This window comes from Mastacembelus armatus, chromosome 22 (genome assembly GCF_900324485.2).
Source record: "Mastacembelus armatus chromosome 22, fMasArm1.2, whole genome shotgun sequence".
Taxonomy (NCBI): Eukaryota; Metazoa; Chordata; class Actinopteri; order Synbranchiformes; family Mastacembelidae; genus Mastacembelus; species Mastacembelus armatus.
The window spans coordinates 19,491,600-19,563,688 of NC_046654.1; the positions used below are offsets into that span (position 1 = coordinate 19,491,600).

The following is a 72,089-nucleotide window of genomic DNA, read 5'->3' on the forward strand; positions in this document are numbered from 1 at the left end:
TAGGAGCCTCCGCACAAAGACCAGTAGACTGAGGAACAGCATTTTCCCCACAGCTGTTAGCTTACTGAACTCTGCCCCTGTGGACACCACTGTCCCACCAACCCCCACACACACCACCACACTTTCCTCACCCTTCAATATATCGGTGCAGCAAAACTATACATTCAGAACACTGAACTGTTTACACCTACAATGTGTACTATGTACTAATCTTGCACTACCTTTTACACTGCACTAGTAACGTAGATATGAGTGGAGAAGCGAGAAATTTGTTCTCTCTCCTAGGGCTACGAGAAAAAAATGAGGTAATTTTTTTCTTGCAGCTCTGGTTTGTGAGTTCTCATAGCTTGTTCTCAACACATCTGGGCAGAACTTTTTTCTCAGGTGGTGTCCGAGAACTATTGTGTGATTGGTCAGAAATTTGAAGTGGGCGTGGTTAATGCAGAAAGCAGAAATGTTGTCTTCCCGCTTTTTCAGCTGGCGGTCGTCATAGCAATGCATAGTTTTGATGAACAGCGGCCAGAGGCGGTGAGAAAGTATGAACATTTTTATAACACATCTTGTAAGACACATATGAAGACACACATATTGTAGTTTCTGTCAGATTCCCACAATGCTTAGAGCGCGTGACATAAGCTGCAGTGGGAGGGACCTCCCAGGAGTTCGGCATTTGAGTTTCTCGTGGAGTATGAAATGTCCTGGCGAGAACATTTGAACATTCGTCAAGGTGATGAGTTCATTCTCGTCACCTTGAGAAAATGAACAAATTTCTTGCTTCTCGTGGAATATATATCAGGCCTAACCTCTTTGGGGTTAGGTAGGCAGGGAATGGTTGTTGTGATTTGATTGTATTCTGTTAGTGTTACACTCTCCTCTCTTTGTACATTATTCACAATCCATTTTACTTATAATAGATGCTGGTTTGAGTGGTGCGGGGCTGAAGTGCTTGTACAAAAGTTCAGGTCTTCTGGATAACTCAGTTGCTATCTCTGGGTGTGACATGCACAGCGTAGTTCAATTAAGAAGCCTGAACATGTTGTACTGACTAATTTCAGATTTGTTAGGTTTAAATCAATGTGATTTACTTTGCAATGAGCTCAATTGACAACTGACAAAGGATAGGATAAAAACTTGTTTATTCACAAAAGGTCATTAATCTTCTTTGTGGGAGAAGGCTCTGGTTTGGCAGGAAGTGGAAACAGTGATTGGGGTCTGAAAAAGGGGAGACTTTTTGAATCAATTTCACTTGTGTTAGTCCAAGATGTGTTACTCACTCTTGCTTAGTTGCATGGGTACTCAAAAACAGTGAAGAAGGTAATTGGCTGTGAGGAGGCGTAGAACCAGAACTGATTTTTTTGCACTAGAATCAGGTAGTGGTAAGTCTGGGAGCGTGGTGAAGATAACACAACAGGCTGCTAACGTAAAGCACAGGTTAATGTCTGGTAAGTTACAAGTCACAACGGCTTTGTTTTAAGGTCCTGAATAGACCTTAGGTTCCAGGACCTTTACTGCAACGATTAAGAAGTTCCCTGGATGTGGAAGAAACAGAAAACTCTTTTTGCTGGAAGACACTAATCATGTCCATAGGTTGTAGTGACACAAGCACCATAGCTCACTCTTTCAAAAAAAAAAAAAAAAAACCCAACACACGCACGAAATTAATTTATGAATATAAATTAATGCCTTTTGGCGATATTTATGAATATAAATTAATGGATCAAAATTTGAGTCCAGTTTTAATCTGGGTCTCCTGACACTCATTCAAAAATCCTTTACTTTACTTGAGGCAGGATATCAATGTCCAAAATCACAGTCACTTTTACTTTTTTCCTTTACTAGGAGGGAAGCAGTTTAGGCTTCAGGTCAGATTAATCACAAGTGGATATTTTGTCATATGTGGAAAATCAGGTTCAGAGTGCAGTGGTATTCCAACAGGGCATAGTGCAAAGTAGTCTTTGATCCAGTACAATTCAATGTACTTATCTCCAGGTCTGAGACAGCAAGAGGTCAGAATTCCAAAAAGCATTTGGCAGGAAACAATCAGGTACACAGGCAGGTTCGGGACAAAAAGGCAAGATCAGGAAATCAGGTATGAACAGATCAGGCAGCAGGAATCAGGCATGGATGGCTGGAGAATGATCACAGAGGGTGAACCAAAGATGTGTGGCTGCTGAGCTGTTGAGGTAGTGTAGATCAAAGGTGCATTCATTCATGTTTTCTTTTTTGCAGTACAAATGTTTTGATGCCAATGTTTAATTTTCTGTTCTGATTTTAATTGTCACTGTTCTGGCTCCATACTAATAGGCTCTATAAATTTAAACTTGTGTCCCTTTTCTAACAAAGATGGAAGTCAAACATCTTGCTCCTGACATTGAAAAATTCAATTCAATTTGAATGATTAAAAATGATTAAATTATTCATTATCATCATCATTATACCATAGATATAACATAGAAAATCATTGTACTACTCCTGAAACCACGTCTTTTGAAATAAATATTTTGGGGAAAAGGAAAAGGGACACCTTGCATCCTGACTTAGTGCTGTCATTTATTTTCACATGACGTTTCACATGACGTCATTGTAAAATTAAGAACCTGGTTTCATATTTCCTGCAGATGAGGAGGCTTGATATTACATTCCCTGTGCCTATGCCCAATTTCATCAGTGAATTTACAGGTTGGTATCCTAAAAGGGGGTTTGGCACAAAGTCACAACAACATCCACCCACCCTGCCACAGACCTTAACTACTTTGGTTAAATTACAGTTAAACCTCAGTATATCAGGTAGTTTTCTTAAGAGCAGACAGTAGATAGTAGATAGTAATGAGAAAACTATGACCACAATTATTGTTAAAAATCTTGGTGAAAAGTTGTTGCATAATGTAACACAGTCAGCGTAAATGGTTACTAAACAGGTCTATTTCTGTGAATATACAGTTTAAGACTACAGAATGATCAAATGGTAAATTGTGAAAATTCTCATTCTTTTCTATTTAATTATGTATGGGAGAAAATCTTAGCAGGTAAATCGAAAGTTACGCATGTAACTACGATTCTATGAATCCTGAATGATCGCCAGAGGGTGGTGCTGTAAGCACTGAATCAGAATCAGAATCAGAATCAGAATGAGCTTTATTGCCAAGTGAGTGTGCACACACACACACACAAGGAATTTGTTTTGGTACAGGGGGGGGGGGGGGTACTCCAGTGCAAACAGACATAAATACAAATGCTACAAAGGGTCAAACAGTAAACATAAATGCTACAGAAATGCTACAAAAAACTAAAAGACTAAGAGAAAAATGCACAGATAACCTGAGAAACAGGATGAAAGGGGAACTAATTGGTGTGCAAAGAGCAAGAAGGTGCAAGTGTCATAGTGCAGGTGGTGGAAGGGAATGGTGGAGAGCTACGAGTTTAAGAGTTGGATGGCCTGAGGGAAGAAGCTTCCTTTGTGCCGGGCTGTCTTGATGTTTGGAGCTCTGAAGCGCCGGCCAGACGGTAAGAGCTGGAAGAGGTGGTGACTCGGGTGGGTGGCATCCAGAGTGATTTTCCGAGCTCTTTTTCTCACTCTGGAGGTGAACAGGACTTGGAGGGTGGGTAGGGTAACACCGATGATCTTCTCAGCGGTCCGGACTGTCCTCTGAAGTCTTCGGATGTCTGATTTAGAGGCAGAACTAAACCAGACAGTGATGGAGGAGCACAGGACCGACTCGATGACCGCTGAGTAGAACTGGGTCAGCAGCGTCTGTGGAAGGTTGAACTTCTTCAGCTGGCGCAGGAAGTACAACCTCTGCTGGGCCTTCTTCGTGATGGAGTCGATGTGGAAGTTCCACTTCAGGTCCTGAGAGATGGTGGTGCCCAGGAACCTGAATGACTCCACTAGTGCCACAGTGCTGTTCATAATGGTGAGAGGGGGGTGGGTGGGGGCATTTCTCCTGAAGTCCACAACCATCTCCACTGTTTTGAGCGTGTTTAGCTCCAAGTTGTTGTGACTGCACCAGCGAGCCAGCTGCTCCACCTCCTGTCTGTATGCAGACTCTTCACCGTCCTGGATGAGACCAATGACAGTGGTGTCATCTGCAAACTTCAGGAGTTTCACAGAGGAGTCACAGGAGGTGCAGTCGTTTGTGTAGAGGGAGAAGAGCAGTGGGGAGAGAACACACCCCTGGGGGGCGCCGGTGCTGGTGATGCGGGAGCCAGAAGTAAATTTCCCCATCCTCACTAGCTGTTGCCTATCCGTCAGGAAGCTTGTAATCCACTGACAGGTGGAGTCAGGAACAGAGAGCTGGGAGAGTTTATTCTGGAGGAGTGATGGGATGATGGTGTTGAATGCTGAGCTGAAGTCCACAAACAGAATCCTTACATAAGTCCCTGGTTTGTCCAGATGTTGCAGGATGTAGTGCAGCCCCATATTGACTGCATCATCCACGGACCGATTGGATCGGTAGGCAAACTGCAGGGGGTCCAGGAAGGGTCCAGTGACGTTCTTCAGATGGGCCAACACCAGTCTTTCAAAGGACTTCATGACCACGGATGTCAGAGCCACTGGTCTGTAGTCGTTGAGTCCTGTGATTTTTGGCTTCTTGGGGATGGGAATGATGGTGGAGCGTTTGAAGCATGCAGGGACTTCACACAGCTCCAGTGATCTGTTGAAGATCAGAGAGAAGATGGGAGCCAGCTGGTCAGCACAGGTTCTGAGGCATGATGGTGAAACCCCATCTGGTCCTGGTGCTTTCCTTCTCTTCTGCTTCCTGAAGAGCCGACACACATCGTCCACACTGGTCTGAAGTATCAGAGCGGGGGAGAGGGGGTTGATGGATGGAGGTGTTAATGGTTGCTCTGGAGGACAATCAGAGCGGGTGGGGGGTGATTCAAATCTGCAATAAAACTCATTCAGATCGTTCACCAGCGTTTGATTGCCTATTGAGGAGGAGGATGGAGTCCTATAGTTGGTTATTGTCCTCAGGCCTCTCCACACTGAAGCAGAGTCGTTAGCTGTAAACTGGTTTTCCAGCTTTTTGGAGTAGCTCCTCTTAGCTGCTCTGATCTCCTTATTCAGTGTGTTCCTGGCCTGATTATACAAGACCCGATCACCACTTCTGTAGGCATCTCCTTTGGCTTTACGAAGCTGTCTGAGTTTTCCAGAGAACCATGGTTTGTCGTTGTTGTATGTTAAGAAGGTCCGGGTGGGAATGCACATGTCCTCACAGAAACTGATGTAAGATGTGACAGAGTCCGTGAGTTCATCCAGGTTTGTGGCAGCAGCTTGAAAAACACTCCAGTCAGTGCATTCAAAGCAGGCCTGTAGCTCCTGCTCTGTTTCCCTGGTCCATCTCTTGACAGTTCTCACTACAGGCTTAGCAGATTTAAGCTTTTGCCTGTATGTTGGTATGAGGTGGACCAGACAGTGGTCAGAGAGTCCTAAAGCTGCTCTGGGGACGGCGTGATATGCATCCTTTATTGTGGTGTAGCAGTGGTCCAGAGTATTCCCCTCTCTGGTGGGGCACTTGATGTGCTGCCTGAATTTTGGCAGTTCGTGGCTCAAGTGTGCTTTATTAAAGTCTCCGAGGATGATAAAAACAGAGTCCGGGTGTTGCTGCTCCGTGTTTGCGATCTAGTGTATTTCGTCCATCTTGTTGGGTAGCGAGCGGAGATTCGCCAGGTGTATGCTGGGCAGCGCTGTCCTGAGGCCGCGCTGACGAAGTTTCACCAGCGCACCAGCGCGCTTCCCGCGTTTGCGCTTTCTGAGAAGCGCAGCTGCTCCGCCAGCTAAAACGCTCCACAAAACGTCCGAATGTGCAAAAATTGGAGGAAAAATATCCTGGGAGTGCTGCCGAATGCTTAGCAGTTCAGCCCGAGTGAAACTGAATGTTCCCTTCGCGCATGCACAGTTTGAGTATTTATACCAACAAAGTCACGTGTGACCCTGGATGATCCCCGGAGGTGATATATTCCGGCGTCATCCAAGGCTCTTTTCCTACAGAGTCTTCTCGCGGGAACGCGAGGATTCTGAGGGACAAGAGAGCTCTGGCGGTCATTCAGGATTCATAGAACCGTAGTTACATGCGTAACTTTCGTTCTATTTCATCCTTTCTGACCGCCAGAGGGCAGTGCTGTAAGCACTGAATGACTTATACCAGCGAAGTCACGAAGAATCCTGAGCGACCCCTGTTAGGTCCCCCATAGCACAGGAACAGCTGGTCAGCTGTTCGTATCGCCGCTGTAGCTGCCATGTATGCCCGCACTGTGTGTACCGGGCACAGTAATCTCAGCCTGTCCCCCCCTGATTCCGGTGGGGGGTCAAACCGTGCAAGCCGTATGGGTTGATTGCGGTGCGAACCAGACAGCACTTTTGGAAGGAAGGCTGTGTTTGGCCACAGCATAACGCCAGACTCGTCCGGACTCCATCTCAGGCATGTGTCACTGACCGACAGGGCATACAGCTCGCTGACGCGTTTTGCAGAGGTAATGGCCAGCAAAAACGCAGTTTTACGCGATACCCACTTCAGTTCTGCCTGTAACAACGGCTCGAAAGGAGGCCTGCACATGGCCTCCAGTACCAGCGGCAGGTCCCATGCCGGTGCACGTGGGCATGTCGGAGGGCACAAGCGGTACCAGGGTGTGACGTCCCACCATATTGTGGCCCACCCAAACATAGTGACATGATATCGCAGCCACATAAACTTTCAGGATAGGGGGAACGGCCCCTCTCCAGGAGGAATTGAAGGAAATCCAGGATCGTGGCCACTGGGCAAGATACCGGATCCTCCGCACGCTCAACACACCACTGTGTGAACCGCTTCCACCTGTTCTCATACTGCTGGCGAGTGGACAGTGCCCTCGCGTTCAGGATGGTCTGCCAGACAGGGTCAGAGAGACCTGTCCGCTGCAGTTTGGACCCTCCAGCGGCCAAACCCACAGCTGGAGACATCGGGGATTGTGGTGCCAGATCCTCCCTCCCAGCTTTGACAGAAGGTCTTCCCTGTGCGGAAGGCACCATGGCCTGCCGTGACAGAGCTCGCACAGCAGTGGGAACCATGGCCGCGCTGGCCAGAAGGGGGCAACCAGTAACAGTCTGACCCTCCCGAAGAACCCTGTGGAGTGTTGGAACCACTAGGGATAGCGGTGGGAAGGCATACAAAAGACCCCGGGGCCAGGGATGGGCTAGAGCATCCTGGCCCAGGGGGCCTGTCGGCCCCATCAAGGAAAACCAGAGGGGACAGTGCGTCGACTCCTGCAAGGCAAACAGATCCACCTCCGCCCTGCCGTAGAGGCCCCAGATGTTGTGTACCACCTCCGGGTGGAGACACCACTCCCCTGGAGGGAGCACCTGCCGAGAGAGGTAGTCTGCGAGCTGGTTCCTCTCTCCTGGTAGGTATATTGCCCGCAGGCTGGCCAGGCGTGGTGCGGCCCACACCAAAAGCTCCCAGGATGCCTTCAGAAACTGCGCCGACCTGGTCCCCCCTTGATGATTGACGTGATAGACGGTCGAAGTATTGTCCGACCAAATAAGCACGTGTCTTCCCCTTAGACATGGCAGAAAGTACTCGAGGGCTCGATGCACCACCCGCAGTTCCAACACATTGATGTGGTCGGTGCGTTCCCTGACAGGCCACTGCCCCTGTGCCGTCCTGTGTTGCCACACTGCTCCCCATCCTGTGGGGCAAGCGTCCGTAGAGACAACTTCTCTCCGCGACACTACAATGCCCATGGGGACCCCCCTGGACATGTAGGCCCTGCTCCGCCAAGGAGCTAGGGCACGAAGGCACCGCCCTGATACCTGGAGCCTCTGACGCCTGTGGCGCTCTGCATCCAGGTGGAAGCCGTTCAGCCATCTCTGAAGGGGGCGTATGTACAGCAGGCCCAGAGGAACAACCTGCGAGACAGAGGTTAGCTTGCCCAGAAGACGGAGAAACACGATGTAGGGCAGCGACCTGCCCCGCCTGAAGCAGCGGAGCAGGCGAAGAATGTCGCCCACCCGAGTCGGGGTTGGGCGAGCCATCATGGAGACTGTGTCCAAGGACATCCCGATGAAGGTCACCGACTGAGAGGGGATCAGACAGCTCTTGTCCGGATTGATCTGGAAGCCTAACCTGGCCACGTGGAACAACAGACGAGCCGTGTCCCGAGTGGCCTGATCCTGGGATTTGGCGCAGACCAGCCAATCGTCCAGGTATGATAACAGCCTGACCCCCCGGGCTTGCAAGGGAGCAAGAGCCGCTTTCACACACCGAGTGAACACCCGCGGTGAAAGCGACAGTCCGAATGGGAGCACCCGGAATTGCCAGTGGCGTCCCCGGTATGCGAAGCGGAGAAACCTCCTGTGCAGTGGTGAGATGGGGACGTGGAAGTAAGCGTCCCTGAGGTCTATAGAGGTGAACCAGTCCCCGCTGGCGATGGTCTGCAAAACCTCTGTCACCGTCAGTAGATGAAACGGCAAAACTTTCAGATACCTGTTGAGCCGTCGTAAGTCTAGCATCGGGCGGAACCCGTCCGTCCATTTCGGAATGAGAAAATATGGGAAAAGAACCCTCTGGGCTGTAACAGAGGGTCTACTGCCTCGATCGCACCTTTGGCGAGGAGGGCAGAAAGCTCCTGGTCCAACGCCAGAGCTTTTGCCAGGTCTCCGATGATGGTCATTTTGACCCGGTTCGAAACGGGGGGCCGGCGTCAGAACTGCAACTTGTACCCAAGGCTGTTCTGGCGTAGGACGGGCTTGCTCCTGAAAGCCCCTGCCCACCCTCAGCGCCCGCTGATGCTGGTAAGGACCAGTAGCATGGTGGTTCCTACGCGGCAGCCGGGTCCTCGGAGCTGCTGTCCGAACTCTGAATGTGGGTGGGGGCGCCATGGGTCTACTGAGGCTCGACAACTGCTGTATGGTCTCCCGAGCCTGAATGGTACGCTCCAGCACTGCCGATGCAGCTGACCCAAACAATTGTCCCGGTTCCACAGGGACACTACGGAGGACATTGCGACACTGCTCAGTCAGAGCTGACTGTGCCAGCCATATCTGACGCCGAGTCTGGACAAGAAACGACATCATCCTACCCAGCTCACGGGTTAAGAGAGCAATACCGCATCGCTGAATGCCGTAGCGGAAGCCGCATCTGTGGTGTCCGGCAAGGAGGCCGATAAGGCAAACATCAGGTGCGCCAGTGAGTTTCCCAGACGGCCAGCACGCACACCAGCATCATAGGCCCTTGTCACCAGGTCGTCCGTGACCCGGCATTGGGGCCGCGGGCACCGGACAGTGGGGCGCAGGGCCTCCTCAGGTGTCACAATGAGGGAGGCAACCGCTGGCTCTACCGCTGGCATGTGTGCCAAGCCAGCCTCTGCTGCATTGTGCATGGATGCTAGGACTCGACCATCTGCTGAAAGCCGATGGGTCCCTCCAGCAGGTATGTAGCTCCTCCAGATATTCTCTGGAAGGGGGAACAACAAAGGCCGTAGGAGGCCGCCCACGCCTGAAGAAGGCACTCTGGGGGTTCGGACCCACCTGCTGTGGGATCTCTATATTCAAGCACCCCAGTGCCATGCGCATGAGGTCTTACATCAAAGTGTTCTCTGTGGTACTCGCCGAGCTGCGACCAGAGGATACTGAACTCGTGCCTGAAGCCCGAGAGGGCCCTTCCTCAGCATCATCCGTAAACTGAGAAGCTGAGGCGGCCAATGAAAGGACATCTTCCTCCGGGGCCCAACTGGGCCCAGGCAGAGACGGTGGCGCTGCCGCCGCTGCTGGAGGGTCTGCATGTTGAGTCAAGAACACAGATCTCATCTCCGCTAATTCTGCTGACAGCCTGTCAACCCTCGAGGAAAGCCCGCGTCCGACCCCTGTCCTCTTCCTAGGGGGGGCCGTTGTCACCGCGCGCTCAGCCAGGCGCCTTGACCGCCGAGGGGGCCCTAGTGCCACTCGTCCTGAGGGGGGGGGGGGTCAGCCTCATCCCCCAGTGTCAGCAGTGCCAACCTGGCTACTCTCTGTGCCCGAGGCAAGTAGCTGCAGTTCATGCACGGGTTGTCGGACAACGCTTCCCTCAGGTGATCTGGGCTGGGGCAGGCCGGGCAGAGGTCGTGCCCATCGTCCGGTTGAAGCCTGTCACCACAGGTCACATAGCAGTGAGCCCCCTCAATGCTGAGAGGCTTTTGCTGTTTGCCCCAGTACCAAATGGCTGGTACGCCCCTGACGCTGCAACCGCCGCCCAGGGGAATAATCCAAGTGCCAGAAACTGGGAGCGGGGAGCGCGAACGCTGCCGTCACCAGTAGAGGCTGAGAGTGCTGACTGTATGTCCCCCCCTTTTTTTTTTTTTTTAATTCAAAGAAAAACCGACACAGCGCCCCACCCGCAAGGTAGAGACGATGCAGCAACCCAATTGGGATTGGGGAGCGCGAACGCTGCCGTCACCAATTGCGGCTGAGGTGAGTGCACTTCCCTCCTTTTCTTGTTGTTTTCACGGAGAAGGCAGGTACAACAACTCACCCGCAGGGGAGAAATGATGCAGCAAAGCCTATGTGGGAGCGGGGAGGGCGAACGCTGCTGTCACCAATAGAGGCTGAAGGCGGGTGCACTTCCGTCCTGTTCTTGTTGTTTTCACAGAAAGAGCAGGTACCACAACTCACCTGCAGGAGAGAAATGATGTGGCAAAGCCGATGTGGGAGCGGGGAGTGCGAACGCTGCCGTCACCAGTAGAGGTCCGTTTCTTTTTCTTTTTTTTTTTTTTGTTATATTATTATATAATTAGGAATCTAGCTACATCGTCCCGACCAGTGAAGAAATGATGCAGCAAAAGGAAAAAGTTGGAGAGGGGAGCGCGGACGCTGCCGTCACCAGCAGAGGCTACAGGCTTAGCGCCGTCAAAGAAAAACTGCGGCGGTTTAGCCGCAGCGGAAAACACGAGTAAATGTCTGTGATATTGGAAAGTGAAACACCGCTATGGCAGCGGAGCAAACAAATCATGCAGCCGACAACCAGTGGGAGAGGGGAGCGGAGACGCTACCGTCACCACCAGCACTGCGATACCACTAACGAAAAACAACCACGCCGTTTTCACCGAGGCGGACACACAATGCGTCCGATGCCGAGAGAAAAAGAAACAATGGGAGAGGGGAGCGCGAACGCCACCGTCACCAACAAATTCGGCACTCCAAACAGAAAACAACTTTTGCTGATGCGGTGCACCCACAGCGAAAAAGCGTACAATTATTACCTCCCGGGTAATGTAACAATGGGAAGATCCTGAATCCACAGTCGCAGCCCCTGGAGGGCGAATCCGCTTCTCCGACCACTCGGGTCACGGGTAAGGAATGTGCCGATTCATGTGAATCGCGCGCGAGAAGAAAAGAGGAAAAGAGCCTTGGATGATGCCGGAATATATCACCTCCGGGGATCATCCAGGGTCACACGTGACTTTGTTGGTATAAATGCTCGAACTGCGTATGCGCGAAGGGAACATTCAGTGCTTACAGCACCGCCCTCTGGCGGTCAGAAAGGATGAAATAGAATCACTTGTATAGGTGTGTAGGTTATTATTATTTTGAATACATACTATATATACTTCTATATATCTTCTGCTTCCCAAGGTATGGTGTAATTAATTTTAATGTGGCCATCTGCCTCGACCAGTTGGGGTGAGTGGATAGAGGAGAGAGAAAAGAACAGCAACAATAAACAACAAATAGACACTGCAGGTTGTGCAGAGCACAAGGTTAGTGACATTCAATGGTGGAATATACATGTGAGGAGAGAGGTGAGAAAGAGAGGGGAAGGGAGGGGAGGGTTAGGTTAAGTTAGGGGAGCTCAGTGCTCCAATGGAGAATCCTCAGGTAGTCTAGGCCTATAGCAGCATAACTAAGGGATGGTTCAGGGTTGCCTGAAGCCAGCCCTAACTATAGCTTTGACAAAAAGGAAGGTTTTAAGTCTAGACTTAAAAGTACAGAGAGTGTCTGCCTCCTGAACCCAGTCTGGGAGCTGGTTCCATAGGAGAGGAGCTTGATAGCTAAAGGCTCTGCCTCCCATTCTGCTTTTGGAAGCTCTGGGAACCACAAGTAGACCTGCACACTGTATTCATCAAATGTTAATGTTAGTGTCCCTGATAAATGAGAAATTTATGTATCTGTGAGACTGAATCTCAAGCAAATGTACCAACCACAATGCAGTGAGAGTTGTTACGAAGTTTTTTGCAGAGGCTCATTCACTATGCTTGCATTCATTAAAATTGAATATGTACTCATCTGCAAAAACTGTTTGACCAACATTTTAGAAAAAAAAAAAGCAGTAGTTCTTTTGGTTCCACGCGCAATGTGAACAGCACCTCTGAGATGTTTTTTTGTGTAACAAAATATCAATCTGCCTAACGCACTTTATTCACTTGGATTTTGGACTACCCCCTTTGTTGTCTCAGTATCCTCCTCTTTTTATGCGCATGGCTGGGGCTAAGTGGTTTTTCCAATTTTTCAATATTTTCAGCACTGGCCTGTCTCATCGTCAGGAAGGGCCCACACCTGTGGCTGATTGGACCCTTCTGGAGTACAAAGGCTCTGATTTATAGCTCTGAGTTGCTGTAGGCCCTGCTGCAGCTGCAAGCTGGCAGGGGAGGGAAGTTGTTTATCACACAGTCTACATTTCTCTGCTGTGATTCTAGTGCAATCCAGACCCTTGCATCTCAACTAAATGATCAGGGGCAAAATAATGCTTTTTATTATATATTACATCTACAAAACTGGCTGTGGTTTAGTTAAGATTTAGAAACTTTGTAGGTAAGCCAACAATGGCTAAATTTAAGGTAAATTAAATTGGGGCTGCCTGATTGCCAACACTCACTCCAAACTATGTTTCCGCTGCATACTTCATTACCTGCACTTTGAAGTCTGCAGTATAGCTCGTCCTTTTGGGCAGCATTACTTTAGTGTGAACATAAATGCTTTTAGTTTTTCAGTGGTACATTATGTTCAACTGAGTCAAGCAGAGGCCACTGCTCTAAGACAAAGGAGGCCCTACCTCCTATAAAAATTCACAAAAAAAATGTATTAATTACTACTGCATTTATATTACTATTCCAACTCTAGCATGCTAGAACGTGTTCGACTTAATGGTTAAATTGTTCAGCAATAAGTTTTCACAAGTTTTTCAGAGGCAACATGACCCATTTCAACACATTGAGGCACAGCCTCACTGGACTTCAGTGGCACTTCGGAACACACCTACTTTTAGTGGAGAAGAGCTAAACATTTATTGGACAAACGCTTTAAAATCCATTTGATGATGATCCTTTTGAGAAGAGACTCAAAATTAAAGAGCAGGGCGGATCAACACCTAACACTGATTTAGTTAAATAGGTAGGGAAAGAAAACCGGTCTTTTCAGCCCTCCTGATGTGACAAGGTGAACTGGCTGACTGCAAGTGCAATGACAAAGACAATGTACTGTTGGCCATGTCTCTTGATGAAACCACCTGAGGGATGTGTTCTCTGGTCAAAACTGGGCTTTGAGGATCTGCATAACTTTTCAAGAGCATGCAAAAGACATGACATAAGCAATGAACATGTGTACAGCTAAGTTGTCTTGACAGGGTTAGAGTAGAACATGGAATTGATGGTGTTCGCATTCAGGTGGCAAACAATCAAATGGTGAAAAAAAATCATGGCCTTTCTGAATCGCCTGATTGAGGGCACAATGAGGGCATTGAATCTGCTAACAAGGGGAATTACAGAGAATTCATAGAAACATTAGACAAATATGATATGTCTTGGCCGCACACTTCCATTCATTGTCTGTGTTTTCTGGCATGTTGCATGCTATTCAAAATGTAATTTGTAATGTAATGTAATGTAATTTCTGCTATTTCAGTCAGGAAATCAAAGATCAAGTTCTGACTGCTCCTTTTTTTGCATGGCAAGTAGATGAGACAACTGACATTACATGTTGTGCTCAATTGTCTGTGGTACTTTGCTTTGTTGATACTACAGGCCAAATTCAGGAGCAATTTATTGTTTTTATTTCATGTTTCAGGGGGACAAGATGCTCAGTCTGTCTTTGATGTTTTAAATGAACTCTCTGTACTTTTAAGGCTAGACTTAAAACCTTCCTCTTTGACAAAGCATATAGTTAGGGCTGGCTTCAGGCAACCCTGAACCATCCCTTAGTTAGTTATGCTGCTATAGGCCTAGACTGCCCGAGGACCATCGGTGCACTGAGCTCCCCTACCCTAACCCCCCCCCCTCTTCTCTCCCACCTCATGTATATTCCACCATTGAATGTTACTAACCTTGTGCTCTCTCTCTCCCCTAGTTTGTGCTCTCTCCCTCCCTCTCTCTCTCTCTCTCTCTCTCTCTGTACCTTCTGCAGGTGTCCCTGGTCCTGGAGCTGTTTATCGCTGATGTGCAGTTACTGGCCCCACCAACTTGCAGTGTCTATTTGTTGTTTATTGTTGCTGTTCTTTTCTCTCTGCTCTATCCACTCACCCCAACCGGTCGAGGCAGATGGCCGCCCAAACTGAGCCCGGTTCTGCTGGAGGTTTTTTTCTTCCGTTAAAGGGAGTTTTTTCCTCTCCACTGTCGCCAAGTGCTTGCTCATAAGGGAATTGTTGGGTTTTTAGTTTTAGTTTTTGTAAAGTGCCTTGAGATGATTTGTATTGTGATTTGGCGCTATACAAATAAAATTGAATTGAATTGAATTGAATTGAACATATGCAGAGCTACAATTACAAAGAAAAACCTATAAAACCTATAATGGAGCTGCTGTCATGGGAAAGAATGGACTTCTATAGGGAACCAAAACTGCCATTATTAAAAATAAGTGAAGAAGGAAATAAATGAAATAAAATGAATGAATGAATAAATAAAATGAATGAATAAAAATGAATAAAACAAATTTCAACCCATTTGTGACTATAACCTGCAGGACAGTTGATTCAAGATTCTTTATTGTCACTGTACTAAGCACAGTGAAATTAGAGCAAACCTTAAAGTGCAAGACAAGAAATAAATAAAAGTAGAAGAATAAAGAAAATAAAAACAATACACATTAGTCAAAGCAGTGCAAGCTGAGAAATGCAACCAGTAAGTAGATGAATAGTATGAATATGATAAATTATTGCACAGTAATTGACGAGTGAATTTGCATACACATCAAAAATACAATATTGCACAGTGATTGAGATATGAATAGAGTGTTAAATCCACTATTGCACAATAGCTGAGATGGACAAAGTGTTAGAATGTCATGGGGTGTGAACATATTAAGTGTACAATCTAAGGTGCAGCGAAAAGTAAACAGGATTAAATACAACAGAATGTAAACATCAGTAATGCAGCAGGATTTAAATGAGTGAAAATTATAAAGTGCAGCAATGGTAACCCTGAGTAAGCAGCGAAACCTAAGCATGAGATAATTGCAATCCTTCAGTTTGTGTACGTGTGTGTGTGTGTGTTACAAGCCAGCAGTGATTAGCTCCCGTATGGTGCTGGGGTAGGAACTTTTCTTGAGTCTGTTGGTTCGTGATCATGACAGCAGTAATTTCCCGAGGCAGGTTGAAAGGCCTGACAGAAACTCCAGATCAGAAGAGCAGTGTCTGTCTATGATGCTGGCATTAGTGCACCAGTTGTCGTGTACATAGATGCAGAGTCCCCCGTCTTTGGTCTTACCGGAGTATTTGTTTCTGTCCCAGCGGAATGCTGTACGCCCGGTTAACTCCATGGCGGCGTCCGGTATAAGTGGGTTTAGCCATGTTTCCTTTATTGGAAGGATGCAGCAGTCCCTTATGGAGTTATTCACGGTGATCAGTGTCATGACCTGCAACTTGACTACCTGTTGTATGCTTTTGTTTTGAAGGATCATACAGGATCTGGTTTCTCCATCATGTTCACGCTTGACAGATTGAGTAATTGTTTTCACCTGTGTTCTTCTCTTAGCTCACAGATATATACCCGCTCCCACCCACAGACAAACTGCCAGGTTGTCTGTTATGCCTCCATGCTTTGACCTAAGACTCGCCAGATTATCTCGGCTTCCACTACTTCATACCACGGGACTATTCCACAAGATTGTTGACCACAGATCCCTCGCCTCTCCACGTCAAGTTAAGTAGCTTTTTTCTGTGATCTCGAAAGGAGTATAATTGTTCTGTTTTTGCCCAAGAGAAGCTGGCTGTCCTAAGGCAAACGACAACCAAGAGAAGCTAACCTACGTTATGATTTTGTGCTCGCACTGTCCAGACAATGTCGTTTAGTGCAAAGGATTGTTTAAGGATTGTTTTGTGTTTTTTTTTTTTTTTTTTTTTTGATTACCTGAGGAAGTGTTTTTTTTTTTTTTTTGTTCTAGTTAACTTGTGAGCTTCTCAGAGCTACACTAACTCAAAGAAGTGTTTTGTTTTTGCACAAGAGGAATGAGTATCTGTCTTTCTAGAATTGTGAACTAAAGTGTCCAAGCTCCTTGGACTGTAACCAGTTCAAAAAAAGAAACCTATGTTTTTTTGATTCCCCAATTCTTCCTCCCTGACACACAACATAGTGAAGGATTGTTTTTGGACGTGACTAATTTAATCCTTGTGTTCCCCCTGAGTTGTCAGACCAGATACCTCGGAACCTCTGACCAAGGAAACCCGCTCCCGCCAGATCCTGCTCTGCGGAAATCACCCAGCTCTACATCTCCCTATCCACCATGACTACCCCGGCGTTACCGAGTCTGGCCCTGGCGACAATCATCACTGCCATAACCTGATAAATAAAGTCAGACTTTTATACTTGCGTTACCAGTGTGGGCGTTACCAGTGTGTTGTGTGACCTCTGAAATTCTCTGGAGATAGCTCGGTTGCAGTAAAATCCTATGTTCAGGATATCTGACCATCTTAAGCTGTAACTCGCCTGACTGATTTTAACGTTTACTAAAAAACAGAATACACAAAAATACAAGCAAAGAGCAGTGAACGGGAGAGCGTAAGGCAAGTTTATTTATATAGCACAATTCATACACAGAGTAATTCAAAGTGCTTTACAGAAATAAAAGACTTAAAGGTTAAAAATACATAAGCAAGAATAAAAATGAGATTAATATTAGAGGAAACTGAGCGCAGATAAATCGCTTTGGATAAAACACTGTCAGTTGTCATATGTTATATGCCACACTAAAAAGAAAGGTTTTTAGCTTGAACTTAAACTTTGTCAGAGATGAGGCTTGTCTAACATCATCAGGAAGACTATTCCAGGTTTAGCTGCATATAATTGAAACGCCGCTTCCCCCGTGTTTAGTCCTGACTCTGGGCACGAGCAGAAGGCCTGTCCCTGATGTTCTCAGAGTTCGAGATGGTTCATATGGCATCAACATGTCAGAGATGTAATGTGGTGCTGAGCCATGAAGAGACTTACACACAAGCAGTGCTGTTTTAAAGTCTATTCTCTGAGAGACAGGAAGCCAGTGCAGGGATCTGAGAACAGGAGTAATGTGGTTTGTCAGCACCCAAGCAGCAGCGTTCTGAATGTACTTTAGCTGCCTTACAGCTCGTTTTGAGAGCCCCATGAACAGGCCGTTACAGTAATTTAACCTGCTAGAGATAAAAGCTTGTCTGCTACAGGGCAGTGGCACCGTTCCTGGATATCGCGTTGCATAATCCACTAGGACAAGCACAAAGTGATAGCCTCGTTCACTCCGCTGGAATGGCCTGACTAAGTCCATTTGGATGCGCTGAAACAGTAGCTTTATTAATGGACGCGGCCTCAAGAGCACCCTCGTGGCGGGATTGACTAATTGGCACTCCGGGCAGGATGTGCCAATTAATTTAACAGGAAACCAAGAAAGTCCAGAGGAATTTTCGGAGTTCCTCCTGGTTACATTCCCCAAATTGAGGGATGCTGGTGGGTTAGAGCTCATGCGCATCACTGGGAATACAAGGAGCCGTCAACTTATGCTTATGTCATGCCCCAATTCTGGTTATACAATAGGGCATTTAAAGTGAATCACAAAGTGACACAAGAATTGAGGGTGCAGGACAATTTAGTTCTGACAGCAGGACAAGTGCCTTCAACTTACAGGAGTCTGTACAGCTAGCTCAGGGTTTGTACACTACTTTGTGAGGGACGACTGAAGAATTTCTGACTTTGTAGTACTTTTTCCTTTTTGTCCATAATTAACACTGTATTGACGCCTGCCTTAAATGCATTTTTTTCACTTCTACAGTGCCCGTGTTAGCAGGATCCAGTATTGATCTAGTAGAAGCAGCCAGTATTGATCCAATAGCTGGTAAGCTAATTAAATAAAACCTCGGTCACTAAAACATTGCTGCATGTAACAGACATCATTTTAATGTGTTTCATGATACTTTGCATTTTGTTTAAAAAAAAAAACTGTTTACATTAACTTTCTTTGTTTAGCCTGGGTAACAGAAATGGATCCTGTGAAGGCAGCATCACTGTTTTGCCATTCAGTGTGTGAAGCCCACAGAGATGGAAACCACCTGTGTTTCAGTTTGAGTGTTTATGATTCTGTTGAGGATTGAGACAGAGCGATCCTTACTTTTTACAAGACACAAAATGTGGAGTGGTTTTAATCCAATACAATGCAAATTAATAGGTATGCTGAAATCTTAATTGCACTCCAAAACATGTGCTGATCCTATAGAAAACCTTGCATTTTCCAAGATGACTCTGCATTGGAGAGGGGGTCAGCAGGTATGTGCTGGCTACATAGAATGGATTCATGGTAAATGAAATGAAGTGGTAGGTAGGTCATGTCAGATAAACTGAAATCAAGGGGCTAAGATGCTGTGCCAAATTAAAAATATGCTTCCTCTTTTTTTTTTTGACACTGAGCCTGGTTCTGCTGGAGGTTTTTTCTTCCGTTAAAGGGAGTTTTTCCTCTCCACTGTCGCTAAGTGCTGCTCATAAGGGAATTGTTGGGTTTTTTGTTTTTGTAAAGTGCCTTGAGATGATTTGGCGCTATACAAATAAAATTGAATTGAATTGAATTGCTTTTTGAGGGGGAACAAGACCACTTCGTGCCATCTACCTCACATGCGCTCCGGGAGAGTGATTTCTTTGTAGTAGCAGGACGGATATGTCACAGTTTCTTAAATGGCCCACGCTTCTGTGGCCTAAGCTATGCAATCATCCAATGTTCTGTTGGGTGGGGAGCCAGAGACAGCTACCATAGAGATTGAGGACTGTGTTGACCTGGAAGTTTGAGAAGTTGTATTGTACATACCTTGGTATGTATTATATTGGTATGTGTTGGACTTTGTAGCCTGTTACCCAGGCTACCATTGAATGTGTGTGTGTGCGCATGTGTTTTAGATTTTTTTGAATAAATTAGACTGCACTTACGGAATACTGTATATTGCTGTGACAGTATAAAATTGCAAATCATGTTGTTACTCTGAATAACAAATCTTGATGCAACAAACAGCATGCCAGTGCTTCTACCTTTTTGTCTGAAAATCTTTTATTTAGCTGGAAGGAGATAGTGCACTTCAAAAGGAGCAAAAGTCAAAGTCATACTTGCTGTGAGCCTGCCATAGGACCTGCCTGGTGTTACAGCAGAAAACAGGTGGTGGTTAAAAGACAAAATACTTAGTCATGCTGTAAGTAATTTAATTGGTTTTATATTGTACCTCCGACAGCTTTTTACTGCTTGTGATGCACCCAAAACAGCTTACCATGTCTTTTGTTTTCTAAAAGGTTCTTGGCAGGACCTCCAGACAGGTCATACAACTGAGAAAAGGGTTGAAGGACACTGATATTTGGGAGTTAGGGAATTAGTTCACAGCCCTTATTCCCCAGGGAAGCTGACAAGACGAGAAAGATAACACCAAAGGTAAATAAACATTTATTAACAATTTCAAATCAGTGGCTAATGGTTTATTTATAACAAGTCATTGCCATTTTTCACATTGAGTCTTTGGATAATTTACATTTCTAAATATTCTGCATGTTTTTTTAATTATGCAGATAATTTTGGAAAAGATAGTAGGACCTTGAGGATGAGGATGTCTGAACCATTGAAGAACAGTGCAGATCTGTGAATTTCCTCCATTTATTTTCGCTTAATTATATTGTGCAACTTATAGATTATCTCTTATTTATAAGGTTCTTAACTAGTAAAAACAAAAAATTATTCGTAATAAGATGTATGGAATTCCTAGCCTAAAGTGATGAGATAAAAACATGTAATTGGAAAGAAAAATGGTATAGACATTTTTGCATGAGCTGTATATTTAAAACATGACATATCTGAGTTACAATAGCAATGGTGGCACTACACACATTTAACACATCAGAAAATGAACCATGAGGATTTCATAACTGCTGAATTTCTTTAGGAGCCAATGCCCGTGGAAGCTGTACCTCAGGGATTCTAAAGCCTTCAATGTGGTGCCAGATGGATCTTCCTAGTCTATTCCGTACTCGTTATCAGTCTGAAGAAATGGAAAAAAACATGAATGTAGCACATTTCCTTATCACTATAAACCCTTTTGAGTAATGAAGAAGATTTATAGATAATACATACAAATGTCACCTTGTTGGACCATGTCATAGTGCATTATTAGTATAGGGTACTATCATGAGAAATAAAAATCTGGCCAGTATCAATTCTAACAACCCTGGGCAGGGTCTTCCCACTCATGCTGGTTTAGGGTCCATATCTGAAGAGGTGACCAATTGAATTCAGTTCTCAGTTTGTGTTGTTCCACCCTTCCTTAAAAATCTCCAGGTGCCTCTGGATGTGTGGTAAAATGCTCCAATACAGTGCATAAAGATGGATTTCATCATCTGGGTTGAGTAGACCTTCATTTTCCATACTGCAGAAACTGGAGTAAAAGAGATCCACTACTCCCCCACAGACATCACGCCATAACCTCTCTATCCTGCAAAAATGGCAAGACCATAAGACTGAGCAAGCTGAAATAATTGTGGTGCAGGCTAAGCCTCTACAGATCTTCTCCACCTTTGTAACCCCAAAGGTTTTATAACATTTAAACATAATTATTACCCAATTATTAGAACATAACCTTAAAATATAGGTAATCTTAATGTTCTAATAATTGGATAATAAAATCTCAAAGTCTGGTAAGAGAAATCATGAAATCTTAAACATTTGCTATTAAAATTATTACCTCTGATAATGTGTACTTCTGGTAATGTGAGATTCATGGTTGGCTCCTCTGTGTGTTACCATGTACTGTGCCACTTCAATATTTTCCCTTCCTTTGTCAGACCTCACACGAGATGGTAGTCCAAAAGTATGAACTGCTGTTGATGCACAGTTATTGGTGGCTGCAGAGAGGTAAACAATAAGAAGGCTAAAGCCATCTGCACCACCATCGACCAAAATTCTCCATCTGTAAAACAGTACACAACATTTGACATCAGAGATATTTTTTCAGCTGCAGAGATTCTGCTTCTACTTATATTTGCTGTACAGGTTTTTTATTGTATTAAATAAAATGTATATATTGATAAAACTATTGTGTAGGCCTACTAGTTCCCAAAAGCACAGCCTTACATTATTAGTTTGTGGTTGCCATCAATGTTGTTAGGAGATGGAACTGAATATCTCCTGCACCTCAAAGTCCGGCGCTATAGAGTACGCACTCTAATGCCATGTGGGTCTACACACTTCATGATTTCTTGTACACATCACGCCTTGCAATAAAAAAACAAAACCAAAAAAAAGTGCAGAAATAATGTTTTGCACAAACACAATATGGATTTACAAGCCTGCACTGTTACATCAAGTGTAGGTTGGCTAACTTTAATGGCTGGCAAAGTTTAAAAAAATGCTCCAGGTTCCACGATAGATGACACTAAAAACTTATTTGAATTAGAATTCCTCGAGTCTTAAGATGACCAATCATCATCTTATATCCTGTACTTGGATGATAACTGAAAGTCTTGCGAACAGTGGCATCTAGATCATCATTAGTAGTGGCGTTATTCAGATCAGACACCATACAAGTTTTTATTATGAAACTGTTTGAAGGAACTTTCTAGCTCATTTTCAACAACTCTGAATACAGTTGCAGTTCCATCAACAACCCATTATTGGAAATGGGTCGCACGGCAAGCAACACACCTGTGCCTTTTAGGAAAGATCCTAACGGAGCCCTGTCTGGTGGCTGCTGTGATTCTGACTTTTCCATGATGTGCATCTACAGTACGAATGAACGAGTACAGTAAATTTAAATAAACTGCTATGCAGTCACATTAATATTGCAACGAGAAAAAGGAAACAAATAATATATCGGAAACCTAAATTAAAGATAATCAAATCGAACATAAACATTGGCACATAGCTACTTAATGCGCAAAGTAAGCCCTTCTTTCAATCCTGTTAAGGTAAACAGTACAGCACTCCTTCAGAAGAAGAGTACTGTCAGGAATTGGGGGTTATATTAATATTAATATTGCGCCCAGTCTGGTACTTCAGGGGCAAAAGGAAACTTTATTCAAACAAAGAACCAAAACAAAGCAAGGAGCAAGAATACAGGGCTAGACGGGGAAAAGGTCAAAACGGGAAACACAGGGACGTGGGAATCTAAACAGGGGACACGGCACATGAATTAAGGGGACAGGACATAAACATGGACAAGGGGAACAAAACATGAGAGTCTGGGTCACACACGCACTCTGGGACACACCAGTCTACAGGGAGACATGGACATGAACGCAGGGGAAACAAAGCATGAGAGTCCGGGTCACACACGCACTTGGGGACAAACCAGACTACAGGGAGATAAGAACATGGGAAAGGGAACAAGGCATGAGGGTCTGGGTCACATACGCACTAAGGGAGACTCACCAGACCGCAGGGAAACATAAACATGAATTACAGGGACAAAGCAGGAAGGTGTGGGTCACACATGCATTCGGGGACACACCAGACTTACAGGGAAACATGAACATGAATTACAGGGACAAACCAGGAAGGTCTGGGTCACACACGCATTCGGGGACACACCAGACTCACAGGGAAACATGAACATGAATTACAGGGACAAAGCAGGACAAGACTAAGGCATAGTGATGGACAAATGATACCGACGCTTCGGAGCTTGTGTCACTCTTCCTGAAGCGGAGTGATTCGAAACACTGTGTCGGAGCTTGTATCGAAGCTTCGAACGTCATCACTGTTTCGCTTCGCGCTTCATTGCTTCAAAATGTTTCAAAGCTTTTCATTGGCTCATAGTCTTTCAGTGTGTGTCATTGGCTCATGGTGTTTCAATGCATTCTGAGGCAATGACAGCTTGACAGGTTTGACAGATGTGAGTGGTTTGGTGCCATACCAGCTATATAAGATGCATCATTCTGCTTCAGGATTTGGAGAGTGAGAGTGAGAGTATTTTGGCAAGTTTCACGGCGAGTCCCACCAATAAGCGATGTTCTAAAGTTTGGGATCATTTTCATCTCAAGAGGTCTGAACTTTTATTGCTGTCATGGGATTGAAACAGTGCCAGTGCTTCAGTCGTGCTCTTTAGAGGTTGCTATTGCTTCAGTTGTCCACCAGATGTCACCGTCACTGAAGTCTCGAAGCTTTGAATCTTTTTCAGCACAATCGTCAGGAAAGCCTCAGTGCTTCATGAGGCTTCACTTGCCCATCACTACTAAGGCATGAACGAAGGGAACTAAACATGAACATAAGACATGATGAGGGAATCAATAAAATACATACACAAAGAAAAACGGCTACTTAGCTAAACCCGGGAAAACGAAAGGCAGTTCTTGGCAGTGCTGGGTAGTACTGGGCAACTCTAATGAGACGACCTGGCAATGAGACTGTGGCTGAACAAAGGTATATAAAGCAAAGGAACAAAACAAGGCACAGGTGAACACAATTAACTAATTGGGTCAAAGTAAAGAGAAACAGAATAGAACAAAACTAGGTCCGTTATGATCCTTCAAAATAAAAGTCCAGAACAGGAAACTCAAAAGTGCGGATCATGACAAGTACTGTAGACCCACATCAAGGAATAGTCACAGAATGATGGAGCATCGACAGCAGCCTGGCAAAGCTCTGTCAGGTGAGGTTCAGAAATGGTGAAACGACATGTTGGCAGCCATATTGTATACCGAGTCTAATCATCGAAGATGACATGCTTGCAGCGCAACCTATTTTTACCCAACAGTTATATACAAACCTAGTCGAATAAAGTTATGTAGGCCTGTATGTAACGTGATGACTTAAATATTTGATCACCTACCTTACATTGTGCTCGGCCATTCAACGGTAAACAGTTCTTTTCACCAACTCCAAGCAGATAAGCAATGTCTCAGACTGTTACACCAGCTGAGATGTAATTCTGCATCGCTTCCAAATGTTGTATGCTGGGCGCCCAGCCACACTGCTCACAGAATTCACAGAAACAATAAGTTATAGAGAGATGTAGCATGGGGTCAAATGCACTTTATTGTACACTGTGTTTATGTTAAGAATGTTTCAATAAAAAAAATGCAATCTGGATGTGAATGGCAGCGCACTGTGCAGTTTCTGTTTTTTACAACATATCATGTTTTTCAGTTCCAGGTTGTATCATTCACTGCTACACAGCCCCAGCACTCGGGGCCCATAACACTCCTAACCTATAAGCCTTGTTACCTTTCCAGCTGGTCTCCTGAACACACAAGATATCCACCTTTCTTCTCTCCATCATATCAGCCAACTCTCTAGTTTTCCCTGACAATGTCCCTACATTCAAAGTCCCTACTCTAAGTCCTACACTCCTGCCCTTCCTCTTCTCTCTCTGCCTATGAACACGCCTTCCTCCTCTCCTTCTTCGGCCAACAGTAGTCCAATTTCCACTGGCACTCTGTAGGTCAACAGCACCAGTGGTACTCGTTGTTAACCTGGGCAGCGACCGATCCAGTATAGAAGTCATATTTGTGATTTGCATGTTTGATTTGGCTTAAATTTTACGTCGAATGCCCTTCCTGACACAATCCTCTGCATTTACCGACACGAAGACACTGGATTGTGCCCCCCCTGGTGGTTGCATTGTCCCAAATTATGTAGACGGTTTATGATATTCATTATTCATAGAGACATAACAAACCTGTTCAAACATGTTCAATATATATTCATTTTTAATTCATATTTGCTACATTAGGAACATCCTGTCTCAAAATTATGCCAAAAAACTATTCCATGCATTTGTTACTTCAAAGCTAGATTACTGTAATTCTTTGCTATCAGGATGTCCCGGTATCTCCATAAATAAAAAGAATGATGTCATTCTTTTCTCGTCCTAGGAGAGAGAAAAAATTGTAATACTCCTAGAAGCACAGGCCGAGGTGGAGTAGCTGCAATCTTCCAATCAAATTTATTAACTCTCACACAAAACAAATCTCTAGAACTGCCTTCTTTCACTTGCACAACATTGCCAAAATTAGGAACATCCTGTCTTAAAATGATGCAGAAAATCTAGTCCATGCATTTGTTACCTCAAGGCTAGATAACTGTATCTTATTACTATCTGGATGTCCCAGTATCTCCATAAAAAGCCTCCAGTTAACCTCTTAGTCACCCCGCCCCCTTTTTTGCAAATGGCCGACAACACGTAGCTAAATTAAACAAGCTGTTGTTCTTACATTTTAAGAGTTATATTGACGGCCTTGGTGCCGTTTGAAGCAAAAGCGTCCCAGTTTTCTATCGGCGCGCTGTAAAATGTGAAACATGACTCCCCTCCCCCTCTAGCGTCGAGCGCTGCCTGCCCAGCGTTGTCAAGGCTACATTTACAGTAAGGAGGGGCTGCGTTAAAGCCCACTGTTGCGTCATCTGGCACGACCTCCAATATGTCGATTTACAGGTCTCATCATTGGCTACAAGATGCGTCAGTCACCATTTACGAACAATTTGACTGGCTAATTCTCCTGTCAATCGAAGTTAGAATATGCCCCCTGACTGGGATTTTCTCTGAGGATGTGAATTCTATTGGTTTTACCGTTAGTGACGCTGCGAAACACACAAACACGTTTGATTGAGGCCTCATGTGATTCACAGAAGCATTTTGTTCTATGGATTCTAACGAACAGAACGATATGCGACACTCCATGTTTGACTACACATATGAAGTTACACGAGAGAAAGGTAAAGAGCGGCGTTTTGTACTGTATGTTTACTGTTGTTAAATATTAAGAAACTGTAGTCGCTGTGATTATTCGATCCTAAATTGCTTTATGCCATTTTAATCGTGAGACTTTAAGGTTTTATTAGACATAAAATTTATTATACTATATCCACATTTTTCGACGATCTTTTTGTGACAAAATAGAAACATACAATTTTTAGAGCGGATCCGCTCCGTGGGTCCAGAATGCTGCAGCTAGAGTCCTGGCTGGAACTAGCAAGAGAGATCATATTTCTCCTATATTAGCTTCTCTTCATTGGCTCCCTGTAAAATCCAGAATAGAATTTAAAATTCTTCTTCTCACATACAAATCCCTTCATAATCAAGCTCCTTCATACTTTGAAGACCTCCTATCATCCCAATAGACCACTTCGCTCTCAGAGTGCAGGTCTACTTGTGGTTCCCAGAGTTTCCAAAAGTAGAATGGGAGGCAGAGCCTTTAGCTATTAAGGTCCTCTCCTGTGGAACCAGCCCGGTTCTGTTGGAGGTTTCTTCCATTAAAGAGAGTTTTTCCTCTCCGCTGTCTCCAAGTGCTTGCTTATAGCGGATGTTGTCGAGTTTTGTTTTCGTGTTTTTGTAAAGTGCCTTAAGATGAATGTATTGTGATTTAAGAAGAAGTACTTTTTTAATCCCCAAGGGGAAATTAAATTGTTACAGCAGTTATACTCATTTAAAGTTATTAAATTTAATATTATTTAAATTATATGAATTGATAGTAATTAATAAAGTAATAAAGCAATTAACTTGTATGTAGAAAAGTAATAAAGTAATTATTTGTTTTTGGGGGTTTGCGTGTGTGTGTGTATGTATGTGTGTGCGTGCATGCATGCGTGTGTATGTGGTGTGTGCGTGTGTGTTATTGTTTATATTATGGAATTATAGAGTCTTATGGTCATGGACACAAAAGACTTCCTGAATCTCTCAGTCTTGGTTTTAGGAGGAATTAGTCTGTGGCTGAATGAACTTCTCAATCGCCACAGTTCCTCATGAAGTGGGTGGGCAGGATTGTCCAGTATGGAGTTGATTTTGTCCACCATCCTCCTCTCTGCCACAGCCTCCAGACTGTCCAGTTCCAGTCCAACAACAGATTTTGCCTTCCTGATCAACTTTGGTGCTATACAAAAAATTGAGTTGAATTGAAGTGAATTGAATTATTCATAACTTTATACATTACAACCAGTCTACATCCACATTCATCCCACTGTATGTCATTGATGCCATTTTCATATGGTGGAGTTTTTATGTTTTACATATTTATATTTACAGTCAAGCCCGAAATTATTCATACCCCTGGCAAATTCTGACTTAAAGTTACTTTTATTCAACCAGCACATTTTTTTCTTGATTAGAAATGACACAGGCGTCTCCCAGAAGAAAATAAGATGATGGCCAAGAGGCATCATTGTGGGAAAAATGATTACTCATTTTTTATTTACACTTGAACAAAAAGTGGCATGTGAATAAAAGTAACTTTAAGTCAGAATTTGCCAGGGGTATGAATAATTTCGGGCTTGACTGTATATATCTGAACTTATTTTTTATACTCTATTTGCAAAGACTAAACCACTGCACCTTATTTATCATTTATCCTTGTTTATTTCATTATACTTGCTTTTAAATTCCAAATTTCTTTTTATAACAAGGATAGTCATGAAAATATTTAACTGTATGTTGTATTCTGTATGTTCATGTGTCATCAAAAGTTCTAAATATCGAATTCATAGGCTATCTAGAACCCTAACCATCAGATGCTTTCCCATCAGATTTAAAAATACAACAGACTTGTGAGAGAGCAACCCATACAGTGGGAGCAGTAGGCACTGATTTAATAATAATGCTATTAGAGTTAGTGTCAAAATCAATAGGAAACAGTTAAAGGTTCTCCAGCAGATGGCAGATGCTGTTCACTCAAAAATGGTTTTCCTGCAAATGACTGCTGTTCACTGTAAGAAGGCACTAATAATAAATTACAGTTAAAGGTATGTGCATGTGTGTGCCTTTGCTGTTTTAGTTAGAGATTGACAGATAATAATAAACTAACTACTACAAGTGCTTGATCATAAGGGATTTGTTGGGTTTCCGTTTGTTTTTTTGTAAAGTGCCTTGATTGTATTGTGATTTGGCGCTATACAAATAAACTGAATTGAAATTGAGTTGAATTAGGCTACTACTACTACTAATAATAATAGCCCAGTGAAATATTAGCTTTTTGTGCCATCATCAGGCAACCAAATATTTTGAAAATATATTTTAAAAAAGGTAGGGAAAAAAAAGCTTTAAAAGGTCAATGGAGCTTTAAGGTACACATTCAATATTCAGTAACATTTAGTGGCTCTTTCCCTCTGTGTTCCAGTATCTACCTACATACTGCTTCATTTAATAAGACCAGTGATAAAAATTGCTACAATTTCTTGAGGATCAAACAGTCTGGTTAATAGGCTCAATAAAGATTTTTAAGCGTAGTTGACAGAAGCCGTAAACTCCCACCCTCTCCGAGTGAGTCCGCGTGCACGACGGCGCACTGACTGATATACTATTTAGGCTGTACTATAAGATACTATTAGTCTATCTTAGTCTGTTATCGAACATAAAATATACAACTAGCTCTGTTGCAGAGACGCAAGAAAGAGAAAGAGGCGTAGTCAGTGGCAATACTGGTTTCTTTACAGTTAAAGTTAGTAAACTGTTTATTGGTTAAAAATAATATCCAAATTATTTTATTTTATTCGAAGAGTCTGTATGCAGCGGTCAATCAGTCCTGACCAGTGTGCGCCGAGAGGTCGAACGAAACACTACAAACATTTTTCTCCCCATGACACAGAGGAATCATATAGCAGCAACTAACTTTGTGGGTCCCGTTGTGTTGCTGTATATGGGCTGGCTGAGTGACGAGGCAATGGGAGTCGGACTTTGCGCTGCAATAAAGACGCGGTAGCAGCTGAGAACGCTCAACAGTGAAGGAGAGCCTTCCCAACAACACAGTTACACCACCGTGCCTACTCAGCTCAGCCTCCTCTCTGAGCTGACATCAGAGAAAACCCGCACCAGCGGAGGAACATGCTGCCACTCAGGCTGTCTCATTAATTATCTACCCCGATAAACAAGTCTGGTCAGCGGCCTTCCACATCCTGGACCTTCGACAGGACTGTAAAAGGAGAACTTTAAAAAATACTTTATTGGTAAGTCTTTATTTTGTTTTTAATTAAAAATGAAATTAAATACGCTTAACATTAAAAAGGTTAAGTGAAACAAAGGGTTATTGTATTTCGACTGCAATGAAAAAATATTATATACCGATATAGTTCAACATTTCAGTTCAGTTTTATAGTTTTTAAGTACTTATTTTAATCTGTAAAAATATAGACTACAGGAGTATTTGCAGGGGTGATTTTGCAACAGGTGTAGGCTGCTGACCATTCAGTTCTTCAAAATGATGCCATTGCCTTGATTGTTTCACTTTGTGCATAATGAAATGGTAAATAGGGGCAATATTTGTGCTTAAATTATAATGACTAAGATTTGGTGTCATTATTTAAATGGTTTCATCACAAAAGAGCAAAATATTTTTCAGCAAATTTGCAAATCTGAGCTCAGATATTGATTATATCCTGATATTTATTTTGGCTATATTGGTTTGCTTTTTTATTCTTGTCTGTAAATGATTGTTATCCCACTTTGACAAGTCAAATGTGACAGTCAATGCAGTGTTGAACAACTATTTATATATGTTTAATTTGAGCAGTCTAAACAAACATTACAGATAATCATTAAGAACCAGAAAAAATAGAACACTTTTGTTTTAAACCCTCTGAGCCGACACACTCTACTCAGTTTAGAGCCAGTTTCCTTCTGTGTTTCACTTAATAAGACCAGTAATCAAAAAAAGTCCATATTGATCACATAAGAGATCTGTGAGGCAGCAGAGATAGACCAGTGCCGTGGCGGCTGTGTATGGCAGGGTATGTGTGCTTCTGGCTGTCCACTGGCAAACACCACTTCACCATGAGAGCTGACAGTGTGGAGGCGAGCAAGAAGGCATGCATAGACATGGCAAAGTCAGAAGTTTGAAAGACTGGAATTTTCACCTTTCCTGGCATTTTAAATGTTAATCAAAAGATTGTGGTATGAGAGATGTATCCACTGAAGTGGATACAAGCTTTCTTGCAAGTAAGCTACCAGGGACTAGATAGTTAACATTTTAGCCCTTAAGAGGGCTATTTATGTAGAAGCAATGCTTTCTAAATGATAAATTAGGTATTTACTCATGCTTAACAAATGCGTGATACTATTAAATTATTCTGAATAGAAACAAATTTTTCTTAGAGCCTGATAAGCCAGGGAGACCCCAGGTTTTCCTGCAGCCAAGTTACTCTTCCGTGCCACTGTTACTTCTCAACTTGACTGACAAATTTCTGCTTGTGTTTTTCCACTGACTCTTACAATGACATCCTCTTTTTCTTCTAGTTGATCTATTTCCAGAAATGTCAGTAAAATTGTTATTGTAGTTGTGGGTGGCACAGTTGTACAGTAGTTAGTACTGTAACCTCACAGCAAGAGGGTTCTTGGGTCACACAGAAAGCAGCTGTGTATGCCTTTCTGTGTGGAATTTGCATGTTCTCCCAGTGTCTAATATGCATGGGATTTCTCTGGGTACTCCTGCTTCCTGACACAGTCCAAACACATGCAGGTTGGGTTAATTAATGACATTAAATTTCCTATAAAAGTGAATGTAAGTGTGCACCTTTGCCTCTGTGTCAGCCCTGTGATACAGGCAGACAGAGCAACTCCAAGATAAAGAAAAAAAGATTTTTTTCCCTAAATAACTTAATTGCTCCATGAATTTTACCCTAATTTCAATCCGAGTATTCTAGCTCATCATATTAGACCTATGTCCCCCAAAACTAGACTGACTTTTTGGTATTGTTTGAAACAAGGATCAAAATAAAACAGGGATGTAGGTTTGAATTACACTGATTTGTAACGATTAGTCTACTGTTGAATCCATCAGGTTTGACAAGGTTTAATCTTCTCAGCAAGAAAAAAAAAAATCCTGACAGCCTGACGTGTACTCAGTAAAATTATTTTGTCACAACTCAAAAAGCCTGTGTCATAAAGGTTCAGGTTGTGATTATAGATGTATTGAGTTTTACTAAAATGAATATAAACAGTGGTCGAAGTAATGACTCTAACACAGAATCAACAACACAAGAGCAAAGAACAAGACAATAGTAGGCTTAGTAATGCTGGATTTCTCAGCAGCATTTGATATAATTAACCATAAAACTACTCATAGCAAAGCTAGAGAGTTACAGATTTGATGATTCAGCAATAGTATAGTTTGATAGCTATTTGAAGGGTAGAACTCAGTCTTTTTCAGTGGTTGCTACTTGGAGGTCAGGACTGTAACGTGGAGTTCCACAAGGAAGTTGTCTCGGGCTATCATTGTACAATATTTACACAAATGATCTGCCACTTGTCCTAAAGAAAGCCAAAATAGCGATGTTTTCTGACGATTCAACGATACCTACAGTCAAGGAGTTAAGTACTGTCTTAGATGCAGAGTTGAAAATTGTTGATTGGCTAAACAAAAATCAAGTAGTCTTGAATGCAGCAAAACACACAGTGTAGTCTGGCAGAAATCATTCTCTCAAGTTGAATCCAGAGCTACATCTTGAAATACAAGGGGTGACTATTAAACAAGTACATGAGACTAAGCTTCTGGGCATCATAGTGGATAATAAGTTGACATGGGTTAAAAACACATCAAAATGCCAAAATGGGGAGGACAATTTCAATGATCAAAAGACAAGCAAGATTTCTAACATGGAAAACTACGAAACAAATCACACAAGCCCTGATATTTTCAAATCTAGATTGTTGTCCTACTGTGTGGTCAATTGCCACAGCAGTAATGCTAAAAAATCTAAAATCGCCAAGTGCTTCTCATAAGGGATTTGTTGGGTTTTTTTGTAAAGTGCCTTGAGAGGATTTGTATTGTGATTTGGCGCTATACAAATAAATTAAATTGAAATTGAATTAAATTTTATTTGTATAGCGCCAAATCACAATACAAATCCTCACAAGGCACTTTACAAAAAAACCCAACAAATCCCTTATGAGAAGCACTTGGCGACAGTGGAGAGGAAAAACTCCCTTTAATGGTAGAAACCTCCAGCAGAACCGGGCTCAGTTTGGGCGGCCATCTGCCTCGATCGGTTGGGGTGAGTGGATAGAGCAGAGAGAAAAGAACAGCAACAATAAACAACAAATAGACACTGCAGGTTGGTGGGGCCAGTAACTGCACATCAGCAAGATACAGCTCCAGGACCAGGGACACCTGCAGAAGGTACAGAGAGAGAGGACCAAAAGTGACAATCAATACAATCAAATGAACATTCAAGTATAGGGCGATGTATGCATGGAACTCACTCCTAAAACAAGTAAACCAAATAAATTATCATTAAACCAGCATCTACTAAAACATATGGAATCACTATGCTAGATTTTAAATTGTTATTATTTTTATTAATGCTATTATCATACAGACATGTAAAAAGAACAGTATAGAGCGAATATTTCAGCGCTTACAGTGCCAAGGGGGAAGTAGGCAGGAGTTGTTAAAATATGACCCATATATGGTGTACTGATATCAATAAAGGTAATACTTGACACTGTACAGTGACTCCATGGTTAACTGCTATAATCCTTGGGCGGACTGTTATCGAATTTCTGGTGTTTTACAACCTGTAAGGTTGTGTTTTATTTATTTGTTGGATTAACTAGGGCTGTCAAAATTAACACGTTAATAACGTGTTAACGCAAACTTGTTTTAACGACACTAATTTTATTAACGCAGCGCGCATTTCCTGTTTGACATGTGGCCTAGCCCATAGTAGTAGAAATGGAAAATGCAGCCATAGACAGTAAAGAGTGCAGCAGCAAACAGAAATGGAGAAAGACAAAGGTCTTCTGAACGGTAAATTCATTTACAAAACGATGCCTGCAGATGCTTAGCAACACCTGCCACATCTATACCCTGTGAAAGATTTTCACTGTCAGGGCATGTTTTTCAGAAAAGTGAGCTGCCCTGTCATCTGAAAACGTAAACAGGCTTGTCTGTTTGAGCAACTGGCTCAGTGCAAAGAAAGAGAAATAATGGGAACTTGTGTTTTTTCTAAGTTGTGTTTAATAGACATGAACAAGTTCTTTGAAAAACATATCTATGGTCTTTGAAACATGTCTATGTTCTTTATGCTGTATGTTTAGGTGGTTTCACTAATAATAAACCCTACATTTGCATAAAGCATCCGTGTTTGTCAATTCCCATGTTGATTAGAGTGTTAAAAACTTTAAAAGTATTAATTTAAGGTACATTTAGAACAGAGGAAAATGCGCGATTAAGTTGTGATTCATCACGAGTTTATTCATGACGATCATGCCATTAATCACGAATAAATATTTGAATCGATTGACAGTGTTAAGAGCTGAGAGGAGAACCCACACGCAGATTCATTGAAACTCAACAAGGCTTTATTTAGCACAGTCTTTGAAAAGGAATGAACTGAAGGCGTCTCGAGTCCGAGAAATATCCGTGAATGACAGGATGCAGGCGTTTCAGGCTGCAGGTGGCCGGAGCACACCGGAGAAGGGAACCTGCAGGCAAATCACACAGGTAAGTATTTAGGAAGGCTAGAAAGTCAGAGCAAATACCAAACAATGCTCTATTACCAATGAGGTAAGCTGACGAACTGGCACCTCTCCCATGGAAGACTGAAGGTTTTATAGACGTGCTGTGGAGACGAGTAACAGGTGCGGCTCATTATCCCCATGACCTTCTCTTCCCGGGGCGCACCTGCAATGAGTCATGGACAAACACGGGAAACCAAACAGTACACAGAAGAGAAAGGAATAGGGACACATGAGGGAGCGGGAGGGGCGGTCCTGCCACCTCATGACTGACAGCCCTAATTGTAACAATTTTCATTGACCTGCAATGTTTGTAATGATTTTTCAGATGGACCCCACAAAGAATAGCATCATTGGCTGCCCCATTTCTGCAGCTAATGTGGATCCAAATAGAGTGTACACCCGCAAACTTGCGTTTCCAAGCTCGTGGCCTCAGTCGTTTCTGGAGTTTTCCGTAGAACCTAACTAATAATTGTTTGCGGAAACCACAAATATCATATGCTATTTTTTATGGCTTTTTTCGTGGCAATATATCATTTTTCATGCATGAAAAACCTGGTCATTCCCTGTATAGGAGGTGTGTCAGAGAGGCTTAAATCGATTTTTGGGAAACATGAGATACCAGTTCACTTCAAATCCACTAACACACTGAGACAGAGACTGGTTCACCCTAAAGATAGGACAACAAAACAAAAGAGGAGCAATGTGGTATATGCTGTCCAGTGTAAGGAAAAATGTGGTTTGAGAGAGGGGTCAGAGAAGCTATATATGTTCAAGTGGAAAATTCAATTTTCAATTCAATTTTATTTGTATAGCGCCAAATCACAATACAAATCATCTCAAGGCACTTTACAAATAAAACAATAAAACCCAACAAATCCCTTATGAGCAAGCACTTGGTGACAGTGGAGAGGAAAACTCCCTTTAACGGAAGAAAAAACCTTCAGCAGAACCAGACTCAGTTTGGGCGGCCATCTGCCTCGACCAGTTGGGGTGAGTGGATAGAGAAATAGACACTGCAGGTTGGTGGGGCCAGTAACTGCACATCAGCAATATACAGCTCCAGGACCAGGGACACCTGCAGAAGGTACAGAGAGAGAGAGAGAGAGAGAGAGAGAAAGGGAGAGGGCACAAACTAGGGGAGAGAGAGAGAGCACAAAGTTAGTGACATTCACTGATGGAATATACACGTGAGGGAGAAGGAGAGGAAGAGAGGGGAAGGGAAGGAGTGGAGGGTTAGGGTAGGGGAGCTCAGTGCACCTATGGTTCTCGGGCAGACTAGGCCTATAGCAGCATAACTAAGGGATGGTTCAGGGTTACCTGAAGCCAGCCCTAACTATACGCTTTGTCAAAAGGAAGGTTTTAAGTCTAGCCTTAAAATTGTAGAGTGTGTCTGCCTCCTGAACCCAGACTGGTTCCACAGGAGAGGAGCTTGATAGCCAAAGGCTCTGCTTTCCATTCTGCTTTTGGAAACTCTGGGAACCACAAGTAGACCTGGACTCTGAGAGCGAGGTGGTCTATTGGGATAATATGGTACTATGAGGTCTTTAAGGTATGAAGGAGCTTGATCATGAAGGGATTTGTATGTGAGAAGAAGGATTTTAAATTCTATTCTGGATTTTACAGGGACCCAGTGAAGAGAAGCTAATATAGGAGAAATATGATCTCTCTTGCTAGTTCCTGTGAGGACTCTGGCTGCGGCATTCTGGATTAACTGGAGGCTTTTTATGGAGATACTGGTACATCCAGATAGTAATGAGTTACAGTAATCTAGCCTTGAGGTAACAGATGCATGGACTACTTTTTCTGCATCATGAGATGTAAGATGAGTGGTGAAAAGTTTCGACCTAAAAACTAGAAGTCCAGTTGCCATGACTGAACCTCTAGATTTACTAACAATGTATTAAGATGAGTTTGAAATGAAATTAATGTTTTGGGAGTATATTTGGGGGCATATTTGCGGTTTAAACTATAAAAATAGGCATTTATAGGCATTTTATTGACCACATCCAAAATTTGTGTTTTTTCACAATTTGCAGGTGCTCTCAGAATGTAACCCCTGTGAAAATTGGGGATTTACTGTAAATAAAATTGAAAAAAAATAAATAAACACAAGGATACAAGAGTAAAGATTTTAAGTAAACTGTGCATAAACCAAAGTACAACCATTAATTTTAATAAATAGATTTTATCACTGTTATATTATTGATGCATGTATGTAAACTGTGTTTTGGGTTTACATATGGAGTGCAGTTGATTTTTGCAAACAAATATATAAAAAAATAAAAACTAATAAAATGGGGATATGTGCAAATTATTGCTGGAGTATATGATGGAGGGGCATGGTTATGCAGCATAACCAAACAAAATTTCTGCTTACAGTAGTTGACAATTTATCTTTAGTGACATGACTGCTTTTATGATTAATCTATCAAGAGTAACATTGATCTCTTCTTACATGTATAGCATGGATTTATCCTCAGTTCAGAATAAAATCTAGAGGCTGCACAGTCCTGTATGGACTGTACTGGCACTCTCTGGATAGGCCTATTAGAGCAACTGCCATTTTGTTAATTTGATCACCTCAATCCTCATGGTGCGAAGTATTAGGGCTACAAGGGAATTTTTTTTTACATTTTTGCATGCTGAGAATAAATTTCAAATGTGGAGAATAAGTTGAAATATTGAGATTGAGGACAACATATAGCCTAATGTATTGAGTATTGCAATGATTTGCAGGTGAAATGTAGCAGGTGTTAGTGTATGTGTTGAAACTACTGGTTTGAAATCAAAGCTACTACATACTGAACCAAAACCACCAAATTATGTTTAATATTTTTAATGTGTAAAATATGATTCAACCAAATGAGGTTAGAATAATGAGCTTGTACAGTATGTCTTGCTGGTTTCTACAATGATCTTACATTTAATTTTGAGCTGCTGCCTGGTGCCTTTGGCCCATTGGCCATGTAATGAATATAAACTTTAGTCACATCCCACCACTTTTTCATCTGGAGCCTACTGTTAAAACTAAAGCGTGTGATAAGAGTTAAATGAAAGGACTATGCATAATGTAACTGATTTTCATACTTATGAACTTACTCAAGCAACAATTTTGTCCCACATAAATTCCCTCTTTGTTGCTGCAGCTGTGCTGTTTTTCTTTTTAAAAAAAATGTGTCCATGTTTTGCATAAGAACGTATAAGAATTTCTATTTCAACTCAATTTTTTTTCTCCATAGGCATAGTGAATTTTTGTATCTGAGCTCCATTGTTGATGAATTTTTAGAATGCTTGTGCATGTAGTTAACTCAAAGCTGATCAGGGTTATTTTTATAATATGCCCCAGATTCACAACAAGGGTTGGGTATCAGTTGAATTTGATTAATTCTGATTCTTCTTCCTGATTTGGACACTTGAAGAAGCTAATGTTGAGGTTATGGCAGAGAAAACAGTGGAGGCAACATTGTATGTCAGCAGGACAAATTCTAAGTTTCTCTTCAAAGCCTTCTGCCATTTTTGTGGCGATCCACAACTGTTGCTTACTTACTGACCATGTCTAATGTGCTGATTTGCATCTCATGCTTATATAGAACGGCCAAGGCTCCCATAGAATGGTACGTGAGGGAGCCACAGTGCCCTCTTGGTGACATACCAAATATCATATTATTGAATGAATTTTACTAATGTATTAATATGCAATATTTGGATGTTGCTGCTCGGGGTAGGGGTAGTTATAGCTACCTTATCTATCTATCTATCTATCTATCTATCTATCCATCCATCTATCTATCTTCTTTCTTCTTTTCCTTTCGACTGCTCCCTTCAGGGGTCGCCACAGCGAATCATCTGCCTCCATTCAACCCTATCCTCTGTATCCTCCTCACCCACACCAACTATCCTCATGTCCTCCTTCACTACATCCAAGAACCTCCTCTTTGGTCTTCCTCTAGGCCTCCTTCCTGGCAGCTCTAACCTCAGCATCCTTTTACCAATGTATTCACTGTCCCTCCTCTGAACATGTCCAAACCATCTCAATCTGGTTTCCCTGGCTTTTTCTCCAAAACATCTAACATGAGCTGTCCCTCTGATGGACTCATTCCTGATCCTATCCATCCTCGTCACTCCCAGAGAGAACCTCAACATCTTCAGCTCTGTTACCTCCAGCTCTGCCTCCTGTCTTTTTCTCAGTGCCACTGTCTCTAAACCAGACAGCATTGCTGGTCTCACCACTGTCTTGTCCACCTTTCCTTTCATTCTTGCTGACGCTTTTTCGTCAAACATCACACCTGACACTTTCCTCCACCCGTTCCAACCTGCTTGCACACGTCTCTTCACCTTTTTCTACACTCTCTGTTGCTCTGGACTGTTGACTCTAGATACTTAAAATCCTCCACCTTCTTCACCTCTACTCCCCATAAACTCACCGTTCTACTTGAGTCCCTCTCATTTACACACATGCACTCTGTTTTACTGTGGCTAACCTTCATTCCTCTCCTTTCCAGAGCAAACCTCCACCTCTCTAGATTTTCCTCCACTTGCTTCCTGCTCTCACTACAGATGACAATGTCATCTATCTATCTGTCTATCTGTCTATCTATCTATCTATCTATCTATCTATCCATCCATCCATCCATCCATCCATCCATCCATCCATACACTGTTCAGTAAGGTATCTATGCCATCGGGGCTTGTAGCTATAGTAATGAGATAAGTGTTGTAGTGAAAAGTAGAATGTAATTTCTCTAAAATCTCAAAACAGTTCTTCAATGAAGCAATAAAAAATTGTGTGTGTGTTTGTGGGCAGTAGTGGTGCTCTGGTCTGCTCTGTGAGATAATGAGGTGAAAAGAGTGCCTGATGCCTGTGTTTATTCCTAGAGCTTCTGTGGTTCCTGTCCATCAGCTTCTGCCTCAGACAAAGATACATTATTGTCTATTGTTATTCCTGCTTATGAAACCTGATTTAACAGCTCACAGGTATTTCTTTGGCTGAATGCTAGCATTATGTTTCTCTGCCCTCAACAGCCCCAGGCATGTTTCTGGGAATAGGAAACACCCACCCACAATAATCCCCCCTCCCGCTCCCCCCAAGACAAACACACAGACACACGCACATGCACACACACACGCACAGTCTACCTGACTCATCAACTCTTGTGTGTATTAATGTTGGCTGTTGTTTTGTGTAGACCTGACATATTTACCACACATAGCTGTACATACATGTTTGTCTTTGTGTCTTAGTAAGTACAATGAGAAACATCAACAACCAATAACAGTCATGTTTGTTTTCTTTTCATACCAGATAAATAAAATGGCAGAATTATTGGGCCAAACATACAATTTTCAAGTATTACTGTTATTTTATTTTTTAACCCTCTGGGGTCTGAGGGGGTTTTGGGGGCCTGGACAAATTTTGACATGTCCTGACATTTGTGCTTTTTTTCAGTGTCTTTTAAACATATTAATGTGTAAAGTCTGATAACACTGTAATCAGCACAACATTGGCTACAATAATATGTGAGCAGCAAGTTTATACATGATTGTGTTTTTGAAAAAAAAAATTTTATGCATGGTTAGTGAAAAACTACAATTTTTTACTCACTGAAATAAGACCATAAAACACAAACAGAACATTGGTTCACAAGACTTTGGAGACCAGCATGTTGTAGGCTGAAGTGTTTACTTCAGAGTGCTGTGAATGTCATCTTGTTCACACATTCACAGTAAACAATACACTGATTTAAATTTTCTAAGACACTTTTTGTCCAGAAAGGCCATATGCAAGAGGGTGTGTCTGAGGATGAATAGTCATGTGATTTACCTGAGAACACAAAAGACGCACTGAACGACCAGACAAAGACGCGCATAATGAGCCTTTTAGTCAATGTAGATGGGACGGATTAGTGCAGCACAATACAAAACAATGAGGAGCCAAACGATCCTCATTTGAGTTAAAATCAGTGTTTTTACTCTGAGGACAAACTAAACTATTTGTCTCTGTGTGGAATACAAAAAGTGCTTCTTCACGTCTGTGACGCGCCATCATCCAAACGCGCCATCCAAACTACATCCAAAAAGTGAGTAAATTCTATGATGAAGTTTGACGTTTTATGTCATTTCTCGGGGGTGTGCACATATTTACCTGGTTCACCTGAGATTATTTACATGTGAACAGTGGACAGTGTACAAGGCGGGACCGCATTACCTGTAATGAGGTGAGACAGGAAAAAACGGACTTCTCCTTACGTTCATACGGATTAAATAAAAAGTGATGATTTGTTTTTGACTTGAATTGTTTCACTCAAAAGAAAACATTTCAAGATTTCTAGCCATATAATTCTTATTTTTATGAGCCAAGTATTCGCTGAGATTCTGGTTGTTTTATTTACGCGTCTGTGAAGAGAAATGGCAGAGACGGAAAAGGCTGAGAGCGCACCCTGTCGGCTTTCTTTATTTAAAAAAAGCACAACGTTTCGTTGTTATTATGATGGTATACCACTAAAACTAGCCCCTTTACAGATTTGAGTGATATACTTCTTTTATCTGTACGATCAGAATTGACGGAGTAATTTAAGTTTTTTTCGGCCTTATCAGGAAAAGATGCGTCAAAACAGCAACGCGTTACACTGGTAGCAGCGGTGGTCGGCTTGGTTCGCTGGGACGCTTGTTATCATATTAGATGACGTGGATTTCGCTACTTTGACCTGCAGAGCCGTCAACACATTTTTTTTCGTGTATTTTTTTTCGTGCTCTTTTGCAAGTTGGGGTTACGTGCATTCGCTCTCACACAGAATGGCGGACGACGAGCATGGCGCAGCTGCTGCACAGGGAAACGGACATGTTGCGGATGCAGCAAACTCACACCTGCCATTTAAGATTGATCTTCCTCACCCTTTTTCTGGAGATGGTATGGAGCCTTTTACCGCATGGATACAGAGGTTTGAAGTTGCACTTGATGTCGCACCTGTGTCACTGGATAAAGCCAAACTTCTTCCTGCTAAGCTTACTGGCCCGGCTTTTGCTTATTGGCAGTCTCTAACACCTGAGGTGAAAACTGACTATACTTTGGCTAAAGCCAGTCTGTCTGCTGTTTTTGGCCGCACAACGTTTTTGGCTACTTTTCAGACATTTTTGAATGCTCGTCCACGTCCTCTGGAAGTCTATGCTGCTGAGCTCACAAATTTAGTTACTGAAGCATTTCCTCTATATGATGCAACAGCACGGAATTGCGAGATTTTCTGTAGATTTGTGACCGGGTTAGACCCGCTACTTCAACTGAAAATCCATGAACATGGCGCTGTGACCTTGGACAATGCTCTGAAAGTGGCAGCTCAGTGTGAACGTGCTCAACTAGCCATCAGTGTTGCTAACCCTACAACTGTTATGCCTGTGACGATGGGTCACCAACCATCAGCTACCTCTTCGACAGCTGGTCACATCTCTGAACTGGCATCAGCTATATCTGAACTTCGGATGGATTTGCATGCCTTGCGCCAGTCACACCTTCGACAGATGGATGAACGCATCGACCAGCTTTCCCGGCGGATTCCCCGTCTCCAGGACGAGATGACACCTTCCTCACACTCTATACATCAGACCTGTGCATCTGTGGATTACGACATCTCTACACGTCATCGCCAACCTGGCTTGGATGACCCTTGTCGCCATGGCAGCTGCTACTGTACCACACAACACCCACGAAGAGACAGACGAAACACCCGAGACGACTGCTATCCTCCACACCATCACCATAGCTACTCTGAATGCGAACAGCCATCCCCAGTCATGGACCTCTGCCACAGACACTGTAGCTGTTCCCGTAGTTGTGAGTCACACATTCATCACACCACACAATTTGACAGACACGACCCTCCCAAACATGATGGCAGCCCCAGACCTGGCCGTCCGCTTTCAAGGGAACGGCGGCATGATTATGACAATAGACATAATGCACGTTACACTTCTTCACCTTCACACAGTCCACAGTATAGACATTCGAGTTATCGCAGACATAGCTCTCCATCGCCACCCCTCCGTTCCCATAGTCCATCACGGTATCACACCTCACCCACACGACATGTACACTTTTCTCAGCCTCTAAGTGAGAAAGCCCGTTCCTTGCCACACCAGGAAAATGAGTAGAAGCTGTCATTGGGGACCAAATGCCAGCTTCACCCCCCATATCGGTCCATTCTGACATTGTTACTGCTAACTCGGCTCCGCCCACACCTTGTGTGCAGATCACTTTGGCTGGTACTGAACTTCATGCGTTGGTTGATACGGGGTCAGGTCTTTCTCTCATTACGGACGACTGCCGTAAATCCATACCGGCTTTGTCCACTCAGTCTATCAGTAGATCGTTCGTTTTGGCTTATTCAGTTACTGGTCAACCATTGGACATACTTGGCTCTGTGACAGCTCCTATACATATTGGAGATGTCACATTCTCTCATGTTTTTCATGTAGTGCGCACCGCCACCCACTCTGTTCTCATCGGATGGGACTTCTTGATTGAACATAATGTTACTGTTGACATACCTCATGCATGTTTGGAATTATATCATACTTCAGTACCCCTTTCGCCTCCCCAATCACTGATTCCAACTCAAAGTTTGGCGGTCAGTGTCGCTCAGGTGACTGTCCCGCCTATGGCAGAGATGGTAATTCCAATCTCTGTCAGGGATAATGGTGTACCAACTCCTTTAACTGACACTTACGTAGGCATACTGGAACCACACCCTCCTCCTGTTGTAATGCTTGGTGTTGCCCGAACATTGACTTCCGTTAATCACGGCAGGGGCATGGTTCGAGTTGTTAACCCAACTACTGAACAGGTCTCTCTTGAGGCTGGATGCCCATTAGGTCAACTTTTCTCTGTTTCAGGCAATCCGCTTGATGAGTATACATTAGTCTCAACTGTGACCCCTGGTGAAGCTTCCTATCCGCTGTCTGATGTGCATTTGGCGGACACGCAGTTAAACGCTGATGAGCAGATGCAACTTAAGAGTCTGCTGACAGAGTATGCTGATATTTTCAGTTCTCATTCGCATGACTATGGCAAAACTAATTTGACCACACACAGCATTAACACTGGGGACGCCGCCTCGATAAAACTCAGCCCGTATAGGACATCGCCTGCTACTCAGGCTATATTACAGCAAGAGGTGGCGAAACTCTTAGACCATGATATTATCGAGGAGTCTCAGAGTCCTTGGTCGGCCCCGGTTGTTCTTGTCCGGAAAAAGGATGGTACACACCGTTTCTGTGTCGATTATCGACGCCTCAATGAGGTTACGATTAAGGATTCACATCCTCTTCCTCGGGTAGATGATACTCTTGACAGGCTTTCTGGTGCTAAAGTGTTCACCACTATTGACTTGACTGCTGGTTACTGGCAAATTCCACTCAATCCGAGTGATAAAGAAAAGACAGCTTTTTCCACTGGTACTGGGCTGTATCAATTCCGCATGATGCCAATGGGTATCTCCAATGCACCTCCCAGCTTTCAGCGGCTAATGGAACTCGTGCTTCGGGGCCTGCATTGGAACATTTGTTTGATCTACCTGGATGATATTATCATCTACAGTACGGATTTCATAAAACACTTACAACACTTACGAGAGGTTTTCCAGAGGTTTCGTACAGCTGGTCTAAAACTTAAACCATCCAAGTGCCAGTTTGCACGCCCCTCTGTCACCTTTCTGGGCCACCGTGTTTCCAGTGCTGGTGTAGAACCAGACCCATCGAACATAGACAAAGTGAAGACATGGCCAATTCCCACATCACCCACTCAGGTCAGGGCTTTCCTAGGTCTGTGTTCTTATTACCGTCGATTCATCAAACACTTTGCGCGGACGGCTGAGCCTTTATACCATCTCACACATAAGGGTGTATCTTTCTCTTGGTCAGCTGAGGCTAATGCAGCTTTCAATGCTTTGAGACATGCACTGACTTCATCACCGATTATGGCTTTTCCAAACCTTTCAGCTCCTTTCCTACTTCCCACAGATGCTTCCCTGCATTCTGTAGGCTCTGTTCTCTCACAACAGGTGGAAGGGAAGGAGCATGTCATTGCATACGCCAGCCATGTCTTGTCAACTTCGGAAAGGAAATGGTCCACTTTTGACCGGGAATTATACGCCATTGTGTGGTCAGTTCGTCACTTTCGTCACTATCTTGCTTGCCACCCATTCACTATCGTCACAGATCACAAACCCCTGGTTGGTTTGAGGAAACTCCCACTGGACCATGATCCTACTGGTAGACGGGCTCGTTGGGCCTTAGAATTGGACCTTTACGATTGGCATGTCGTTCATCGCGACGGAGCAAAACACCTCAATGCCGACGCCATGTCTAGGCGCCCGGATGCTACTCCTATGGCATTTGAGGGTCACACACTGGACATTGTGTCCACTTCTTCGGTGGCAACTCAAACCCCACAAATACCGGTACAACCAGAACCGGTTTCGACACACAGCCAGACATTGCCGATGTGTGAGAATGTTCTTTTGACCACAACCGTCCCGGGTCACACAACATCAAATCTCGTTGTGATTCAGAGCGATTGGAATGTGGTGGGAAAACAAAAGTCTGATCCTGACTTAGCTCTTGTTTTCTCGTGGTTAGAAACGGGGCATAGACCACCTTTATGGAGGTTACGTCATTCTTCCCCATACCTTAGGAAACTGTGGACACAGTTTAGTCGACTTAGCATTCATAACGGGATGTTATGCAGACACGTGCGGAAGTCAGGTGATGCTGTTGTCTTGCAGGTGATCATTCCCACATCATTGGTCCCTGAAATACTTAGTCATGTCCACGGACACCCATCAGTGGGTCAATATGGTCAGGCTAAGACATTGAACAGGGCTACGCAGTTCTTTTACTGGCCTCGTATGTCTTCCGACATTGCCAAACATTGCGCTCAATGTACAGCTTGCCAATCACGTCGCTCCCCGGTGCCCAGACCACAGGCCCCACTCATTCCTATTTCTCCTGACCGTCCATTTCAAATTGTGGCAGCTGACATAACAGAGTTACCCACTTCGACCAAGGGGAATCGCTATGTTCTGGTCATGATGGACCTGTTCACGAAGTTTGTCAATCTCTACCCATTACGAGATCAGACTGCTGTTTCAGTGGCAGGGTGCATATTTAGCCACTACATTCCACAGCATGGCATTCCGGAGGCCCTCCACTCAGATCAGGGCAGGCAGTTTGAATCTGACCTCATAAAACACCTTTGTAACTTGCTGTCAATCAAGAAACTCCGTACATCCCCTTACCATGCCCAGTGCGATGGTGCTGTTGAACGCTTTAACAGGACGCTAAAAGATGAACTTTCCAAGCGTCTTTTTGAGTCAGGTTCGGAGTGGGACGAATATCTCTCGCCAGTGGCATTGGCTTATAATACTACGAAACACACTAGCACAGGACACACACCCTTCTTTTTGGCCCATGGCAGGGAAGCCCGTGTCCCCTTGGACACACTGCTGCAGGACCGTCATGCTTCCTGTTCGGCTACAGCCGGCACACCTGCAGCGTATGCCTACGATTTGCGCAGGAGGCTGGCCTGTGCCTACCGTTCTGCTATTGCTTTTAGAGACAAGGCTCAGGATGAACAACGCCTGAACTATGATCGCCATCTGAAATATACACCTTACAGCAGCGGTGATTTGGTTTTGGTGGATGACCCCGCTCACCGCCACAACAAATTTTACCCTCGTTGGGTTGGCCCATATGTGGTTTTGCGGTCATTATACCCCAGGGGTAGTTCTACCCCGGTTAATTTTGAAGTTCGGGACATAACTCAACCTCATGCAAAACCGAAAATCATTCACTACAATCGCATGAAACCGTACATTACTGACCCGCAGCACACTCACACCTTTGCCTCCCGTTCTTCCCCTGCTCGGTCAAACACCCTGAACACCTTGTCCGGACTCCTGCCACCCATTGCTCCACCTGTTCCACCAGTATTCCCCGCACCTCCGGTTCCGTTGGGACCGCCACCAATACCTCAGTTACAAAATCAGCCCCGACTACAATCACCAGGACCCCTGCTTCCATCCTGTCCTGTGGAGTACGGGCTGGGCTCGAACTCTGGATTGTTGCTTCCACCACTGGACTCATCTGACACTGGGCTGTCACCTGGTGTTTCGGACTCTCCTATTACTCCAGTGTCTACACGACGTGTACCTCCCAGGACACGTCGCCTACTCCATCGATTGGAGGATTTTGTTCTTTAATTGGTTATATTAAATATTATGTATTAATGTGTTCAGTTTCGTTTACTGACTCCTTTACTGGTCCTTGTTTTATTGTACCATGCTTCTGATTTTGGTGACGTGGTTTTGTATGTTCTACATATTTTCATTTGTTTATACTGCCTTATGTGTAGAAATGAGGACATTTCTTGTTGGGTAAGGGAGTATTATGTAAGGATGAATGTTAGAGTGAAATTAGGTTCTGGTCCTTTATGAAGTGAGAGGAATATTGTATCGCGAGAAGAGAATTCAAGGGAAGCGGGAGCGCAGATTTTAGAGTGAGGAGAGAGGGAAGAGAGAGAACTGTGAGAGAAAAGGGCATACATTGTAATCGTGGTGGATTACCCCCGTTCGAGTCTAATAAACAAGTGTTGAGACCAGTACTGAGTTGCTGTTCTTCCTCCCGGCAACGACGCCGAGAATCCACGGAACGACGACGCAACAACAACGCGTTACACCTGAATTTCCTAGTTTCTAAAATTTTTTATATTCTGACTTTTATGGAGGAAATTAGAATTAGCATTATAATATAGATATATTAGGCATTACAGATCTGTAATTTGGCTTTCTAATCATAACCATAATTTTTCCCAAATAACTGCGCCATATGCGTTATATTATTTCCATTATTTCAAAAAAGAGAATAATAAAATTGAGATGTGCAGCAAAGTGGTGTGTACAGATGGCTGTAACTTATCTTGTGGTTCCAACAATAAGAGCCTTTCATGTGTAAAACCTTAAAAAGAAGAAGGTTCCCTTTAACAGCTTTAACAGCAAGCCAATGGAAATCTGTGTGGGTTCAGTATAGGTGAGTGGGTAAATTACTTGGTACACAAGTAATCTACATATCAAAGGTGTCTGTGGATTCCATCATGATTTTAACATTTTCCAAGCCATCATATTGAAGCATTCTAACCAAATAAAGCAAATGAAGCACCAACCCTTCAGTACCTGTGACCTCTCAACCTTCCAAAAGTAAAACAAATATAATCAAAACACACTTTTACACAATCCCATTTTTCAACAATTTATGCTGCGGGGATGTCTTTTTAAGACTCAAAAATATATGGACTTCCACACGTATTAGTGATTTAGTTATATTGTACAAAGAATGTGGTTTCACTTTTACAGTGAATTTACCCCAGATTTTTTTCCCAAGTTCATACAAAAGTAAACGTCTCTGTGAGTAAAGAGAAGGAGTCAGCAGGTGAAGATAGAGGTAGTCTGGGTATTTTATACTACTGCCTACTAAAGGATACCATCCATACTGAAAAAACATGGCCACTCTAAAGTGACCTGTGTCTGTTTGAGGCAATATTAGTGCTTATGTTAGCAGCTGTTGTTAGAGCATATTAATTATATTAATATTTACAAATAGTCATTATTAACTGTTGCTGAAAAGTTTATGCCATGTTTTATTTATTGGTTTTTATTGCTTGAGATGCTGCTTTGACAAAAAAAAACTTATTTGTCTATGCTAAGCAAAAAGCATTATTTATTTTATTATGCAAAACAAGTAAATTAAAGCTAAATGTCAGCTGAGTTGTATTATATCATATAGTTACATAGTTAGCTGTATGCTGATGTATTGAGACAAACCTCCACTGACAGTTGTTGTTGGGATGTAAGGCATTACTTAGTAAAAAATTCAGTGATTACATTACAGTTGCTTAATTTACCAACACTAGTGTTACCAGCATTTGTCAGCTATTCTTAGCTAATTTGCTAACCTTATCCATGGGCTCTACAAAAATAGATCACCTACTCTTTTTTTTTCATGTTAAAGATGGATGTGACCATGCAGATGGGGTTAGGACGGTCTACGAGACTAAGCTAGCAGCTAGTCATTCAATACCCCCACCCCCCCACCCCAATTGTAGGTGTGCCTTTCAGTTAAACCACCGTCTGTTGTTCTGTTTCTTCACATGTTAAATACAAGATGAGTGGGTTTGGAAGATTTGGGTTCATTAAAAGCACCTGATGGAGATGGCAAGAGTAAAGAAGAGTAAAGATTAGTAAAGAACTAGTAATTTATGGATTATTTTTCAGATTGATTACTAAAATAATTAATTACTTGATTTATTAATTCTTCAGCAATATGGAATGAGTAATTAATTACTGTTTTACTGGGACAGCTGTGGAGGCAAAGCAGGTCTTCCACTAATCAAAGGTGCTGTGTTTTGATCTTCTCCTTCTTTAGTCCATATCTCAAATTGCACTTGAGCAAGACATCACTGGTGTATGAGCATGCGAACCATTGTGTGTGTGACAGCCTGATTTCTAGGGCAGCACCTTCCATGGCAGAGCTGTCATTGGTGTGTGATTGAGTGTGATTCTGTGCAAATAGGTGAATGGAAAATAGTGTAAAGTTATTTGAGTGCACTTGATTTTAGAAAAGCGCTATATAACACCATTTACTATTTAAGCAACTTGCCCAACACTGCTGACAGTAAATTGAGCATCTTTAGGCTTTGAATAGCTGGTTGAATAAAAAAGGAACCAAACCTCTCCTTAAATTCTTACATTCTGTTTCTATTTTAGTGTTCTTGAAATGCACAATTTACAAAACTGGCAAGGCACCCAGAACACAGAGCTACAATGGTTTTTTTGTGTACATTTGTTTGCATGTTTTTTGCCTTCTTATTTTCAGTGAGCTGAGGCAGTAGTTTCTTGAGCCAAACCTGACTTCACAACATGTTACATAAAAGAAAAAAAGAATTTAGTTTGGGCTCATGAGAAATTCATAACCAAAACTTTAGACATGGTTAAATGTGTAAGGAGTTTTGCCAAGAAGCAAATGCTGTAGATAGGTGGAAGGATGGACAGAGCAATAGCTTGAGTTAAAAAAAGACTGTTTTTTCAGTTTGCTGTTAAGTAATGAAGTAAGGGTAAAATAGCTCCATAAAAAGTGTAAAAAGAGGAGAAAAGCATTTAATATAATGTTCTGATTCTGTTGGTTAAGTAAAGAAATGAGACAAAAATTCTCAAAAATGAGGAAAAAGTATTTTGTACTGAAATTTGATATTTGAAAATTTAAATAAGTTGATTTTGTTTTATTCCTTGTCACATTTCAGTTTGACTAAGCCTAGCCTCTATTTTTGTAAATATTGGCTAGATAATCCCAATTAACATTAAGTTTAATTTCAGAACTATAAAATTATGGAGTTTCATCTTAAAATATGGAGGCATTGGTGCCACGACCACTATTATTTGTACCAGCCACTTTAAAATCTTCTGGCAATTGGCCAGAACTGGCCCTGCTCACCATTTTTTTACATGCAAAGGAGGTACAAAAGAACTACAGATATATGTGAGGTGCTTGACATATGTGATATATTCCATTTTCCATCTTTGCCTACAGCCTGTTCATTTAGAACAATAATGGTTAAATAGTTGTTGGTTGATGTGATTTAAGGAGGCTTTACCGCTGTAGTGGACCTGTGACCAGTCAGGTATGCATGGAATGGAGAAGATACAGAACAGACAAAAACTGTAGCATACTCTCACATCCAAATAAATATTCAAGGGAAACAATTATCTTTCGTTTTGAGGTATCTGATAATGGGCCATCACAAATTCTGGGTAGGATGTGCTTGGTGACAATTATTGAGCCCAGTTCTGCTGGAGGTTTCTTCCGTTAAAGGGGCTATTTCCTCTCCACTGTCGCCAAGTGCTTGTTCATAAGGGATTTGTTGGATGTTTTTGTTTTTGTAAAGTGCTTTGAGATAATTGTATTATGATTTTGTGCTATACAAATAAAACTGAATTCAATTCAATTCAATTGAATTGAATTATGCACTTGAAATACTGGAATGGAACCTCCTATTTATCTGTCTTTACTTATTTTACTATTATACATTTATTGTTATTATACATTACAAATTTCAAATTCTCATCTACTGATCTTTTCTGTTTATAGCAGAAGACTTGCTGGTGTGCGTGTTGCAGACATGAGCAGCAAGACTCTCCCAGCACCAATCCCTTTTCACCCATCCATCCAGCTGGCCAACTACTCCCTTTTTCAGAGCTCCTCAGGCCTCCAGCTGCCAGCAGATCATTTTCACAGCATCTACAGCTTTAGTGCCCTACATGCTATCCACCTACACCAGTGGACCCTTGGCTACCCGGCTTTGGCCGTGCCCCGCTGCACCATCTCCAAGCTGCCTGCTCAGTTCCCCTCCATGGCTTCCATCCCCATATTCCCTCACCTATTACAGCACAAACAGGATTTAGAAGGCCCACATCAGAGCTCCAAGAACAAGCCACGCTTTGACTTTGCCAACTTGGCAGCAGCAGCCACCGAGGACAATCATCTGAACGCAGAGGACCTGAGCATTATGAGTGCTACTGCAGGGCAGGCATCAACTCACCACCTAGGATGCCTCATTGATGTGACCAAACTCTCCTCACCAGAGCGCAAGTCCAGTCGAGGCCGTGTGCCCTCCAAGATCAAGAAAGAATTCATCTGTAAGTTCTGTGGCCGTCATTTTACCAAATCCTACAACCTTTTGATCCATGAGAGGACACACACGGATGAGAGGCCATATACCTGTGATATTTGCCACAAGGCCTTCAGAAGACAGGATCACCTTAGAGACCACAGGTGAGAGCCAGGTTGTAAAACAATCTAAACAAAAAATATTGTTTTAGCTGCATGAATAAAAGGCTACTAAACATATAACCCATCTATTTTGCCATCTATACTTCTATCTATACGAGCATTTGATAAATACTGTAGGCAAGTGTGTGTAGTGCGTATAAAAGGTGAATTACAATTTCAGTTTTTGGACTGTGTCTACAGAGTATATCTTCACACTTACGTACTGAGTGTAGGTCACCTACAGTTTGGCAACCCTCAGATCACTCTAATTACATCTGTAACATGGAATAAAATAGACCTGAGTGTGAAAATGTGTTTCTGAACGACACTGCTGAAATGCTTCTGTATAGGCATGCTGTAAAGCTTAATGGAGAAAGGTTTATTGTGGTTGCTAATGCTAATAATGAACAGGAAATATCAAATATACCAGAATTAACAGAAATCAACTTGCATTTCAATACCCGCATGCACACATAAAAAATGTTAAAATTGGATTTCACACTCAAAGCACTATGGATTGATTTAATCAGTGTACTTTTTTAGTATGAATTCCTATGTGTCAACCCTGTGATAAACTGGTGACATGTCCAGTGCCAGCTGGGACTGGCTCCAGCACCCCTAGATAAACGATGGAAGACTAGATGTACTTTTTTGAGTGACAAGTTTGGTCCTGAAGTTTGACAAACCAAATACACCATTTAGTGACATATCTGACATAATTCTCCCTAAATGCTAACAAGCTGCTCTGTTTTTCCTTCAGGTACATTCATTCCAAAGAAAAGCCTTTCAAATGTCAAGAGTGTGGAAAGGGCTTTTGTCAGTCCAGGACTCTGGCTGTCCACAAAACATTGCACATGCAGGTCAAGGAACTGAAGCCAGTCAAGATCAAATGAATCACTCTGCCAGCAGTAAGGGACGAAGACACTGGAAAAACATCATCAAAGACAAAAACACAGAATATCCAAAGATTTAGCAGGTCCCTCTGTTTCTGTATGAGCACTCCTCAAGGGTAAAACTCTTAAATAATATATAAATGAGCCTTAATAAAGAAGTGTCTGCTTAGTTATGAGAAAAGAAGCCGATGGATGTGGAGAATGTGGAATTCATCTAACAAAAAAAACAAAACAAACTCTGGCTTCAAATATTTGCTCAGACTTATTATCCAAAGACTCTAGAAAAGAGACATGATATGAATTAAAAGAAAAAAACTGAGAATGAAAAAAGCAATGTTAGCATAGAGTCCAACCTTTTTAATATCACATTCCATTATTTTTGTAACAGACGCATTATATCAAAATATATTTTGCACTTTAATCTGATTGATTATTTACATGTATCGCTGGATTTCTTAAATATTTTCAAAATGAATAATCATCTCTAAATAAAATATTTTACTGTATAATAACTTTGTGTGTTTTTCTGATTGAAACATTTTAGCAGGTAAGAATTTAGGTGGGGAATTTAAGTACATGTAATTCAATTGACTGCATAGTGTTTCAATAATTGGGATGATGATTGTGACATGATCACAGATCGACTGCTTTTTTCCTGCTTATTTAATCTAATTTTGGACATTTTCTCTACATTTTAAAAACTAACTAACTAACTAGGCTTTTGAATATTTTAAGGGGAAAACAGTAGTGACAAGTAGTGACAGCAAACAACCCAACTGTTGTTGAAATTCTGCAATAAAGAACTGTAAATTTAAGTTCATGATGAGTCAAAGAAATCAAGGAAACTACCAAGTAGTTGTAGTTGTTGAGATATTTCAGTCTGGACCAAAGTATTGGACCAACCAAATGATAATGTAATTTTAGTGTTGATACTGCATGGCTAAAAATACAGTGTATTAAAACTCCACTGAACCTATCCAAGCTCTCTTTGGGTGAAAGGCAGGGATACAACCTGCCTCAATCCTGTTCCTCAAGGCACCCTGCCGTAGACTTAAATAAGAGGTTCGGAACCTCCGGCTGTAGTCTACTCGATCCTAGACGTAAGAGTCCGGGACTCAGGGTCGTCTCTGCAGATAGTCTGTGTTGAGGTACTTTTAGTCCACCAGGGATGGGACACACTGAAAGTAGGGGACCCACAAATATGGGTCAGCGTGGTCTGATAGTCGATATCATGAGGGGCAAATATGGTGACAAAGCGGTGGCATGCCTCTCATTTTGATTCTTGCTTATGTATTTTTAACTTGTCTTTTATTTCTGTAAAGCACATTGAATTACTCTGTGTATGAATTGTGCTATATAAATAAACTTGCCTTGCCTGGACAGGTCACCAGTCCATCGCAGGATCACACAGAAACAAACAACCACTCACACTCATTCCTATGGTCAATTTCAAATCACCAAGCAACCTAACTTATGTTTTGTACTATAGGAGGAAATAGGAGAACCTGAAGAAAACCCAAGAGAGCCCAGAGAGAACATGCAAACTCCACACAGAAGTGCCTCTGCCAGGTTTCAAACCAGGAACCTTCTTGCTGTGAGCCACCAAACTGCCAGAATATCAGTCAAATCTTTCTAATCTTGCCTTCATAGCTGAGTACCTCTTAGAAGCTAGTTACAAGCATTTTGCTAAGGTTTGGACTAATAATAAATGACCAGGCCCAAAACCAGTCCCATTTTACTTCAACAACACGTTAACATGAATTTTCATACCATTCCAGAAAACTTTATTCTTATGGTGGTCAAGTAGCAGTTTTTATTTTTAATTCCTGAATGTTCCAACAGGACATAAATAATGGCTTTTGTCATCATTCAGTTTAAAGGGTTACCACAAGCTTCAAGTGCAACTTCAGTATTAGATCTCTGCTGAAAGTATAAACTGTATTCTTCCATTTCTGGTGTTTTGATGATGTTGCTGAAGATCACTGTAAAAGGATTTCATTTGGGTTATAAGTATTATGCATGCCCCAGAGAAATGGCATGAAACGTCAAACTTCATCATAGAATTTACTCACTATTTCTGCGTGTGTGGATGATGGCATGTTACGCAGGTGAGGAAGAGCGTTGTATGTTCCAGGCAGCGATGAAGAGTTTACTTTGTCCTCAGAGGAAAAATGCAACTGTATGATGACTGTGACGAATGTATGCATCTGCATTGCATTGCAGTAATTCCCTCTCAGCCACATTCCTGTCTAAAAAGCTTATTATGTGGGTCTTTGTCCAGGTCTTTGTCTTCTCAGGTAAATTACATGATTATTTATGATCAGACACACCTTCCTGCATATGTCTTTTCTAAACAAAAAGTGTGTTAGAAAATTTAAATCAGTGCATTGTTTTCTGTGAATGAGTGAACAAAATGACTTTCACATCACTGTGAAGCAAACACTTTACACTACAAGATGCATTTCTTAAAAGTCTTGTGAACTAACGTTCTGTATGTGTTTTATGGTCTTATTTCAGTGACTTAAAAATTGTAGTTTTTCACTAACCATGCACACGATCATGTATAAACTTGCTGCTCACATACAGTGGGTACGGAAAGTATTCAGACCCCTTTAAATTTTTCACTCTTTGTGTCATTGCAGCTATTTGCCAAAATCAAAAAAGTTCATTTTATTTCTCATTAATGTACACTCAGCACCCCATCTTGACAGAAAAAAACAGAAATGTAGAAATTTTTGCAAATTTATTAAAAAAGAAAAACTGAAATATCACATGGTCGTAAGTATTCAGACCCTGTGCTCAGTATTGAGTAGAAGCACCATTTTGAGCTAGTACAGCCATGAGTCTTCTTGGGAATGATGCAACAAGTTTTTCACACCTGGATTTGGGGATCCTCTGCCATTCTTCCTTGCAGATCCTCTCCAATTCTGTCAGGTTGGATGGTGAACGTTGGTGGACAGCCATTTTCAGGTCTCTCCAGAGATGCTCAATTGGGTTTAGGTCAGGGCTCTGGCTGGGCCAGTCAAGAACGGTCACAGAGTTGTTCCGAAGCCACTCCTTTGTTATTTTAGCTGTGTGCTTAGGGTCATTGTCCTGTTGAAAGGTGAATCTTCGGCCCAGTCTGAGGTCCTGAGCACTCTGGAAGAGGTTTTCTTCCAGGATATCTCTGTACTTGGCCACATTCATCTTTCCTTCAATTGCAACCAGTCATCCTGTCCCTGCAGCTGAAAAACACCCCCACAACATGATGCTCCCACCACCATGTTTCACTGTAGGGATTGTATTTGGCAGGTGATGAGCAGTGCCTGGTTTTCTCCACACATACCGCTTAGAATTAACGCCAAAAAGTTCAATCTTGGTCTCATCAGACCAGAGAATCTTGTTTCTCATAGTCTGGGAGTCCTTCATGTGTTTTTTGGCAAACTCTATGCAGGCTTTCATGTGTCTTGCACTGAGGAGAGGCTTCCGTTGGGCCACTCTGCCATAAAGCCCCGACTGGTGGAGGTTGACTTTGTGGAACTTTCTCCCATCTCCCTACTGCATCTCTGGAGCTCAGCCACAGTGATCTTTGGGTTCTTCTTTACCTCTCTCACCAAGGCTCTTCTCCCACGATTGCTCAGTTTGACTGGACGGCCAGGTCTAGGAAGAGTTCTGGTCATCCCAAACTTTTTCCATTTGAGGATTATGGAGGCCACTGTGCTCTTAGGAACCTTGAGTGCTGCAGAAATTCTTTTGTAACCTTGGCCAGATCTGTGCCTTGCCACAATTCTGTCTCTGAGCTTCTTGTGCAGTTCCTTCGACCTCATGATTCTCATTTGCTCTGACATGCACTGTGAGCTGTAAGGTCTTATATAGACAGGTGTGTGCCTTTCCTAATCAAGTCCAATCAGTTTAATTAAACACAGCTGGACTCCAATGAAGGAGCAGAACCATCTCAAGGAGGATCAGAAGAAATGGACAGCATGTGAGTTAAATATGAGTGTCACTGCAAAGGGTCTGAATACTTACGACCATGTGATATTTCAGTTTTTCTTTTTTAATAAATTTGCAAAAATTTCTACATTTCTGTTTTTTTCTGTCAAGATGGGGTGCTGAGTGTACATTAATGAGAAATAAAATGAACTTTTTTGATTTTGGCAAATGGCTGCAATGACATAAAGAGTGAAAAATTTAAAGGGGTCTGAATACTTTCCGTACCCACTGTATTATTGTAGCCCAGTTTGTGCTGATTACAGTGTTATCAGACTTTAGCCATTCATAGGTTTAAAAGACACTGAAAAAAGCACAAATGTCAGGGCATGACCAAACTTCTCCAGGGCCCCAAAACACCCTCACACCCCAGAGGGTTAAAAGTTCAGATCTTAACTCAAGCTCAAGCATGCTGCCTTTTCAAAATAAAAGCCTTTTTTTACAGGGTTTCAAAATAAAAACAAATAAATGCTTATATGTGCACTTTTCCAGGCTTTTCAGCAATGCACATCACTTTTTTCTTCATTCATACTGCTTTCATTCCTTAATTTCTTCCCTTTTTTCAGTCCTTCCTTCTTCTATATCTAACATATTCCAGCTTTGGTTGCACATCATTTACCTTTTGTATTTTTCAGCAATGTTTATCAGTTTTAAACTATACATTCTTTCGTACTGTAAATTAATTCTATAGTTTTACTTTATTTTGCTCTGTTTTTATTCTTCCCTTTCTTCCTTCAAGTATTTTTAATTCCTTTAATTCTTCCTTCTCCTCTATCTTACAAAAACGTTCATTCACTACACCTTGTTGTATGTAAGTTTACAACACTTCCTTCTTTAGCAATTTTAAGCACATTTTTTCTACTTCCTTCTTTGGCTGAACATCATTCTCTTTCTACCCTTTTCAGTATTGTTCAATAATATTCTTAGCTAAACAAGTTAAACTTCGAACTCCAGTTTTCCGTTTCAGCTTCCAGGATTACTCAGCATTGCGTTTCAGCTTTTTCTGCACTTCATTTCAGCATTTTTCAGCATTGTTGGCCAGCTTCTTTCAGCTTTCAGCATTCACACGCATTTTCCACAGGAAATGCATTTAGTCTAGTCATCTCTAATTTTCACTTGTTTTTCAGCATTCTCCTTTCATTTGTCACTTTTATTAAGATAGTGGAATCCTGTTGCACCTGGAATTGTGGACTTAAAGACCAGTAAAATTGTTAGGGTCATTTTGTATAACAAAGCTGCTTTTTATGCCACAAGCAGTTACAGAGCTTCAAATGGTAGATTGCACTTTGGCACTTTGTACATGGGCAGGCACAGATAGCAGTTCAAGTTTTTTTCTGTATCTGTTTATGTATGTTTGTGCTAGCATGTTTAAAGCGTCATGCAGGAAGAAGGCTGCTGGTCCACGGAAAGGAGGAGAGCTGAGCAGATGGTCGGCCTGTTGCTCACAGTTCCTACTGTAGTCAGGAACTCATTAGTCTGTCAACTCGCTGAATAACCAGTGACACAGATATTCACGCACAACTGGACACCTGGAGATGGCAGACGATGCTTATGCACAATGGCCTCCTGTTCTCATGCTACTGGCAACATTAGAGAAATTACCTACTCTTAATAACAGTACAGAAAAAGTAGGGAACCACAATACTCTAAGTACCAAGGCTACACTGGTGGGGACCAGAGGTCATGCCTTAACACATGGTCACTTTAGAGCTTGATTGCATATTTTTAGTGTTCTTTAGAATACCAATCATGCACCAAAGAGTTACCCTATGCCCTAAATCATGGTCTTTGGTTGTTCCTCTTATATTATTGTCAAGCATAGTATTGTTAATAATATCATATCTTGGTTTTTGTTTGTTTTTTTCTGAATAAGTGACGCCACACAGCATATTCCATTATTCATAGGCCCAGGAAATTAGGAAAAGGTGTGTGAATGGGTTGGCAATGTCAGGCGACTGGAAATGGAGATAATGTTGGATGGTGTCCACTAACCTCTGTCTAAAGATAGAGGACAGAGGAAAAATGGAAAAAATGGAAAATTAGCAGACTTGAGACAGAAATTATGACCATAGATGAATAGAACCATGATAGAACCATATCTGTATGCCAGGGATATTAATGGCATGTTAGTCAAACATTGTAAGCCTGGGTACAGTCAAAAAATATAAAATAAACAAAAGTCCCTTTATGTCCTGTCACTCTGCATTTTAAATACTGGCCTTCCCTCTTTCATGCTTGGATTGATGTAGACAGAAAGCCTAATGCTGTCTTTCAATTCAATTTAGTTTTATTTGTAAAGCGCCAAATCACAATACAATCATCTCAAGGCACTTTACAAAAACAATAACAAAAAAAAAACAACAAATCCTTTATGAGCAAACACTTAGCGACAGTGGAGAGGAAAAACTCCCTTTAACGGAAGAAAAAACCTCCAGCAGAACCAGGCTCAGTTTGGGCGGCCATCTGCCTCGACCAGTTGGGGTGAGTGGATTCTGTAATGAATTATAACAGCTAAGGAATAGGCCCGCCTTTTATCTAGTCTGTCTAAAGACAATACTCTCATGTCCCTGTGTACACTGAAATAGCTGCTGTCCTTCATGATCTTTCCACACCTGTTGCATAGATATTGCATTTGAAAATTGTTTAAATTTAAGTAATGGGGCACAAAAGCAACTTCTCTGTAAAACTGGAATTAGTACATTTCACACGGTCTCTTAAAACACTCCATGAATAAACCCTGTGTGACTGAACATAACAGTAAGTACAAACAGCTTATTGGGGTGGATGTTTACTGTATAATCTCCCTCAGGGAAATGACTTTTACCCCCATCTCTGTCTTTACCTCTGTGTCCTCTGGGCCTGGAGGAAATGTCATTCACTGCTACTGTCCTGACTGAATGATTTAGGAAGGGCTGGCAGAGGGCATGAAGCATTAAGGTGGTGCTTAACTCAGTAGACGGTGCTCTGGGCCAATGATACATTTATGGTTTCCGACCAGAAGGGCAAGTCGAAGGTTGGCAGGATGAATGGACAGTGAACTGACAGATACAGAGCCAGGAGGGACTAGCTTTTCCCCAACAGGCTTCCTCCAGTGAGGAAGGAAAACTGAAGAAAAGCCCCCCAATCCCACCCCCTTCCAACAGTTATAGAAGATGGCTCAGAGCAGGCCAGGAAGGTGAAAGCAAATCTTGATGAAAATCACTTCCACATAGTTAATAGCCTCTTCACCCAGCTGCAGCATGGCTTTATAAAAATTTCCCTTCTCACCCTTATGGGTGGTGTGTGTGTGTCTTCCTCAATCTCAGGTCCTCTACCAGAGGCCTGGGAGTTTGAGGGTTCTTCGCAGTATCTTAGCTGTTCCTAGCACTGCGCTCTTGTTCCTGGGATCTGTTGGAGCCACTCTCCCAGTTTGGGGTTCACAGCCCCGAGGGTGCCGATTACCACGGGGACCACTGTTGCCTTCACCTTCCACATCTTTTCTAGCTCTTCTTTAAGCCCTTGGTATTTCTCCAGCTTCTCATGTTCCTTCTTTCTGATGTTGCTCTCACTCTCACAGAGAGTCAAAATTGGCCTCCTCCATCTCTCTCAGCACTGGTTCCCCACAGGGGAGCCCTCTCCTGTAATGCCTGTATCTATACGACTGTTCACCTGCCTTCCCATATATTTTCCCATCAGATGACATCACCACCATCGGGCTCATCTCAGGGGAGGACAAGTCGGCATACAGGCAGGAGGTGCAGAGACTTTCTGTGTGGTTCTCGACAAACAATGTCACACTGAACACATCAAAGACAAAAGGAGATGGTCACTGACTTTGGGAGGAAGCGTGTGACAGACCCTCCTACCCTCTCCATCAACAGACAATGTGTGGAAAGGGTGCAGACCTTCAAACTGCTGGGGGTGCACCTCTCTCTCTTTGGGAGCCCAACTCCACAGCTATTATAAACCATGCAGAACAGAGATTGCACTTCTCCAGAGTGCTCAAGAACACCAGCAGCTGCTGGTGTCGTTCTATAGGGCTATCATAGAGAGTATGTCCTCACATACTGTGTCTCTGTGTGGTATGCAGGATGCACAGCAGCAGACAAAAAAGCCCTACAAAAACTCATAAAGTCGGCTTAAAATTGGCATAATTCTGCATGGACAGATTTATTTGCCTTACTGACAATGATGCTGGTTTACCAATTCAGTTCAATTCAATTCAATTTTATTTGTATAGCGCCAAATCACAATACAAATCATCTCAAGGCACTTTCTCTTTAACGGAAGAAAAAACCTCCAGCAGAACCGGGCTCAGTTTGGGCGGCCATCTGCCTCGACCGGTTGGGGTGAGTGGATAGAGCAGAGAGAAAAGAAGAGCAACAATAAACAACAAATAGACACTGCAGGTTGGTGGGACCAGTAACTGCACATCAGCGATATACAGCTCCAGGACCAGGGACACCTGCAGAAGGTACAGAGAGAACAGAGAGAGAGGGAGAGAGCACAAACTAGGGGAGAGAGAGAGCACAAGGTTAGTAACATTCAATGGTGGAATATACATGAGGTGGGAGGAGATGAAGAGAGGGGAGGGGAAGGGAAAGGGGGGGGGGTTAGGGTAGGGGAGCTCAGTGCACCGATGGTCCTCGGGCAGTCTAGGCCTATAGCAGCATAACTAAGGGATGGTTCAGGGTTGCCTGAGGCCAGCCCTAACTATATGCTTTGTCAAAGAGGAAGGTTTTAAGTCTAGCCTTAAAAATACAGAGAGTGTCTGCCTCCTGAACCCAGGCTGGGAGCTGGTTCCATAGGAGAGGAGCTTGATAACTAAAGGCTCTGCCTCCCATTCTGCTTTTGGAAACTCTGGGAACCACAAGTAGACCTGCACTCTGAGAGCGAAGTGGTCTATTGGGATAATATGGTACTATGAGGTCTTTGAGGTATGAAAGAGCTGGATTATGAAGGGATTTGTATGTGAGAAGAAGGATTTTAAATTCTATTCTATATTTTACAGGGAGCCAATGAAGAGAAGCCAATATAGGAGAAATATGATCTCTCTTGCTAGTTCCTGTCAGGACTCTGGCTGCGGCATTCTGGATTAATTGGAGGCTTTTTATGGAGATATTGGGACATCCAGATAGTAATGAGTTACAGTAATCTAGCCTTGAGGTAACAAATGCATGGACTAGTTTTTCTGCATCATTTTGAGACAGGATGTTCCTAATTTTGGAAATGTTGCGCAGGTGAAAGAATGCAGTTTTAGAGATTTGTTTTATGTGTGAGTTAAAGGACATGTCCTGGTCAAAAATAACTCCAAGGTTTTTTACAGTAGTGCTAGAGGCCAGGGTTATGCCATCTAGAGTAGCTATAATTTGAGAAAAGTTATTTCTGAGATTTTTTGGCCCAAATATAATGACTTCTGTTTTCTCCGAGTTTAAAAGTAAAAAGTTACTGGTCATCCAGGCCTTTATGTCAGTTAGACAGGCTTGAAGTCTGGTTAACTGGTTTGTGTTAACAGGTTTAATAGATAGATATAACTGAGTGTCATCTGCATAGCAGTGGTAATTAATAGAGTGCTTCCTAATGACATATCCTAAAGGAAGCATGTACAGGGTGAACAGAATCGGTCCTAGCACAGAACCTTGTGGAACTCCATAACTAACTTTTGTTCGTGTGGAAGGTTCATCATGGACATGAACAAACTGGAATCTGTCCGATAAATAGGATTGGAACCACTTTAACGCTGTTCCTCTGATACCAATCACATGCTCCAGTGTCTGTAATAAGATGTTGTGGTCAATGGTGTCGAATGCTGCACTAAGGTCTAGGAGGACAAGTATAGAAACAAGTCCATTATCTGAGGCTAAGAGAAGATCGTTGGTAACTTTCAACAGTGCTGTTTCTGTACTATGATGTGCTCTAAATCCTGATTGAAAATCTTCAAATAGTTCATTCCTGTGTAAGTGGTCTGATAGCTGCTTAGCAACAGCTTTTTCTAGGGTTTTAGAAATAAATGGCAGGTTGGATATTGGTCTATAATTAGCCAAGACTCCTGGATCAAGACTAGACTTTTTGAGTAAAGGTTTGATTACTGCAGTCTTGAAGGCCTGTGGTACGTAGCCTGATACTAGAGATAAATTTACCAAGTCTAATAAAGATGAGTTCATTAATGGCAGGGTGTCTTTAAGCAGTCTAGTCGGGATGGGGTCTAGGAGACACGTTGATGATTTCGATGAAGCACCTACTGATGTAAATTCAGAGAGATCTATGGGAGAGAAGCAGTCTAAACATAACTGAGGTTCTACAGATGATTCAAGAGCTACTGTAGTAGAAGATTCATTTATTGCAGGTATAGGAAGCATCTGCTGAATTTTATCTCTAATAGTTGTGATTTTATTTGTAAAGAAACTCATAAATTCATCACTGCTGAGAGCTAAGGGAACACTGGGCTCAACAGAGCTGTGACTTTTTGTCAGCCTGGCTACAGTGCTGAAAAGAAACCTGGGATTGTTCTTATTTTCCTCTATTAGTGATGAATAGTATGCAGTTCTGGCTTTATGGAGAGCTTTTTTATATGTTAAACGGTTTTTCCAGGCTAGATAAAATTCCTCTAAATTTGTGGAACGCCACTTCCTTTCCAGCCTTCGTGATGCCTGCTTTAAGGTACGAATATGTAAATTATACCATGGGGCTAATCTCTTCTGATTCACTAACTTCTTTTTCAGAGGGGCCACAGTATCAAGAGTATAACGCAGTAAGGCTACAGCACTGTCAACAATATGATCAATTTGGTAGGGAGTGGGATTGAGGCAGCTGCCCTCCACTGTGTTGACACATGGCATAGATGTAATCTATGGATAAAAAATGGGTGCAAATTAGATGATAATGAAGTCTGGAGATGTAAAGAAAATAAAAATAGTGTTACCTAAAAGTTTGTGCAGCTGGACTGATGCATGATAATGTGCATATATCAGCAGGGGGAATGGTAGTGATGATAGACAAAGTATTTACAGCATATGGCTTCACAAACTACTCAAAAAAATGTTGCCAACAATGTGAAATTTGTGCAAAAATAATCCACAGGGACAGATCATGTCTGAAAGTTTCCACTACCTGAATATCTTTTTCAACACATTTGCATGGATTTCATTGAACTGAATAATTGTGAGGGAAAGAAATACTGTTTTGTGATCATTGATGCATTAACAAAATGGACTGAAGTGTTTCCAGCAAAGCATCCTGATGCACTAGTAGTAGCTAAAGCTTTAACGACTATTATTCCCCGGTTTGGAATACCAGAAAAGATTTATTGTGATAATGGTGAAGTATCATTGTTCATATCATCCACAATCAGCAGGACTGGTGGAAAGAACAAATCAAGTCAAAATTGAGGAAAAGTATGGCAGGAACAGGGAAAACATGGATGCAATGTTTACTGATTGTGATGCTACATATGCATATAACTCCAAGTGTAAATGGATTGTCACCATTTGAAATGCTGTATGAAAGATCATATCATCTGCCGGAATATAAGCCATTTGTTAAAGATGATGCTCACATGACGGAGACCATTGCAGACTATATGGCAAAAATGTTGTTTCTGTGACTAATGCACAACAGGAGGGTCCTGACATTGAATCAGATTCTAGAGTGAAAACAGGAGAGGAAGCAGTGGTATTCTCTGCGCTGGGAAGTACTGCTGTCTACGCCTACTGCTGTGAGAATTGCTGAACGAGTAAAAGTGCTGTCTGAGTAGCTTGTTGAATTGGTAGAGACTCTCTCCAAGCTCCAGCTGAACCTTTGGTGGACTCTGGCTACACAGGGGGGTAGTGATTACGGCGAGGCTGCAGGGGGAGTGGTGGTGCAGCGGCCAGAGGATCAGCGGCTGAGTTAGGGACAGGTGTAGGGGATGATTAATCACCGGCTCCTCTTGATATAGGAGGAGGAGAAAGAGACAGGAGGAAAGCAAGAGCCAGCCACAAGGAGAGCTGGAGCACCTGAGAATTGACGAAATCAATAAAAAAAGGTTAAAAACTGCACCAACAGTGTCTGTGTGGTTAAGTGGTGCTGCACAACAGGAACCTGCAGGTAGTTAGGACGGCTACACATATCTTTAATTAAAGCACGAGGAACTGATCCTCATTGTAAACCAAGACAGGGTAACTTTGTACATGATCAGTTTTTCACAAGGGGAGCGGATGTTGCTGGACAGGACCCCTTAGGAGTGATTAAAATAACACTAAACCTCAGCCTACTTCACAGGAGAATATTATTCCCACTCTCTTACCAACCCAGGCTACATCTGAAGTAGGTCTAGATATTGTTAAAATTGTTAATATTTCTAAGGTACTTTTGCCAGTGAAACCGGATTTACTGATAAAAATGAGTGGCTAGATTGGATCACTCATACTGCACAACAACTTAAAGTTTCAAACTGCTTGGCATGTGCAGCTGCTCGACCACAGCTGGGGACTTTGCCTTTTAGATTTACTCCATACAATGATCCAACTGGGTTGCTATATTCGTGAACCCATCTACAGCCCAGCCTGACCTGTGGTGGTACCGGGGAGAAAAGAAGCTATGGCCTAAACTCCCGTCTGAATGGCAGGGAACCTGTGCCTTGGTACAGTTGGTAATGCTTTTTTACATATTTCCAGTCTTTCATTAATTCCCAGGCTCCACACTGTGTGAAACGTAGCACAGGAATAGTAGGCAGCTTTGATGATATTGGAGTACCAAGGGGAGTTCCTGATGAGTACAAAGGTAGGAACCAAATTGGTGCTGGATTTGAGTCCTTCTTGTTTTGGTGAATGTCCATAAACAAAAATGTGGACTGAATTAATTACCTGTATTACCTGCAGAGATTTATAAATTATACTAGAGATGTGGTCAAAGGAATAGCAGAGCAATTAGATAAAACCAGCTTGATAGCATGGCAAAACAGAATGGCATTGGATATGCTGTTGGCGACCTGTCTACAAAATGTTCGGATCTGCCTGTTGCACTTTTATTCCTAATAACACCTCCCTGGATGGATCTGTAACTCGAGCATTACAGGGGCTGCAAGCTTTATCAGAACTAGCAGAGAATTCTGGCATCAATGATCCCTTCACTTCCTGGCTGGAGGGAATGTTTGGAAAATGGAGTGGCTTGGTACAATCTATTTTGATTTCTGTGGCAGTGATGCTTGCTGCTCTTGTCACCTGTGGATGTTGCTACATTCCCTGTATTAGAGGTCTTTGTCAAAGATTGATTGATATGGCCATAAATAAACCAAATGTATCAGTCCCTTTCACAGGATGACGAAGACCTTGAAGTCCCTTGACAGCAAGTGAATGAAGAGACTGAAATTGTTTTTACTGAATATGATCAATTTGTCTTAACCTCTGAACTGTGAGGCATTGTGGATTCAACATTGAAAGTCCAAAAGAGGAAATGACATTGTGATGATGTATTGAAGCCCATAAGGACACCAGGTGTCGTTGATATAAACACAGAGCCCGCCATCGTGGGTCTTACCTCCCTCAACGAGAGCTCTGTCCACTCCATAGCATGTTAGCCGGTCAAGCTGAATGGCGCAGTCCAGGACATTGCTGAAACCCAGTGTATGTCATTCGATGTTTGTTTGTGTATGTCTTTCCATGCATGTCTGTTTACAGTGGGTACGGAAAGTATTCAGACCCCTTTAAATTTTTCACTCTTTGTGTCATTGCAGCCATTTGCCAAAATCAAAAAAGTTCATTTTATTTCTCATTAATGTACACTCAGCACCCCATCTTGACAGAAAAAAAACAGAAATGTAGAAATTTTTGAAAATGTATTAAAAAAGAAAAACTGAAATATCACATGGTCATAAGTATTCAGACCCTTTGCAGTGACACTCATATTTAACTCACATGCTGTCCATTTCTTCTGATCCTCCTTGAGATGGTTCTGCTCCTTCATTGGAGTCCAGCTGTGTTTAATTAAACTGATTGGACTTGATTAGGAAAGGCACACACCTGTCTATATAAGACCTTACAGCTCACAGTGCATGTCAGAGCAAATGAGAATCATGAGGTCGAAGGACCCGCCCAAGGAGCTCAGAGACAGAATTGTGGCAAGGCACAGATCTGGCCAAGGTTACAAAAGAATTTCTGCAGCACTCAAGGTTCCTAAGAGCACAGTGGCCTCCATAATCCTCAAATGGAAAAAGTTTGGGACGACCAGAACTCTTCCTAGACCTGGCCGTCCAGCCAAACTGAGCAATCGTGGGAGAAGAGCCTTGGTGAGAGAGGTAAAGAAGAACCCAAAGACCACTGTGGCTGAGCTCCAGAGATGCAGTAGGGAGATGGGAGAAAGTTCCACAAAGTCAACTATCACTGCAGCCCTCCACCAGTCGGGGCTTTATGGCAGAGTGGCCTGACGGAAGCATCTCCTCAGTGCAAGACACATGAAAGCCTGCATAGAGTTTGCCAAAAGACACATGAAGGACTCCCAGACTATGAGAAATAAGATTCTCTGGTCTGATGAGACCAAGATTGAACTTTTTGGCGTTAATTCTAAGCGGTATGTGTGGAGAAAACCAGGCACTGCTCATCACCTGCCCAATACAATCCCTACAGTGAAACATGGTGGTGGGAGCATCATGTTGTGGGGGTGTTTTTCAGCTGCAGGGACAGGACGTCTGGTTGCAATTGAAGGAAAGATGAATGTGGCCAAGTACAGAGATATCCTGGAAGAAAACCTCTTCCAGAGTGCTCAGGACCTCAGACTGGGCTGAAGGTTCACCTTTCAACAGGACAATGACCCTAAGCACACAGCTAAAATAACAAAGGAGTGGCTTCGGAACAACTCTGTGACCGTTCTTGACTGGCCCAGCCAGAGCCCTGACCTAAACCCAATTGAGCATCTCTGGAGAGACCTGAAAATGGCTGTCCACCAACGTTCACCATCCAACCTGACAGAACTGGAGAGGATCTGCAAGGAAGAATGGCAGAGGATCCCCAAATCCAGGTGTGAAAAACTTGTTGCATCATTCCCAAGAAGACTCATGGCTGTACTAGCTCAAAAGGGTGCTTCTACTCAATACTGAGCACAGGGTCTGAATACTTACGACCATGTGATATTTCAGTTTTTCTTTTTTAATAAATTTGCAAAAATGTCTACATTTCTGTTTTTTTCTGTCAAGATGGGGTGCTGAGTGTACATTAATGAGAAATAAAATGAACTTTTTTGATTTTGACAAATGGCTGCAATGACACAAAGAGTGAAAAATTTAAAGGGGTCTGAATACTTTCCGTACCCACTGTATGTGAGCATGTGTCGATGTGTGTCTATGAGTGTATGTGTATGTAGGTTTGTGTGTGTGTCTGTCCAATTGTGCATCTGTGTATGTACAGTATGAGTATGTGTTTGTGTGCAACTGTGTGTACGTGTAAATCTGATTAAGTGCGTGCTTGCGTGTGTGTATACCTACATGTTTGTACATATGTCTATATATGTGTCTGTATGTATGAGTCTTTTTGGTTGCATCTGTGTATATATGTTTACATGTGTGTCATGATGGGTGAATTCTGTTTCCTGTTTGGACTTTTGTGTTGGTTTTTGGTTTCCAGTTTCACCTATGTTAGTCATAGGTAGTTTTATGTTTCATTAGTAAGATTACTTTCACCTGTCTTTCATTAGTCTTGTGCCCAAAGGTATAAATACCTCCTCCCTTGTATGGCGGTTTTTAGTGGAGTAGCGTTGTTACTGCTTATGTTAGTTTGTATCTTGTGCCAGAGTTGGTGAAGGAGAGATTTTTTGTTTGTACGTCGTGTAGCGAAGTAGTTCCGTGTTGGCGCTGAGTAGCGTGTTTAATCTTTTTGTATGACGAGTGGCGGAGTTTGGACTTTGTGTGTTCCCTGTCGGGTGGCAGGGTTTTGCACTTTGTATATTTGTATGCCGAGAGTATCTAGAGACAGCGTTATTTTGCCCCTGCCTGGTTTCTTGGAAATAAAAACTTGTACTTGGGTCCTGCACTCCTCTTCTTTATCATCACCATCCACTGTAACAGTGTGTCTGCATGCGTGTGACTGTGAATGTGTTTGCAAGTATATTCTCTATTACGTGTGTTTCTAAGTAACAAGAGCCATGCATGCATATGCATGTGTCTGTATGAATGAATGTGTGATTTGTGTGCATGTATGCAAATGTGTCTCTCTGTACATCTGTCCATGTGTGTATGTATGTGTGTATGTGTGAATGTCTTTTTGTCTATGTTTCCGTGTGTGTTTGTGTGTACATATTTGTTTTTGTGTAGTGTGTGTATCTGAATGCATCTGTATGAATGGATGCATGTGTGTCTGTATGTGTGAATGTTTGTGTGCATATGTAATCATGTGTGTGATTGTATGTGCCTGAGTACATCTGTACATGTGTGTCTGAGTGTCTGTGTATGCCTCTTCTTGTGTCCGTATGTATGAATGTTTGTGTGCATTTGTTTATTTATGTGTGTGTGTGAGTATGTTTGTTTGCATGTGTGTGTATGTGTTTGTGTTTCTTGAGTACCATGCGTGTTACTGTGATTGTATCTGTATGTATGAATGTTTGTGTGCCTCTGTGTGCATAGTGTGCACAGCAACCTCCCTGAACAAGATCCAGTATCCATTATAGTGTCAAACATCAAAGAAGTCTAAGGCATGAAGAATTGGACAGCACCAGACCTAGTCATGATCCGCAACTACTGGCTAAAGAAAGTAATCTCAATTCATGAATGCCTAGCTGCACAAATGAACCAGATGCTAGTGGGTAGGATGCTACAAATCAATGCTGCACACATGGATCCAGGAATTATTGAAATGGCACAACATTAACAGGAGTATAAAAGCCTTCTTTATGAATTCAGTGGAAATGTGGAAAGAAAACCTAGAGTCCAACTTCAAGCCAGTTGCCAAAAGTGGTTATGGATACTGACTATAGAATGGAGCAAACATTGACTCACTGATCCATACCACTGGGCTATATAGCAATGACGTTGGATTGTCATTCAGACTAGATAAGTGTGGTTGGATGGTAACAAGAAGAGTCATTATGGACACACTGGACATTGACAGGAGGACTCCATAACAGGAGTATGTTTCAGGGTTCCTCCTGGCATTAAGGGACCTCCTGTGTGCCTCCGAAGACGATACTGAGGCACTCGCCTTAACATAGAGATGAGGCATGTCTCGTTGGACCTCCGAGCCGGCAATGATCCAGTTGAGACCAGAGAGGATCGCCGTCGACGGGAACAGTGGCTGTTTGCTGTCCGATGATGAAGGTGATCACTGAACGCCGGTAGCAGGATTGCAGGAGACGTAGGAGAGAGACCGGGAGGAGACTGGAGTGAATACCACCTGCAGAGTAAGTTTAAGATAAGTAGTTGTTTTTAGTTCAGCTTTGGAGAGCTAAAGGTACAGTACTACTGGGAAGGCAGACTAGACGAACTGGCGATGTGACTGAAGAAAACCAGAGCTTTTATGGCTGGAAATCCCACTCTCTCTCCTGCCGCACCTGCAAAGTATCAAATTGACAAGACACACAGACACGGAAGGAGAAGGAGTTAGACACAAGGGAAGGGAGAAAGAGAGGCGAAACTGCCCCTCGTGGCAGGAGGGTGATACTGCCACCTCATGACAAAAGGCAGAGGTGTTTAGCCCTGCTGCAGCCTCCGACGCCGGCTCTCCCGTCCCAGTCTCCAATGCCAGTTTCCCAGTATGAAACCCTGGCTAGCCTGCCTGTGTTCCCAGCTAGCACACAAGTATCCCCAGCTAGCACACCAGTATCCCCAGCTAGCCTGCCTGTGTCCCCAGCTAGCACATCAGTGTTCCCGGCTAGCCTGCAGCCTGAAACCCCAGCCAGAGTGCCTGACTTCCTGGGCCAGAGTGCCTGACTTCCTGGGCCAGAGTGCCTGCATCACCGACTGAAGTGCCAGAATCCCCAGCTAGAGTGCCAGAGTCCACGGCTAGCCCTTCGCCAGAGTCCACGGCTAGTCCCAAGTCCTGCAGCCTCCGTGACAGTGCCACCACTCTGTGAAGAGGCAGTCTGCAGAACCCCAGTCTCCTCTCCAGCTTTCTGAACCTCAGTGCGTAGACAAAGCCATCCCTGCTGAGGTTCCACACCAGCTTCCAGAACCTCAGTGTGCCGACAAAGCCGTCTCTGCTGAAGTTCCTCTCCAGAATCCCAGACCTCTGTGCGCTGACAAAGCTGTGCCTGCTGAGGGTCCATCCCCACCTCCCGAGCCTCAGTGTGCTGTCCCTGCTGATTGCTCCAGCTGCAATGACCCAGTGGATCGGTCAGCGCTGCCGATCTCATCACTTTTCCCGAACCTCAGCAGGCCGATGAGGATGTCACCGCTGAGGTCTTGTTTCTTCTTCCCGAACCTCAGCAGGCCGATGAGGACGTCACCGCTGAGGCCATGTTCCTATTTCCCGGACCTCAGCGCGCCAATGAGGACATTACTGCTAAGGCTGCATTCCTGCTACCCAGACCTCAGCGTGCAGACAAGGGTGTCACCGTTGAGGTTGTGCTCCTGTTCCCTGGACCACAGGGTGTCGAAGAGGACGTCTTCGCTGAGGCATCACCTCTGCTCCCTAGGTCCCAGAGTGCCGATGGCAGTGTTCCTCCAGGGATCCCATCTCCAGAGCCTGATCTTCACCTCTGTGGGTCAGCAGGACCTGCAACCTACAACCAAGGACCTCCTCCTTCACGTTGAATCTCGTAAGTTGGCTCCAAACTTTATTGGCTCATTTCCGGTTAAAATTTTTTTTAACCCAGTGTCTGGGTCCCTTCAAGTACATCCGTCTTTCCATACCAGCAGGATTAAGCCACACAAATCAAATGGGTAATTAGTTCCACTTGTCTTGTTAGCTCCACCCTACCTACCTAACAGTTGCCTGCCTGTGCCCTACTGGACTTCTGTCTGTGTTTTGACCTGCCTTTGCCTTGCCCAAACTGTACTTTTGCCAGCCTCTGCTTTGCAGTGGAAAAAAGTGTTTTTATTGAAGTATCTGCATTGCTCTGTTCTGTGCTGTTGGGTCTGCTCACTTCACGGGACATTAAACATCATTTAGTATATTTAATCTGTGTGTTGAATAAAGACATAAAAATTGATTGTATTTTCTCAGCTTGGAAATACTGCTTGTTGATATTTGTGACTTCAGTGAGGAGCTGATTACATTTCATGGCCAATTTATGCAGAAAACTAGGAAATTGACAAATTGACACTGTACAGTGTTAAATTCCTTCTGTCTGTTCCATACATCACTGAGAACATTTTAATGCCATTAGTAATCATAAATCTTCATTCCTAAGCATCCACCAAAAAAATTGCAGGCTTAGTTATGACACTAGTCATGCTATCTGCAGTGTAAATACTTGGGTGTGTGTTTTTATTTGGCATCTCCCAGCAGTACATTCCATCATAGCGAAACAGCTTAACCACAATACAACTTCTGTTCTAGAGATTAAACAAAAGGAGGTTTGTGCTGTCGGTCTGTCAGAGAGGTTGAATTGCTGCAGGCAAAAACTCCACATGGCTGATGTACTGTTATTATTTATATAAAACAGCATCAGAAAACTGACGGAGAGAGCTGTTGTTGCACAAAGGTGTCAAAGTATATGTTGATGGTAAACCCAAATTAAATGTGAAGATTACAAAAACGATTTAGCATAAGTACGAGGAATAACAAAAACTATATGCAGCACATTTGCTCTTTCAGATCACATTTGTAGATGTTTTTGAAGGTGACTGCCATGGAGGTGACTGCCAACACATGAATTTCATTTGATGGGAGTGTCAGGACTGTTGAGTGAAAGCCTGAATGCACATGCTTGTGATGCTGACACAGACAAATGACCCTTGGGAAAAAAAAGTTGAAGGAGGGAACTTTTTATTTTTTTCATGAAAAGGCAAAGAATATATGTATTTCACACCATATTTGTACCCATATTTATGCTCTAGGGACTGCACAATGGTCCTCTATCACTACATTATAACGGTCCTGTATTTGTTCTTCTGTCACTGTTAATGAATGTGGATGTGAAAATTATTGTTTTATCATTACCATAATCTATTTAAATTTTGACTGATTTGATGCCTTCTGTGAGCACCACAACATTCTTGGTGCTTATCCATACTATTTTATATGCCCACTGTAAAATGAAAATTCTTAGTCTTTCATGATCTATCAATGCTGTATTATGTCTGATAAGAACAGTGTCTGATTCAACTTCTCCAATAGGTTCCTGTAACACTGTTTTCACTTTATTACTTTTATTTTTTATAAAGGATTTACTACAGACAACTCTAAGCCATTTCCATTTAAAAACAAAAAGTGGAGTAGAGCAACAGGATACATCCATTTTTTTAAGTGTCAGTGTAAAATATTTCATTAAATCACAATCATTTGTACTGGTTAGTACCATCAGATGTGTGTAGAACCAGTTGCACTCTACTGTAGGTTTTGTAGCCAGAAATTGTATAAGGATATTACCTCTTTCAGCATACAGTTTTTTTTCATCTGAATTCTGAAGTCTGTGACAAATTTTAGTGTTTTGAATACTACAGACAATTTAGTCTATTTTT

General features: G+C 42.7%; 1 protein-coding gene across 2 annotated transcripts; it reads left to right on the forward strand.

The window, feature by feature from the left end:
* Positions 1-29,073: 29,073 nt before the first annotated feature.
* osr1 (odd-skipped related transcription factor 1) lies at positions 29,074-52,068 on the forward strand. Of its 2 annotated transcripts, none has more exons than XM_026306566.1 (3): positions 29,074-29,287; positions 49,983-50,666; positions 51,424-52,068. In XM_026306566.1, the coding sequence occupies exons 2-3, from the start codon at positions 50,014-50,016 to the stop codon at positions 51,554-51,556; spliced, it is 786 nt and encodes a 261-aa protein (XP_026162351.1). In that variant the 5' UTR covers positions 29,074-29,287; positions 49,983-50,013; the 3' UTR covers positions 51,557-52,068. The 2 variants fall into 2 exon arrangements, with proteins under 2 accessions (XP_026162351.1, XP_026162439.1); XM_026306654.1 differs by having other exon boundaries at positions 49,986-50,666.
* Positions 52,069-72,089: the final 20,021 nt, after the last annotated feature.

Bases quoted from the DNA above. Each gene is read 5' to 3' on its own strand.
- osr1 (XM_026306566.1), top strand. From the start codon at position 50,014: ATGAGCAGCAAGACTCTCCCAGCACCAATCCCTTTTCACCCATCCATC. The intron at 50,667-51,423 runs GTGAGAGCCAGG...TTTTTCCTTCAG, and splicing joins GATCACCTTAGAGACCACAG to GTACATTCATTCCAAAGAAA.